This window comes from Bidens hawaiensis, unplaced genomic scaffold, assembly GCF_021521415.1.
Source record: "Bidens hawaiensis isolate Kalapana, Puna unplaced genomic scaffold, B.hawaiensis_p1.1 tig00003244_1, whole genome shotgun sequence".
In the NCBI taxonomy this organism is placed as follows: Eukaryota; Viridiplantae; Streptophyta; class Magnoliopsida; order Asterales; family Asteraceae; genus Bidens; species Bidens hawaiensis.
In genome coordinates this window covers 2541825-2612223 of record NW_027491178.1, presented here as the reverse complement: position 1 = coordinate 2612223, position 70399 = coordinate 2541825, and the positions used below count along the sequence as shown (strand labels likewise).

Genomic DNA, 70399 nt, shown 5'->3' with positions numbered 1-70399 from the left:
CTCAACACTATTCCTGGAAACCAACTGAAGCTACACATAGCTTCAGTTTGTCCAAGGTCACAACCTTGGTAAACATATCCGCCGGATTCCTGTCTCCCCTAATGTTGTCCAACCGAATAGTCCCATCACTGACTAAACCCCGAATGTAATGATAACGCATATGAATGTGCTTTGTTTTACCATGATACACAGGATTCTTGGCTAATTTCACAGCACTTTCATTATCGCAGTACAATGGATAATCTGTTTGTTCCCTGCCTAACTCCTCTAAGAAAGTCCTCAACCAAACAAGCTCTTTACTCGCTTCAGCAGCTGCCATATACTCAGCTTCTGTGGTTGAGAGTGCCACACTCTTTTGCAGTTTAGACTTCCAACAGATTGCAGTATCCCCCATAGTGAACACATATCTCGTAGTGCTCTTATAAGTCTCCTTACATCCGCCCAAGTCAGCATCTGAAAACCCTTTAAGAATTACATTCTTGCCTTTAAAGCATAACGCCATCTTTGAAGTTCCCTTTAGGTACTTAAGCAGCCACTTCACTGCTTCCCAATGTGCTTTCCCTGGATTTGACATGAACCTGCTAATAACTCCCACTGCGTGAGCGATATCAGGTCTCGTGCATACCATTGCATACATAAGACTACCCACTGCAGATGCATAAGGAATCTTTGCCATCTCTGCCTTTTCTCCATCAGTACTAGGAGACTGATCCTTAGAAAGTTTAATATGACTACCCATAGGTGTACTTCGAGTAGCGGTTTTCTCATCGCTCATGTTAAACTTCTCTAAAATCTTCCATATGTATTTCTCCTGAGATAAAGTTAGAGAACTGTCCTTCTTGTTTCTGGTGATGCTCATGCCAAGAATTTGCTTGGCTGGACCTAAATCTTTCATTTCAAATTCTTCAGACATCTGTCGCTTCAACTTATTAATCTCTGACATGTCTGAACCGGCAATCAACATATCATCTACATACAACAGTAGAATGATATAAGAACTGGCGAATTTCTTGAGATAACAACAGTGGTCCATCTCACATCTTTTGTATCCATTCCTGCCCATAAAATCATCAAACTTGATATACCACTGCCTGGGCGCCTGCTTCAACCCATAAAGACTCTTCTTTAACTTGCACACCATGCTTTCTTTACCAACTGTTTGAAACCCCTCTGGCTGTGCCATGTAGATATCCTCCTCAAGGTCACCATGCAGAAAAGCTGTCTTCACATCCAACTGCTCCAGATGTAAGTTTTCTGCAGCCACAATACTAAGCACCAGTCTGATTGTAGTCATTTTTACCACAGGGGAAAATATCTCATTATAATCAACCCCATGCTTTTGTTGGAACCCTTTCACTACCAATCGTGCTTTGTATCTCTTTGTATCATCACTTTCATCCTTGATCCTGAATACCCATCGGTTCTGAAGAGCTTTCTTCCCGGCCGGAAGCTTTGTAAGAACCCAAGTCTCGTTCTTGTTAAGTGAATCCATCTATTCTCTCATCGCTTTCTCCCACTGAGACGAGTCTTTCAAGCTCATTACTTCAGAGTAACACTGTGGTTCACCATTCTCTGTCAGTAGAAGGTAATTAACAGAAGGAGAATATCTCTTAGGAGGTCTAATGGTTCTGGAAGACCTCCTAACCTCTAGCTGAGGTGTAATCATTTCTTGTTCTAGTGGAGACTGTTCAGTATTAGGCTCTGAACTCCCACTGTCAGAGAAATCCTCAAATTCATCTGCATTTTCTTCCAAAACCTCTTCTGATGTTTCGGAGCTCTGACTATCAACCTTCTCACTTGAATCTTCAAACTCTACATGTTCTTTATCAACTTCTTGTGTGAATGACTTTCTATCTTTGTAAAGTCTTGCTTCATTAAAAACCGGATCACGAGCCCGACATACCTTTCTGGCCTCTGGATCCCAAAGCCTATAGCCCATCTTTACGTCTCCATAGCCTATAAAAGTACACTTCTTCGCCTTAGGGTCAAGCTTGTCCCTCTCAGTATCTTTTATCCCAATGTAAGCATCACAACCGAACACTTTAAGATGTTTGAATTTAACCTCTTTTCCACTCCATACTTCCTCTGGAAGTCTGAATCCAAGAGGAACTGACGGTCCTCTATTTATAAGATATGCAGCAGTGTTGACTGCATCTGCCCAGAAAATCTTTGGAAGCCCTGCATTTAACCTCATTGCCCTAGCTCTTTCATTCAGTGTCCTATTAATTCTTTCGGCTACTCCATTCTGCTGTGGCGTACCGGGAACGGTATTAATCATCTTTATACCCCTCTCAGCACAGTAATTAACGAATTCCTTGCTGATGTACCCCCCACCATTGTCAGACTTTAAACACTTCACTTTCAGATTCGTTTCCATCTCCACGGCTGCCCTCCATTTCTTAAAAATCTCAAATACCTCGAACTTGTTTTTGAGAAAATAGACCCATAGCTTCCGTGTAGCGTCATCAATGAAAGTAACGTAGTAGTTGGAGCCTCCTAATGATGATACTGGTGTTGGTCCATACACATCAGTATGAACGAGCTCAAGTTTCTTTGCTTTAAGTATTTTTCCTGATTTTATGAAGGTGACCCGTTTCTTCTTGCCAAGCACACAAGGTTCACAGAACCCTGTATCAAGTTCCACCTTTTTCAAATCAGGGAATTTTCCTTTCTCTGCCAGTATCTTCAAACCTTTCTCACTCATGTGGCCGAGTCGTTGATGCCACAAACATGATGGACTCGGTCCACTAGCCACTGAATTCACCTCTCCCGCTGAGATTTCTGCCATGTACAACGTACCCTTTTTCTTCCCGCGAGCAATTACCAAGTTACCTTTTATGACCTTCCATTGCCCTCCTCTGAAAGTAACACTATAACCTTCAACATCAAGCTGCCCAATAGAAATCAGCATCTTCCTTAACCCAGGAATTATTCTGACATCTTTCAGAGTCCATGTAGTTCCTAAAGAAGTCTTCAAGTCGATATCCCCCATCCCGGTAATATCTAGAGCCTCATTATTCGCCAAACGGACTTTACCAAAGTTTCCTGTTCTAACATTCATTAGGCTCTTTGTGCTAAACGTGGCATGGAAAGACGCACCAGAGTCCATGATCCAAGACTCAACTGTGTTCTCAACACAACAGACTAGGGCTTCATCATCTGAAACTTCATTTGTAGCAGCATTTACTTCCGAAGTAGATTTTACTTCCTTTTTCTGTTGAGGTGCTAGAGGGTTGGTACATTGCCTTCTGAAATGCCCATTCTCCTGGCAATTCCAGCAGGTAATATCTTTTCTTGGTCTAGACTTGCTTCTTTTCTTAGATTTTGATCTACCCCTGTTGCCTCCTTTGTTCTTGCTTCTCCCTCTACCTTCAGCACTTAGCAAAGTGCTTGATGATTCTCCATTATTCCTCCTTCTAGAATCTTCATTCAAAATCAGGTCACGAACTTTGTTGAAAGTCAAGGCATCCGAACCAACTGAACTGGTGACTGCAGTGATTGTTCCTGACCAGCTGTCAGGTAATGAAGACAAAAGTAGGCAAGCTTGCAATTCATCATCAATCTTGAACTTCACCGATGATAAACGTCTCAGGTGAGAATTGAAGGTGTATATGTGTTCGGTAACAGAACCTCCCTCTTTCATGCGTGTGTTTACCAACTCCCGGATTAGGAACACCTTATTTGCAGATGATGGCTTCTCATACATGTTTGACAACGCCTCCATGATTCCACGCGCTGTGGTTTCGTCTAAGATGTTGTACGCCACGTTCATAGACAAGGCAAGCCTAATTGTTGACTTCGCCTTCTTGTCAATAGCTTTCCACTCATCTGTAATCTTTTCTGGCGGTTCCTCCAAAGCCACATCTAGATCTTTCTGTATTAGCAAATCCGTGATTTGCATCTTCCACCATCCAAAGTTTTGTCCATCGAACTTCTCGATTTTCGTTTTACCCTCATCAGCCATAATACCGGAGATCAAAGAGTGAGAGCCAACACTGGCTCTGATACCACTTGTTAGGTATTACGTGTACGCGGCTGACCCGAAAAGGAATCGGATAGGGCGACAGAAATCAATACAATACAACGGCTCGGGCCTTAAGAACTTAACGGTATTTCTAATTGATTTCTAAAACGAATATAACGTAAACGCAGCGGATAAACGAGAAATAAAACTAGACTTAAATTAGATAACCCAAACAACCAAGCTAAACCGGAATATAAATCAGAACCTGGACTTGCTTACGTCTTGTTCAACCCTGATCGAACAAACCCACGGATGCAACTGTCAACAATGTTCTTGACTTTTGAGCGATGAATAAATTGAACCTTTACTTGAATGGCGTTGGTTTAATAATCCACGGACACACAGCAATAATTCAAAACCAAGTAAATTATTGGTAGTGGCGGTGACTAATCTCAATACACACAATCAATAAACCAATCAATATAATAATGTTAGATGACGGAGGCAGGAAGATTCTCATAAAACACACAAACCAAAACAAAAATAATAATAATAATCGTAAAGCAGAGAGAAGATACAAACACGGGATTTACGTGGTTCGGTCACGGTGTGTAACCTACGTCCACGGGCAACGAACAGGGTCTCTTCTTTTATTGAGGTGCTCCTGCAATTACAAGATACAACATTGTTTATATAGGGAGGCTAACTAGGGTTTATTTCTTTCTACATAAGTTACAAGAAATAATATAAAACGGGCCACTAAAGTTGAGTGGGTGGCCAGCCCATTCAACCCTTCTAGTCTTCAACTGCCCAACCCAAGACGGGCCGGGGCTACACCCGTATTAAACCCAACAGGATAAAGTAGAAAGTTTTATTAATATATCTCTTGTTTGGGTAACAGAGCCAAAAATTGGAGTGATGGCCTAGTGAGAACCAGACGTATATAACAAAGACGTTGGCCATGGAGGTCGAATGTTACGAATTGAAACACACTGCAAATAGTATGAGACTTGTCCCGAATTGATTGTCTTTTAAAATAAGTATTAGACCAAATAGACATCCTCACCCATCATACTTGTCTTTTAGAATAAGTTCTCTAGTTACTAACAAGCCTTTAACTCTTTTAACACTTGTATCAAATATTCCACCAAACATGAATACTTTCAACGATGGTACATATAGTAATGAAATGATCACATATAGCAATGATGTCACACTTATCTTAATTACTCAATCGTTGGTCATGTTGCATGATACAAATATCAAAGTTACCATCAAGCGTTTAACTAGTTTTATATAAAATTAATGTTCCTCCAATCGTGAATATGTTCAACGACGTTTATATCATATTATAGTCCATAATTGCGGAATCAGTATTCTAACAATTGTTTATATATTTATTCGCGTACGCAATTAAACAATCAGGAAATTCACATCAATGTATGATAAAAAAAGACTAGCATTTTATGATACATGAATGAGTGATGATATATGTTCCATTGCAAGAATTAATTCTTTTATATATTTGTTGAAAATATTCCTTACATTTCTCCTTTCTAACATAAAACGAAGTGTTTTTAGTTATAATCGTTATGCTACGACTATGTATACAAACTAACTCGTGGAAATGAACATTTTACCACCAAATCGTACAACAATATTAACATTTATAAAGGTTTTGTAAATAGTTTATATAGTTAATAACCAATGAAAATTACAAATTCACCTATTCTTATTATGATTGTCCCACTCATATTAGGGGTGTCGTTTTTATCCGAACCTGATAAGATGGATTTGAAGAACCCAAACCCAAAGCTAGACATTTGGTTTGGTAATTGGGTTAACATTATATACATACGTAATCTACAAAGAAGTCTAGTTTTTCGCCATATTTTTGTTTCGTTATTGATATGGTTTGGTTGATAAGATTTGACTTTTTTTTAATAAAGTTTATGTGATTGGTTGATATGGTTTAGTTTTGTGCTTATTTTATTCGATTTTTTTAGTTTATATATGTGGTTCGTGCATGGGTTTGAATCAAAGATCATATTGATAGTGTTTTTATTTGACACTGTGCATATTATTTAATGAATATAATGGTAAACGAAATTATACATTATGCATTGCAACCTGTACTTAGAAACCCGACAGCGGATACCGATTAACTCGGCCTAAATAACCCAAAGCTGATTAATCCGAATCTTGTTTGGTATTTTATGCTACATAGATTGTATATATTATGTTTGTACTTTTTTCCTCTGAACGTACAATAATATAACTTTTTAGTTATAATTTGTACAATTCGAAAGGTAACAAAAGTAATATGAAAGGTAATTTATACGGTTTGATTATCAGTTTACCACTAGATCATCATATAATGGCAGAGGCAAATCTTCATTGCCCCCCTTCTTTTTTGCGCAATAGTGTAAATTTATTCGTTTTCGGCCGAAAAATTTTATACGTAGTGTAAGTTTAGACTTTTTTGGTCGAAAATTTGAGTCCCCCCCCCCCCTCGTTTGTGAAATTTTGTATACATTTTGAGCTCGGCCCCCCGGTGCCTCAGTCCAAGCTTCGCCACTGTATAATGTTCTATATTAATAATTTCTCTAACGAACACCCCCTCTAGAAACATCAAACATGTAGATCGAGCTCATACCTTACATATTTTTTTTCGGTTTAATTATATTTATGTGTACCAATTGAATTTTTAATATTTTTTGTTTATTATATATTATTATTTAACCAAACACATACACACACATCTAACACCGTTGAATTTACATGCATAAAACAAAAACATGCACATATTCAACGCATAAGGTTGAAGAACTCTCATTCATAAAGAACGATTTCTATCAAATATAGTTAATTAATTTACGGGTCAGCTTAAAATATCTTAAAAATGTTTTAGCGATTCGATTTATCAAGATCTATGCTTGTTTTTTTTTAAATAAGTTTCACTTCTTTTTATTAGTTTTATATATAGTTCATATTTATACAACAAGCTGACCTATTGAAGATGTGAATTTTGTTTTATCTTTTTTCGGTATTCTTTCAATTTACAAAATTTTGAAAACGGGGTGATATTATTATTCAAAAATCATTAATGAACATGACAGACGTGATGGACCCTAACTACACAAACGCGAAGATCATATATGTACACGAAAACAAATTACATTTACGTAATAATACATTTGCCACTTTTAGAAAACACTATACTTTTTTAATTTTAATTGCAAACCCATATACCGTATAACATGAAACAGTATAACCCGAAACTCATTTAAAAAAAAATCCCCAAAAAACACCCCTAATCAAAACCCACAAAGTCTCCTTAATTTATTTACTAAAATGTGATTTATAATATCAGCCATATATATAAGATCAAAGGCTAGGGTGAGTTTTCTTGTAAATTAGAGTTATTTAAATGCTCCTAGGTGAAGTTTTACTAAAACTATAAATATTAAACACAATTTTATCTTCAAGCTCTCGCACATATTTTAATTTAAAGTATTATCGTAAGAATATTTAAAGTTCATCTTCAAGCTCTAGACAAGCAGCTAATTAATCCAATAGGATTGGTGATCTATTGACAAACAGAAGGCCTTCAAAATACTAAGATTAAAAGTTCTTGTATTTAAGTCTCACAAATAATAGAAAGTCGCAATTCAAACGAAAAATAGATAAATAGTTATGATAATAAGTAATTAAATGATAAGCATGTGACGTGATTAAGTGCATGCGGAAGTTTCCTTTCTACCAACGCACATGTGAGTAAATAAATTAATATATATCTCAAGACCTCCTACAAATACCCCCAAACCTTTACTACTTATTGCAATCAGAAAAGAAAGAGAAACGGATCAGGAGTAGAAGGGTGCAAAGAGTTTAGAAGCTAAGATTGATCATACATAATCTCCATCTTTAAGGTACCCTTGTGTGTTTATTAATTTACATCACGTACATTTGTTTGTTATTATACACATACAGAAAAAAAACTTATAAAAGTAAGTTATTACACCATCCTCGTGGCTTAGTCGTAGAAACACTTACAAACCCCCACCCCCCCCCTCTCTCTCTCTCCATAAAAACTAACTGTTGTGTCGCTGGATTTCTCGTGACAACAATGGCAGTCTAGTCATTTTCATATATACTTTAGCATCACAATTTTAGGCAAATATTATGCATTCATACTATTTTACTCTTAATCTAGTTACAATTAGATTCATTTATGTAATTGGCAAATACTTTAGCTGACAATAGATGCTGATAATCACGTAATATGTTAACTTTTTTGAATTAAATAAAAAACTATAACAATAACTTATAATTAATTATGTGGATGTAGCATAAGAGTGGAAGGAGCACTCCTGTAGCATAAAACAAACACGCACATATACATATATATATATAGTCAAATCAAAATAATGTTAAAAAACATTGAAGGAATTTGAAAAAAAATCAATAAAAGTAGTTATCTCTAGAATATTTCCGCCTCTCTCTTTTTACCTACATTTTGATCTCAATCATTAATTAGAAAAATGAAAAAAAACCAAGATGTCTTTTTAGCTAGCTTAGCAAAAATGAACTTTTTATTTGATCATCCCCTACACAACTCATAAGCTTAATTAACAAATCAACGATGAGAAATTTAGCGAGCAAAGGATGATTTTCCTAATGCAAGTTTCTAGTTGCATAATTAAAGTCAATATTTTCCTAATCAATAAATTATACATTATTTATCCATAAATAAGTTCATTTGTGTAAAAATTATATTTACGGGTCAATTTAAGTCCATTTAAATTATACAACAAACCAAGTTGACCAAGCTCATAATATATGACAAGTCAATTCGTGCCATTGTTATAAATTATTAACTTGAAATGGCCCAATGACTCAATGAGCGAGCATCACTCACCACATTGTATGCCACCGCCATCTAATAGTCAATGAGACCACCATCATCGCCTCCCAACAACTGTCACTGCAACTTTCACTGCAGCCTCACCACCACCACCTTGAACACAACCCCCCACCACTAGGTGAATTCATTTTGAAATATATTCTTTTCAAAAGCGACCAAATTTCAGTTGAATCCATTTTGTAAAGAACTTTTGTTAACAAAACCAATTTGTATATTTTCAGAAATAACTCATTTTTGACTCAACGCTGTTTTGTTCATAACTTGTTTTGACCCAACCCAGTTTGACAATGACCGGTTTGACCCTTTACCAAAACGGACAGACATGTTTTAACTAGCCTCATATCAAGTCAACTTATGGATGACAATGAGTCGTGTTTAGGTATTCCCAAACCCATACCTGGTTATGAAAGTCCATCCCAAACCCGTCGGGTTTTAATCGGGTAATTACCCGTCAGGTTTTCAGGTTTTCCCATCGGTTTCGGGTTTCCAATCGGGGTTTGTCAAAAGACCCGTTGGGTATACTCAGTCTAAAACCCATCGGGTTTCTATCTGGTTTTGACAAAATATAACTAATCGATCACAAATAATTATTACTATAAAAATAAAATGTCTCAAATAATTGTTATAAACATGTTTCAACAGATAATATATTATAAATATTTAGAGTATATTATATATATATATATAAACATAAAAAAAAATTATGTCGGGTATATCGGGTAAATGAATTAATGTTATCAGGTAATCGGGTCGGGTAATCGAGTATATTACAAATCCCAAACATGTCCCAAACCCATGAAAATTTTCATAATTAATCCCAACCCCGTCCCAAACCCTAATGGGTCGGGTATTACCCATCCCAACTACGTCGGGTTTCGGGTTTCCCCATCGGATTCGGGTTTCATTGCCATCCTTAAGTCAACTAATAGTTTGTTATATACTAATAGTTTGCTATAATCTCGCCATCAAATTAATAAAATGCGTGGATAATGAAGGAAAGAGTTATATTGAAGGCAATGGCGGATTTTTAGGGATTATTAGTTAATAGTCTTTATTATTCATAACTCCATTGAGTTATTATCTTTTATGTATAAATAGAGACTATGATCAGCTAGGAAAACACACACAATCCACTGCGAATACAACAGCAATACACACACACTCTTAGAAATCATTGTATTACTGATCATAGTCTCCACCATTGTAACCCGATTTTTGATTAATAAAGTGGTGATAGACGATTTGTCATCACCCGGGGTTTTTTTGCCGGAGATTATTATAATCACGTACCATCCGACCAAAGATTACATTGTTAATCCTTGACCGAAGCAGTTCGACCAAAGATAACCTTGCTAGTTTTTGACTGAAGTAAGATTATCATAATCAAGGGCTTTTCCTCGTAACAAATTCTTGTGTTCATTATTGTTTCGCTTACATATTCATTATTATCATCATAGCACTAATCCTCACATAACAGATTTGGATACATTATCTTTGAGCGATTTTTATCCAAAACAGGTTAAATCCCAGAAAACCACTACCGGTGGGGTAGTGTTTTTGCTAGAGTTCAAGTGTATTATATGTGTATTCAAGTGTAATTTATCATGTAATTTAGAGAACTTGTTCCCTAATATTAGATGACATAAATTACTATTTTAGAGAAGTTGTTCCAAAAGTTTATTATTTGTATTCAAGTGTAAGTATCATTTAATTTTGTTAGATATTTTATTTGTTTAAATAGAAATTACGACATACTTTTTAAACTATTTAAAAAATACATCATTATTTAAAAAAAATACAAAATTTAAAATTAAAAAGATTTTTTTTATTAAAAACACTAACATGTGTAATTTTAATATTTTGATGGATATCCGTCATTTGTAATGGAATATGTCAGCTTAACATTAAACACTAATATATAATACTACAATTTACTTAGAGACGGACCGGATTCAACGGCAACAGGCTGAAGGCGAGGAGTAATCGAGAAGAGGCTTCTAGCTGTGTGGTTAGGTTTTATGTTTAATGAGTAAATAATTCAAAACTTGAAAGGTGAAAAGGTGAAAATTATATAATACTACAATTTTATATTGACATTAACCTAAATTCTTAAACTGTTAAACCACTGCTAGTGCCATTTGATAATTTTCACTTGGATTTCGAATGGTGTGTGACAATTTGACGAATTGGATCGGGTTTCGTTTTTTACCAGCCATCAATTTTATTAAAAAAGAAAAATTAATATCAAAATTTTGTATTTTTTAAAATAGTGACATTTAGAAAACTAAAATAATAAAGAGACGAAACATATTTTTAAAAAAGTTATTTGTTAACTTTTTATTTGTTAAATTATGTTGTTTAAAAAAGTATATTAAGTAAATAATAAAAAGAAAAAACTAAATAATATAAAGAAAAAGGGACTGGTGTTTTTTATTAAAAATAATTAATATTAAATTTTGTATTTTTTTAAATAATAACATTTACAAAACTAAAATATAATAAAGAGGCAAAACATATTTTTAAAAAACGTTAAAAACAATTTTTTTATTTGTTAAATAAGGTGTTGGTTATTAAGTAAATAATATAAAAAAATAAATAATGATCTCCTATTTTTGTAATACATCTTTTCTCTCTCCTATAATCCATTTTATTCTCCATATTCTTCCTATTTTAAAAATTTAATCTATTAAAAGTTAATGTGACAAATTTCAAAATATTAAGAGTGTCAGATCTAATCTTAAATCATGTATAGAATATACAATTGCAATTAAACTAAGAATTAAAAAAAAAACAGTTTCGAGGATAGCTTTGTTTTTTAGTCATCATTGGTCCTATTTTTTTTATCTATTCAAAGAAATTGGTAAACACTTTAGCAGACAAGAGTCCATACCATTCGGTCTCTTTTTTCTCCCTACCATTTAATTATACTTGTCGTTTTAATTTTCCCGCTTGAGTGCCATTTAATATTTCCGAATACAATAACTTTTATTAGTATGTATTGCAAAATCATCCATTTTTATCAGATTCTCGGTTTAAATCCAGTCTCTTTTTAGATCACCTCAAAACTTTATGTTAGTAAGAAACTGTCCCATTAAGAAGAGAGGACAGATAATTAACACCGATTTTCGGTTCAATTCTTGACACCGCCGAACTCGCTGGGGATGAATATTTACTTTTAATTTGATTCATTGGGTTGGAAATGGGTCACTTTGTTAGTCAACTCAAAATAAAACTATTACCCAAGAAATTTTATAGTTAATGTTTAGGGGCAGGGCGAAAGTACTAATTATATTAAAAATAGTTCCAATTAATTATATTAAAAATACTAATTAACATGGTGTTATGAAATGAGACAGTGGTGTTAGGACTTTTTATGTCACCAACCGATTTCAGATCGCATGACTAAATATTCATTTATGGATTATCGACGACGTTTTCTGTTGGTACATAAATAACCTTAAATAAAAAAATTGCTTTCGGGATCCTATGAATGTAAACTGATCCCACCTTGGCAACCAATGTACCGGTTTAACATTGTTGGCAAACGTCGGTATGATCTCCATTTCATGATCTAGGGTGTCCGTTTGTGATCCGTTGCTGATTACAAGGAATTATGGGTGACAAATTTATTTGTTTTCCCATGTATTTTTTTTTCCGGATATGTCGCTAGCTCATTGTGTTGAAACGTTTGAAGATATGCCTTGATGTTGCAAAAGGATTGGAATTTCTCCATAAAGGTCATGCAGAGCACAAGAATTCGATATCACATGGAGACATTAAAAGTGCTTGAAGAAACACTAAGTGACCCCGGCAGATTACGGATAATCTTGGGGTCAAGTAGATGTTTCCCACGAGGGTTAGGTCCGGCAAAGATGGTTATTCTTCTGATGACCTGCAAAACAGACACCGTGAGCTCGTCACTGAGAAGGGGGGGTACCTCCTTGTGACCACCCTCCGGCGTGAGAATCAGACTAGATTGCTCTGAATATAAGTGTATATTAAGAGAAATAACTAGAGCAGATAAGATATGTGATGGTATCAGATGATATATGAGAGTATATGATAAGATAATGATACCGTTCCAAGGTGTTGGAGTATTTATAGCCGAAGGTAGGTTTCCAAGCAGGTACAGCCAGCTGTATAATATTCCTTTTCTACCAACGGTGGGCTACGCACGTGCCATGCTGGTGGTTGGTGGGTAGGCAGCGGCTGATAGTGACATGGCCGGCTGTGTACTATTCCTTTTCCACCAACTGCAGGCTATGTACGTGCCACGATGAGGGTTGGTGAGTAGGCAGCGGCTGATAGTGACATTAAGTACTAGAGCGTGCTCCTCGTCGTACTGTTGCCAGTGAGCTGTCACCCTGTGATTGGTTCATGGGCTGCTTTGGTCAGATCTTGTCTATTTTGTCCATACCTTGGCAGGTATAGTACAAAAGATCCTCCAGAAGCGTACGGACTGGCTCATTTGGGCGGGAGTATTCCCGCCTTGCTCATTCCGTGACGTGGTGACATTACTGAATTATTGAGAGTTAGTGCCTTGTGCGTGTAGCCTTGCTATTAGTGCGGGTAGCCTTCCCTGATGGCTTGTATCCGCAGCTGCGGGAACAGGCGGGCTACTTCACCATTGGGAGGCTTTTCCTGCGGGAACAGCTGGCGTACTGCGCGTAAGGTCTTCATCTCTCTGAGCATGGTGGGTCCTGCGGATCCAGTTGGTCTCTGCGCAGACGTCCCTCTCCAAGGTGAGTCTTGCGGGTCCAACTGGGCTCTGCTGGGACCTACCTCTTCAAGTCCCCCCAGTCCATTGTTCTTCTCATGAATTGTTAATAAGTGAGGTGAACTTTTGGACTTAAGCAAGGGGTTTTGAAAAGGGATTTTAGTTTTAAGGTTGTCCGTGGGGATTCTTCCCGCGGTTTCCCTAATGTCACGTGCAGAAATTCCTGACTTTTCTGCTTGATCTTTGGGTATGATGCGGGTAGGTGTGTAACCTCCTCGCAAGTCAGGAGCGTTGAGTTTCACTTGTGTAGATTCTCCACGAGGTTTTGGTAGTTTTAGACATAGTGATCAATTATGTTAAACAACCAATTCCATCTTGGAGCTTCAAACAATCTAGTTCTCAACGTTCCCGCTATGCGCGGATGTTATTTCCCTTTCCACAAGCATGGCCCAGAAGATCCTTCTTGGTTTTAATTCCCTGCAAGTGCTAAGTATGTGAAGGGTTTCGCCTTGACACTGTACCCACACTCGTCTTATTGTTACTTGACTTCCAAGGTATTCTTAGCTTCAATTCCCTGCAGGTGCTAAGTATGTGAAGGATTTCGCCTTGACACTGTACCCGCACTTGTCTTACGGTTTCTTGGTTACCAAGGTATTCTTAGCTTCAATTCCCTGCAGGTGCTAGGTATGTGAAGGGTTTCGCCTTGACACTGTACCCGCACTCGTCTTACGGTTTCTTGGTTACCAAGGTATTCTTGGCTTCAATTCCCTGCAGGTGCCAGGTATGTGAAGGGTTTCGCCTTGACACTGTACCCGCACTCGTCTTACGATTTCTTGGTTACCAAGGTATCTTGTTAGCTTCGATTCCCTGCAGGTGCTAGGTATGTGAAGGGTTTCGCCTTGACACTGTACCCGCACTCGCCTTATGGTTTCTCGCTTTCCAAGGTAAGGGGGTATATTCCCTCTTATTTTTGAATCTTTTTGAAATTCGAAGAGTTGGTGAAAGGATAAGAACAGTCCAAACTGTTAAAGGGACGTTAGCGTCGTCCGACGGTTTCTTCTGACAGTTTCAGGACGTGCCGGAAGTTATGGCGACGTGACAGTATATGGTCATTCCAGACGCTTTTTCAGGCGCGTGGGCGCGAGTTTTCGGGCGCGTGGGCGCAAGTTTTCGGGCGCGTGGGCGCGAAGTTTACGGCACGCGTCCTGTCGACAGCTGTTGCCAGCTTGCTCTTTCCACGTGTCATAGTTTCATTGCACCTGCGCTTTTCCCTCTCCCCCGCATTAAATTCATCGCATTCATTGCGATGAGTATATAAAGGGGGAGAGGGTGCATCTTAATCCACACCTTCACCTCTTCTTCTAAGCGATTTCCGGCGAATACTCTAACTTTTGTCGAGCATTCTCCTGAAATCGTTCTTCTTTCCAACCTCAACATGTCTTCTACTCATGATCCTGAGGTTACTGCCGAAGAGTCCGACGTATACCCTGAGAACCCGATGTCCGCGTCTGACAAGGACGATAAGAGTACTGCTGGCGAGTGCCAGTGTGCTCTTTCCGTCGACCTTTATCAGTACATCGTCAAGAAGTTCATGTTCGAGCCTTTCGAGCCTGAGTTTCCTGAGCCTCACCAGACGGTGTATGATGCCCCCAAGGGCAAGATAGGGGTGTATGCTGCATTCTTCATCTATGAGAATCTCAGGTTCCCATTGACGAAGTTTGTGTACCGTGTTTTGGAGAAACACGGTGTACACTTAACGGAGGTGCATCCGATGGCGATCGCAAAGGTTCGCCACTTTGAATGGGTGTGCCACATTCTGGGCGTTGAGCCCCGCGTCGACCGCCTGATGACCTTCTATTCCTGGAGGTGCATCCAGGGCTGGTACACCTTGATCACTCGGATCAAGGGTTTGAAGATCTGTGCTACCGAGCGCAGTCTTCGGTCTTGGAAGCAGGAGTTCTTTTATATCTCTGCCCGTGTCGTCCCTATTGCGATGACATTCAAGAACGGGAGGGCACTCCCCAACCTTCACGCCTCCAACTACCAGGAGGCGGAATGGTTTACCAAGATCTCCCGGATCCAGACTCCGGTTTACCGCTTTGCGGAGTCTGGGATGGTGATGCTTGGGATGAGCCGGGTATGGAAGGATGCTGGGGCAGAGGCACCACAGATTCCTATCGTCCTCGAATACGGTTCGAATTCTATTCCCTATGGTATGCTCCATCTCTTTTTGCTGATTTAGGTTTTTTATTCTAACTGTTTTTCTGTTTATTTTCAGAGGGAAAAACTTGCAGTCGCTTCTGCAACCGCTTGAGAGCGGTGGTCCCGCTCGGCTGGGTACTCGTGCTCTTGATGAGAACGAGTTGCCCATCCTGGAGCAAACGGCGGATAGGTTCGTGGAGGTCTACCCGTCGGGCCACGAGATTTTGAGCGCCACGCGGCCAGGTAAGGGATTCTTTAACCCTCGTCCTCTTCATGCTCAAACCTCTGCTGGAGTTTCCCTAATTTTATCATCTTCTGATGAGGGATCCGCAGATGGTCCTTTCTTCGTGAGGAAGAAGAAAGCTGTCGGCGTGAAGGGCAAGGCGAAGGTCGCCTCCACCGCCGATCAGGGAAATCGGTCCGACTCAGACCGAAAGTGAGGAAGTGGCGGGGAACCCTGGTGATGGTGAGATCACTGTTTCGGAGGTTGAGACAGCTGTCACCTCCGGGCAGCCCAGTACGACGACGGTGACCGGCATGAAGAGGCCGGCTCCATCGGGTTCGTCCCCGCCTGTCAGAACCTTCAAGCTCAAGAAAACTCGTAAGTATAAATTAATCTTACCCGCAATTCTTTCCGCCATTGTTTTTAATATTTTGTCTTCGTGCAGGCGTGGATGCAACCGCATTCCAGGGTGGAGCGGGAAGGAGCATCTCTGGACCCATGACGGTAGGTTTGGTCAACCTACCCGAGGCGATGACCCAGGCGGCTGCGCCTGTTTGCAGTGTTGGTTCAGTTGCTCATCCCGTTGAGGCAACTGTTCCAACTGTGACGTCATCTCCGCCGGCTGTCAGTGCCATCTTCACTGCATCCTTTACTGAGCCGGCGGTGATTTTTTCTGCGGGCTCCTCCGCAGCGGCGGCCACGGTTGTGAGTTCACCTCCAGTGAGTTCACCTCCGATGGTCTCTACCGCGGCGGCTTCAACCGTGCCTCCGGCACCGGCGACTACCTCGTCCCCGGCCGGTTCATCAGGTATGTTCAGGGTTGGGGCTTCTAGCCAATCTCTGCCTCCTTCCCATCTGCCTGACCTCTTGGATGGATATCCCTTAGGTTCGGGTGATGGGTTTGGCGGCTACCGGCCTGTTGTCGACCCTACAGGTGCGTAGGGTTATTTTGGCCTATTATTTTTTATTTTTTTTTATCATTTTTTCCTAACCGCTTTTTGTTTTTGCAGTTTCGGATTCAAATGAGGTGTATGTTCCACGGTGGAACATCCGCCGGGGAACAACCCGTCGAACGGCTGTGGACTGCGTCGAGTGGGCGCGTCACGCAGCCCCAAGTGGTGCGTTTGGGGAAGCCATGTCTAGCTACCAGGAGGGTAGGCTGACGAATGAGCTTCGGATTCTCCTTGCCCGGATGCAGCCGCGCGTCGAGTTGCTTTGTCGTGAAAACGACAGGTTAAAGGCGGCGCGTAGCCAGGAAGTGGCTCAGGCGCGGGCTATCCGGGAGGAGAACAGGAGACTTGCCGCCATTGCTGCGGAGAAGGAAAAGGCCTTCAAGGCCCTCGAGGTTGAAGTTCAGGCCCGGCTCGAGGCCCGTTCCAAGGCTACCCAAGCTGTTAACGAACAGCTTAGGTTGGCTAAGGAAACTGTGCGGAACGCGACCGAGAGGGCCACCAGAGCTGAAGCCATTGCTGAGCCTTTGCGCGCTGAGAATGAGGAGCTTAAAGCCAAACTAGAGAGGCTTCAGCAGGCTCATGATGCTTTGGCTTTAGAAGATGCCAAAAAGCTCCAAGAGATCTTGGACCAGAGGGTTATGCTTGACCACACTGAGCGTAAGCTGAAGGGCGTTGAAGAGGCTGCTGCTAAGGAAGTGTTGCTTGCCAACCTTAACAAAAATGAAGCCGAAGGCGCCCGTGACCAAGCTCAAGCTGCCCTCCAGGAAGCTCTGATCACCAAGGAATGGCTTCTACGAGAAGCGTTGTCGCAGGTATGCGTAGCTTCATAATATCTTTACGCTTTTCTTTATACTTAGAAAAGTTTTTGATACATATATATATATATATATATATATATATATATATATATTTTTTGTAGGTTGTGCATCGGATCTTCACGAACACATCTTATGACGATGCCATGAGCGCAGCCCTCAACGCTTCCCATGAGGATGGGGAAAAGGCTGGTTTCCTGCTTGGTCTGGGGTTTGTTGAGAAGGGCATCCTGCCTTCCAACTTCCCTCTTTATGAAGTGGACACTGAAGCTGCTTACGACCAAGCAGTGAACCAGTATGCTGCCTTCCCGCATCCGGTGGTGGAGAAGGTGAACGAAATTGCTGCTGCTGATGATGGGCTAACTATTCTCAAGGCTTTCCTTGAACCGCCACAGCCAACTGATGGTGCGGGTTCGAGTGGGTTTGGAGGGAGTGGTCCTGAAGTTTGAACCTTGAGATCCCTTCCCACCGTTAGGATATATTTACATTTCTTTAGGCGGGTAGATACCTGGCCATTCTTGTAATGTTTGAAATGTTTGTGCGGGTAGGACCGTCACTTTCACTTAATGACTTGCTTTATAAACGTTATATGACTTGCTCATGCATGTTATAGTTTAATTTGGCACTTGTTTTGCCTCAAAACAATATATGATTCGCTCGTGCATACTTTAGTTTAACTTAGCAATTTTCCAAGTGTTTTGAATAAGTTAACCTTTCGACACGTGGTTGTCAATAAGTTAGTGTTCAGTTTCCTCTATCATGATTGTGCGGGTAGGACCGTCACTTTCATTTAGTGGGATGACCAATCTTCATCTATAACTGACCTGTGTGAAGGTTTTCCTCATCTTTTCCTTAGAAATTTCTGCCGTTTTTTGTGTGTATGCGGGTTTTGCCGCCTTCCACACGCAACGACTTACTTCCCCACTTATTTATGCGGTGAATACCGGCATATCAGTGTTTTGAATAAGTTAACCTTTCGACGCGCGGTTGTCAATAGGTTAATGTTCAGTTTCCTCTGTCATGATTGTGCGGGTAGGACCGTCACTTTCATTTAGTGGGATGACCAAACTTCACCTATAACTGACCTGCGTGAAGGTTTTCCTCATCTTAGAAATTTTTGCCGTTTTTTGTGTTTATGCGGGTTTTGCCGCCTTCCACACGCAACGACTTACTTCCCCACTTATTTATGCGGTGAATACCGGCATATCAGTGTTTTGAATAAGTTAATCTTTCGACGCGCGGTTGTCAATAGGTTAATGTTCAGTTTCCTCTATCATGATTGTGCGGGTAGGACCGTCACTTTCATTTAGTGGGATGACCAAACTTCACCTATAACTGACATGCGTGAAGGTTTTCCTCATCTTAGAAATTTTTGCCGTTTTTTGTGTTTATGCGGGTTTTGCCGCCTTCCACACGCAACGACTTACTTCCCCACTTATTTATGCGGTGAATACCGGCATATCAGTCTGGAAAGTTCATAAGTATAAATGTAAGACCATCAGCGTCAATGTGATTTGGAGAATCATTTCCATTAGAAGTGGCTCTAGGCCTTTTCTTTACAGGTTTGGAATTGATCTACATGCAGCCTGTGTAATTGAGCTCCCTTCCATGTTCTTGGGATGGGGGTGTCATCGAGCCTTTCGAGCCGATATGCACCTGGTTCGGAATCTCGTTGTTTACGCAGTATGTAGTCTCCAACATTGAAGCTGCAGTTTCATCCGTGTTTTCCCCAACTGGGGTTCTACACGCATTAGCCTGCTTAGCGTCCATTACGCCACGAGGTGAGTGAGTTTCCCATTTCTGACGAATGCTTCGACGACGTCCTTCAAGGCTACGCATTCCTCCGTGGTGTGGCCTTTTGTCCTGTGGAAAGGATTTGCTTTGATCAGCGTTTGGATGATGTCGGATTATTGGAGCCTCTGGCCATGGGAGCCTCTCGGTGGCAAATATCTTGGTGACACTTTTGGTGAGTGGCATCCATCTGGAGTTCCGGTTCGACGACTGCATGTTATCCTTTCCGCCTAACCGAGGGTGCGAGCCGGATGAGGTGCCAAAGTTTACCCTTGACTGCCAAATACCAAGCTTCCTCTTTTTGTTTTGTCGGGCGGTAAGGACGTTGTTTTCTCTTGTTTTTTGAGTGGAGGTTTGTACTCTGGGGAAGATCTCTACCCAGTTGCTTTTCCGTTTCCGTGAAGCGTTTAGCTGCTGTCATGATGGCATCCCATGTGGATGGCATGCCGTCTTTACCCGTCAATGTGCGGATAAGCTCTGGGTATTCGGCTCCTTGGATGAAAGCTGCGCGAACAAGATCCTCGCTTATAGTGCCCAGACTCAGCTTCTTTGAGTTGAAGCGAGTGATTAAGTCTAGTAAAGACTCATCTTCCTCTCGGATGCAGTTGAGGATCGTCCATTGCTCTTCGGTATACTTTCTTTGTTGACTGAAGTGTTGGCTGAACTTCTGCTGGAAGTCTGCCCAATCGTAGATGTGGTGGACCGGTAGACGGTCAAACCACGCTCTGGCTGCCCCAACAAGCGTCATTTGGAACATGTAACACCACGTGGGTTCCGTCCAATTGCTGACGGTTGCCCCCGCTATGAATCTGTTCAAATGATCGTCTGGGTCAGATATACCATCATATGTGCCTATGTTGGACATTTGTTTGGCACTTTTCGGGGCAATTGCTTCCGCAATGTCCCTTGCAAATTTGGACGTTCCCACATTTGCAACAGTTGGTCCCACGGATGGCGCCAATGAAGAAACACTAAGTGACCCCGGCAGATTACGGATAATCTTGGGGTCAAGTAGATGTTTCCCACGAGGGTTAGGTCCGGCAAAGATGGTTATTCTTCTGATGACCTGCAAAACAGACACCGTGAGCTCGTCACTGAGAAGGGGGGGTACCTCCTTGTGACCACCCTCCGGCGTGAGAATCAGACTAGATTGCTCTGAATATAAGTGTATATTAAGAGAAATAACTAGAGCAGATAAGATATGTGATGGTATCAGATGATATATGAGAGTATATGATAAGATAATGATACCGTTCCAAGGTGTTGAAGTATTTATAGCCGAAAGTAGGTTTCCAAGCAGGTACAGCCAGCTGTATAATATTCCTTTTCTACCAACTGTGGGCTACGCACGTGCCATGCTGGTGGTTGGTGGGTAGGCAGCGGCTGATAGTGACATGGCCGGCTGTGTACTATTCCTTTTCCACCAACTGCAGGCTATGTACGTGCCACGATGAGGGTTGGTGAGTAGGCAGCGGCTGATAGTGACATTAAGTACTAGAGCGTGCTCCTCGTCGTACTGTTGTCAGTGAGCTGTCACCCTGTGATTGGTTCATGGGCTGCTTTGGTCAGATCTTGTCTATTTTGTCCATACCTTGGCAGGTATAGTACAAAAGATCCTCCAGAAGCGTACGGACTAGCTCATTTGGGCGGGAGTATTCCCGCCTTGCTCATTCCGTGACGTGGTGACATTACTGAATTATTGAGAGTTAGTGCCTTGTGCGTGTAGCCTTGCTATTAGTGCGGGTAGCCTTCCCTGATGGCTTGTATCCGCAGCTGCGGGAACAGGCGGGCTACTTCACCATTGAGAGGCTTTTCCTGCGGGAACAGCTGGCGTACTGCGCGTAAGGTCTTCATCTCTCTGAGCATGGTGGGTCCTGCGGATCCAGTTGGTCTCTGCGCAGACGTCCCTCTCCAAGGTGAGTCTTGCGGGTCCAACTGGGCTCTGCTGGGACCTACCTCTTCAGTGCTAGCATTCTACTTGACGGTGATTGGAATGCGAAAATTTCTAATTTTGAGATGTCAACTGATATCTATAACTGCGCTCACGAACATCTAGATGATCATAGTCGCTACTCAATTGGATACGTTGATCCTAAGTACCAAAAAGATGTCTATATCTCAAGTGAACGCTTGGATATATATTCACTCGGTGTGATTTTATTAGAATTGTTATGCGGGAGAGTGTCGTGGGCCGAGGGATGTGAAGATCACTCTCAGTCGTTAGGCCCCTTAGCTGTTAGACAGTACTACAAGCAAAACACAAACCTTGATGAGATGATATTTAAGGGTATAAAGGAACAAATCGTGCCAAAATCATTGAGTACATTTGTTTTTGCTGCCATTAACTGCTTAGACTGTTACAGTAGGTTTCTCTCAAAGGCAACTACTTTGGTTAAAGAACTGAAGGAGGCATTGGAATTCCAAGTAAGTTTTCATATTTTTACTGTACTTGGTGCATTTGCACCGCAACTTTAACATGTATTAAATATATAGCTCAAAACATATCAACATATAATTGAAACAATATGGTTTTGTCAAATATCAGCTTGAAAATATTCTGTAATTAAAAGGTAAAATTAGAATCAATTCTTAAGATAAGCTGGGATGTGCTTTTTATTTTCTTGAAAGCTTATTTTTTAGTTTCTGTTGAATGTATTCTTTGCTATAAAGTAAGAAAAAATGGCTCAAATGTCAAAATGAAAACAAATATAGTTTTAATATATTACTTATGATATAGGAGGATTATGAAATATGGGAGCCCAAGTTGCCTAAAGACTACAAAGAAATCATCCATGCGTCAAAAACTCCGAAGCTCCGTGACACTAGCGAAGTAAAAAAGAATCTCTACCACATGTTCTCTAAGGGAATCCTGCTTGAAGATGGCAAAGTGGTAACCAACTCTCTCTCAATATCGTTTCTCAATTCTCTTAAACAAAGTGGATATCTAAATACTAGTTTAACAGTCTCAATGGATAGATGTTCAAAATTCATACATGCATTTACACATGATAAAGTTTGGGTTCAATTCAGTACTTTGTTTCATATGTAGTTTTTTTCACTTGGCTGTAATGGAGAAAGAAATGAAATGATATCGGAAAGAACGTTTTTGTACAAAAACCGTATGTCACAAAAATGGCGACATGTTCATGATTCAAGGTTCGTATCTCTTTCTGTGTGTTTTTTTGTTTAAAAACATGTCCTGTTTACTCCTAGTTCACATGCAAAATTGCGGTTTTTATATTTGTGCAACTGTGTATCATTTTATATAAATTATTGGACTTCAAATTGCTATGTAGAACATGAAAGTAGATAGAAGAATGTAAATGTGTGTGGTTTTTTTGGGAGTCTGCAGGTTTCTGAAAGCAGCTAAGATGTATGATGCCTCAAAGCTAAAGATCCAAATCAAGATAACAACTCGGTTTTTATCTCCCGGCATCAATTATGGGGCTTATATCATCTTCAAAATTTGTGATACAAGAAAATTTTCAAGTAAACCAAGGTATGTGAACCTAAAGTACACAAAGGGGAGCGAGAACTTACATGCATATTTTGCAACATGGAGAGACGACAAGTGGATGATGACTGAATTGTGCCGATTTTTATGTCACAAGAAAGATACTCATTTTGAGGTTCTGCTTGAAAGCTTTTCACAATACTATTGTGGATACGGTCCCATCTATATTGAAGGCATTGAATTTCGAGTCATTGACAATGTAAGTATTAAAAATACCTTATAGCTAGCTTCCTTCCTAGCTCTTTATGTATTAAAGCATATGTACAATGGGACATGTATATTTGTAACAGTTTTATAACATGTGTTTTTATTTCATACAAACAGATAAAAAATGAAGACACGGACAAAGTCCGACAAATTCTAAAATCAAACACAAACAACGAACAGGTAAGTGGCTCTCAGAAAATGCTAAAGAGCTTTTATTATGATAAAAAGTTATATATGTCATCTAATATTATAACCATTTGATGAACAGTTATCACCCCTAAACGAAGTCAGTGGAAAGAAACATCTTATGCTTTCAGCAAAGGAAGTCTTGTACGACTCGTCTAACACGAAGCATTTTCATTTGCAACCCTCATCCGAGTCAAGGTTTGCTTTTTAAGCAAATTAATTATGGCTTTTAATTCTAATTGTTTATATATATATACACGGAATATAACTTTACTATGATGTATCACCATACGTGCAGATTTCAAGAGGTGATTGAACTCTTACCACGACAAGTATTTCGTAACAATTGCAAAATTCAAAGTCAAATGTTGTCACAAGATGCAGAATATTTGTGTTACCTTGTTTTCAAGCTTTCGGAAAAATGTCATGGGCTGCATTGTCCAGTGAAAGTTCGAAATCTACTCCACCGAAACAACAAACAGGCTGAAATTATTTATATTAGATCCCCAGAAGCATGGAATTTACATGAAAACAATAGTGTCCCAGAACAAAGGGAAGATGGATGGATGGAGGTTAAAGTTTGGAAATTCAACTCAAGTCATCAACTTAAAAATGATTGTATTCCGGTGAATCTAAAGCTCATAGCTTATGAGGGAACTATGTATGGCCTTATTCTTTGTGGGCTTGAGTTTTGGCCTATGTAACTTTCTATCTTTTTTTTTTACTTTTAGAGTTTTAGTATTTGCATAACTTCTTGTTGCATGTAAAGGCTCATTTCCGTGTAGTACTGAAAACTTCATTCAAAAGTCAATTTACTACAACAGTAGAATGTAAATTGTTATGTGACACACCAGAAATCATACCCATATGGTTTTATACAACCCATATGAGTCATACGGTCGGTACCTAGTCATACAGCCCGTACGGCGCCCAGATCTGTCCAGATTATGTTTCATTAGTCAGGAGCTGCCAACACATTCTATGACTAGCCATTTTCTGGTTATTGGTTAGGTTCATATACGCGGGTTACCTTCAACGAGAGGTATAAACATTTTAAGCGCAGGATTTGGTTAAAATTATGAGGTAGTTAGTATTGTGTGTTGAATGGGTTGAGTTCACGTCACGGTAATGCATAATATTTAGTCAAGTGAGTGTTAAAGTAAGCTCGACTCTAAGATGAGAATGAGATGGATATAAAGTCATTGAATAGATATGGTTTTATAAGAATATGAATAAGGCCGAAAGAGTGAGAAGTTGGGATGACATAACGAGTGTCTGCTTTAAGAGAACATGGGTGAAGCATAATGGTGCCCCCATGTACCCTTTCGTCGAAGCTTCACCACTAAGAGAAAGGCCAAGATGACTCGTTAAATTCTAAATTGGATAATCAATTCAACTATTCAAGATTTTGACTTAGATTTTGCCAAATATTGTCCTCCATGCTTCCAACAGTAACTTAATATTTCTACGATCTCAAAAGGAGTTGAATATAATCCAAACGAAATTGCAATAATAAAGTCCTCAACTAGTAATAAGATTAAAATCTCAAAACAATTACTAATAATTATTTTCCAATCACAAGTTCATTCTCCCAAAGTCAACGCGGAGACTTTTGAAACAAATGGTACATACTTTACTTATCCAAAATAAAAACACAAGATTAGCAACACTTACTACCTTAAATAGACATACAAAATTAACAGCAATTATTGAAGATCATGACATTAAAATCCAAAAAAACACACAATCATTTGTTGTCAACATGATTAGCATCTCCTTCCGAAGCAGGGGTGGTACCAGTCACTTTAACGGTCTCAACCGTTGACTTTTTGGCACGACGATCCACATCTTGGATTGATGGAGGCTTGTTTTGTTCTTGATCAATGGATCGTTGGAACGATACCGGCTTGTTGTTACGGATATTACTGTTGGAGTTAGAGGCTGAAGAGCCAGGTTTCCATGTGGCTGAGAAAGATGGAGGTCCAGACATTGTGAAAGATATGTTGGATGTGATTTCAAAGTGGTCTATTTATTAAGGAATAGATACACACATCTACCAGTTATGCTGGCCCATAGGTTCCTTCCTACCTTGTTACATGAAATTTCTTAGTCTTTTAATATTGCATCTCTATTTTATTTTGTATTAATTTTATTTTATGTTTTGTTAGTTTTGTGAACCCACGCGTGTTTACACTATGACATGAAACTACGGAGTATTAATCTTTTCAACATATTTTGTCTTTACATTTTATTATTTTTATGTGTATTGTAAAATTAACTTTTGTTAGTCGAGGACCGTTGAGAACAAATAAGTTAAAATATTAGACCGTTAGCAGCCAATTCATTAGTTGGGACCAACATTGACCAAAAGATAATCGTTAAGATTAATAAAACCAATACACCTTTACAATAATAGTCATATGCTTATTAGTTTATTTCTTGTTAATGCAATTGGTATTAAAGGAGCACCCAACAGTTTCAAGTGAAGTTGAAGGAAAATCATCCAACCGTTGGAAGGTAAATTAACTTTTTTTAGACAGTGTTTGGGATGCGGGAATGAGAGGGAGACTATAATGGACCATTGAGGGATTTAAAAAAAATTGGCATTTGGTTGGTCAATTGAATTAAAAACTCCAATTTCATTCCATCCACCCCTTTGTTGTTTCTTCTTTTTTTTTTATTTTATTCCACTCCTTTCACCCTGCATCACCTCCACCACCACCAACAATCTCCCCGGAAAATCGCCACCACTAGACGCCAACCACCATCACTGCCATCGCACACCACCATTGCCACTCACTGCCATTTTATTTTATCACTTGTCTTTTCTAGCTTACCAAACAGCACAAATTAATGCTTTATTCTATTCCCACATAGTAACCAAACATCTCAATGGAATGGTAAAGATCTATTTCATTCATTTGTCCATTTTATTCCCTCATTCATTCCATTACCCCATACATGGAAAAAAGAAAATTTGTTTATTTTGTTCAACTTAAACTTATTAGACATTTAGCTATTTGTTACCTTAATTAGATTGATTTAGTTTCTTGTTGTAAATGTTAGTTTCTAAGGTATTATCTAGCACTCACATATTGTGCTCTAACCTTATTCGTTTAGAATGGTAATTATTTTTGCCAAATTAAGTACCCTTATAAGTTGATACTATATTAAGCACTTATAAGTTTGGCACACACTTTTTATTTTAACGCCTTTATATTAACCACGAAATAATGGTAAGGGTTTGCAAAATTGATGTTCTTTTGCTTAAAACGCAATGTTGCAGGGAAAAAACTTGGAACACTTAAAGATCCCACTCATTGATATAGTGCTGGCCACCAAGAATTTTACCAAAAGATACCTTGGGTCAGGCACATATGGTAAGGTGTATAGAGCAGAACTTGAGCTACCAATAGAAGAGAAAGGAGAACTTTCCAGGAAATGGAGAACTGTAGCTATTAAATGTATAAGAGCAGACAAGCATGGAAAAGAAGGGTTCATAGCTGAAATTAAATTACTTACTAGTTGTAAGCATGACAATATAGTCCCTCTACTTGGCTTTTGTGATGAAAGTAATGAGATGATCCTTGTCTACGAGCATGCTTCTAATGGTAGTCTTGATAATTATTTGGGAAACACTAATAGCTCGACTAACCTTACTTGGGTGCAACGTATAAAGATTTGCATCGACATTGCACGTGGGTTGAACTACCTCCACACAAGGGTGGAGGATGAACAAAGGATAGTTCACCGCGACATAAAAAGTGACAATATTTTGTTGGGAAAAATTGGGTTGCGAAGATTGCTGACTTTGGACTATCAAGATTCCACCATAACAGTGAACTATCAAAAAGTCTCTATACAGAAAAGGTTGCAGGCACGAAAGAGTATTTGTGTCCAGAATATATGAAGACTGGAAGGTTGAAAAAAGCAATAGATATTTACTCTTTTGGGGTTGTTTTATTTGAGATCTTGTTTGGAAAGCTTGCCAATGATCCAATTTACACCGCAGAGGATGAATACGGAATTGCACAGGTTGCACGACGGCGTTTTGAAGAGAAAACAATACATGAAATGGTAGATCCTAAAATAATGGAAGAAGTAGATGAACTCGCATCTACTCTACATAAAGGACCCAATCAAGATTCTTTGAGAACAATTTTGGAAATTGCATATAGATGTGTGGCAATAACTCAAGACGAACGTCCCATGGCGAATAATATCCTTGAGGAGCTTCAGAAAGCATCATCATTTCAAGTAAGTTTATGCATTTCTATCAGTTATAGCAACTTAAAATTGGTTGGTTTTATTGTCAACGATCCTCTCTATATGTATATGTCATGTATATAGAGGACGAGGTTCATTTCACAATTTCAGAACTCCTTGCTAATTTAGAAACTTAACCAATAATTTATTTTTTATTATTTTAAATATTGATAATATATGAAAGTAGTTTTGTCATTTATTATATGAGTTATACACACACACATTACTTAACCTATTTTTAAGTTGAGAACTGCATTAGCATTAGTACTTGCCTACTTGGGGCTTTATAGAAATAGTTGGAAAGAGAAAGAAGTGTTCATACAACAAACATTTTTAGACTTTTCTTCCAAAAGGTTGGCAAAGTTTGGGGATCTTGTTTGAACAGAAGAACAAATAAATATATAAGCACAACAACGAACTTAATATACTCAAGAAATATATATAAAGTTGATTTGTGTGTTTAATGACCCGCAGGAAAACAGTAAGGACACCCTCCAAATGTCATTTGAAGAAATTAAATTGGCCACAGAAAACTTCCATCGCGAGAATATGATTGGAGGAGGAGGATTTGGAAGGGTATTTAAGGGAGAAGTTATACGCGGTAATCAACTTACTATAGTTGTTGCAAAAAGGCTGGATAGGAGTCAAGGTCAGGGAGAACATCATTTCTTGACAGAGCTGGAAATCCTTTTTGAGTATAAACATGAAAATATCATAGGTCTTGAAGGCTATTGTATCGAAAATGATGAAAAAATCATTGTTTATGAGCACGCGTCTAATAGAAGTCTTGATATACATCTTAACAACATAAGTCTTACATGGACTAAAAGACTCAAAATATGCATTGATGTTGCGAGAGGACTGGCTTTTCTTCATGGAGGTGCTCCAACAAAAGAGATGGTGATACATAGGGACATCAAAAGTGCCAACATTCTACTAAATGCAGATTGGAAGGCAAAAATTTCCGATTTTGGGTTATCTGCAATAACCGCAATAGATCAGGAAGTCATCAGCATGCTTGTAGGCACAATTGGCTATGTTGACCCTGTATATGAGATTTCAGGTTTCTTCACTGAAAAATCTGACATTTACTCGCTGGGAGTAGTTTTAACTGAGATATTGTCTGGGCAATTGTTAGTGCCAAGTGCAAAGGATTATGATCAGCAACATGTAAGCACGATCCTAAAGCACGTCCATGAAGAAGGAAAGCTTGGCTTGATCGTGTTTGACGGATAAAGGAACAAATTGCTCCGGAATCATTGTCTGCATTTCAAGTGATTGCTAGTCAATGCTTGGATAGTGTTAGAAAGAAACGGCCAAGAGCAGAAGAGGTGTTGGAATTTCAAGTACGTTTTCATAATTATACAAATGTGGCATCCGTATATCAAAACTATTATATGTAAATCAAAAGGTAGCAATAACTAAAAACAAGATAAAAGTAAGGTGTCTAGTTTGTTTAGAATCCTTGTTTTGGATATTCCATAGTTGAAAAACGTTTAGTTTATGGCATCAAAATATGAGTTTTACTTATTTAACTAATATAATTTGCAGGAGGATTATGAGATATGGGGCCCTAAATTGCCTAAAGACTATGAGGAGATAATTAAACTGTCAAAGTTATCAGGGATATACTCTACAACAAAGAAGAAAGATCTTTACAATATGTTCTCCAAGGGAATCCTACTTCATGATGACAAAGTGGTATTTGCCATTTCTCATATTTCATTTCTTTTGGCTTTTGTGTTTTCTGTATTCCATGTTCCTTTTCCTTTCAAAAAAATTATTAAAAGATCACACATTTTTTGTGTGTATTGGTTAACTTAATAATTACCCTCATATTTTTCAGACAACATGTCAAACTAGTTTCAAGTTCTTTCGGTTTTATTACACTGTTATCTTAAGATAATATGCTATTATCACGAGGGATGGTCCAAACCATACATGCTTTTACTCTTGATACACATTGAGCTTAATACGTTTGTTTTGCATAACAGTGGTTTTCACTCGGAAGTAGTGGCGGAAAGAATGAAATGATATCATCAACAAAGTTTTCATATGTAAACCGTAGTCTACATAAGTGGAAAGCCGTCCCAGAATCAAGGTTTCTCACTCTCTATGTTACACACACTCTGTATGTTTGTGTGGCCATACACCTCACAAGATAAATTAGTATTTAGTGACTTGTTTTCTCATAGCTTATGGGTTAATCATAGAAAAAAATATATCACTAAATAGTAAATACTAAAGTTGAATGTATCATTTATTAAATTTTACAACATTGGAAGAATACTAAAACTTGAATGGTTTTTGAGTTAGAAAAAGGTCTGAACTTTGCTGGAACAGTGAAAAAACTTGGTTACTATTAGATGCCAGGCTATGACTAAATTAGGCTTTTATAATCTTCTAATGCATGCAGGTTTAAAAAAGTAGCGGAGATGTTAGATATATCGAATCTAATGATCAAAATCAAGACAAGACCTCAACTTTTATCTCGAGATACCGTTTATGGGGTCCATTTAGTCTTCAAATTTTCTGATTCAATAAAATTTTCAACTAAACCTATGTATGTAAACCTTAAGTACACAAAGGAGAGTGAAACCTCACATGCATATTTTGCAAAATGGAGAGACAACGAGTGGATGATGATTGAGTTGTGGAGATTCTTAAATCACAAGGAAGATCCCGGTTTTAAGTTTATAATAGAGAGCTTCTCACCATACGATTGTGGTGATTGTCCCATCTATGTTGAAGGCCTTGAGTTTAGAGCAATTGATGATGCAAGTTTCTAAACACCTTTTCCATTCTTGTACTATTTCCTTTGGTAATACTTTATTGTAGATATAATTAACATAACACGGCGTTACAATTTTTGTACAGGTGAAGCATGAAGAAGTCAATAAGGTGCAGGAAGTCCAACAAGCCTTGAAATCAAACTTGAATGTGGATCAGGAGCAACCATTGTCAACTAATTCTGAAAATACATTTAAAAAATCTATTGACTACGCGAATGAGAGGGTACTATTTTTTATTGCTAACAAACTCATCTTTAGGGATATTAAAAAAGAAAAGAAAACTATAAGTTCTCAACAACTCAAAACCTTTGATGAACAGTTTGCACTAAATGAAGTTAATGGGAAGAAACATTTGATGCTTTCGGTGAAGGAAGCTCTGCACAACTTCTCTAATGTGAAGCTTTTTACTTCAAAGCCATCATCTCAGTCCAGGTTAATTCTCAAACTAACTTCTTTATGTTTCTCATTGACCTCCATTTTTTGGTCAACGAAGCTTATCAAATTTTCCAATTTCCAAGCTTGCTCATGAAAAATCAGCTTTGATCATGTTATTTTAAGAAATTTTCATTTCTTGAGTCTAATTACTTTATTTTTAAGAAGTATGTAATGAACTAATCACATGATATATCATAATTGCAGATTCCAAGAGGTGATTGAACTTTTACCACAGCACATATTTCGTATCAATTGCACAATTGAAAGTCAAATGTTGTCACAAGATACAGTTTATGCGTGTTACCTTGTATTCAAGCTTTCAGAAACATGTGACGGGTTGCATTGTCCGGTGAAAGTACGAGATTTATTCCAGCAAGGGAACAAAGAGTCAGAAATTCTTAACTTTATTTCCCCAAGTCCATGGAATATACATGACATTACTCGAGTTCCACAACAAAGGGAAGATGGATGGATGGAGGTTAATGTCTGGAAATTCAACTCAAATCAACTTAAAAATGATTGTATTCTTGTGAATTTGAAATTCACAAGTTACGAAGGAACTATGTCTGGTCTTATTGTATGTGGGGCCGAGTTTCGGCCAATTTAAGGACACGTTAATACTGAGGCCTAACACTTTGAACCTTGTACATAGAATGCGGTTTTGTATATCATTATTAATGCTTATAGTCATAATTATAAACAAAATGTACATAAAAAATAAATATTTACATAATACATGTAGAACTCTGTTCATCCATTATTCTGCAGGTTGCTCATTGCTGTTAAGTACAAGGTAGTTAATTCTGTTACACATGGCTGTTAATATTGTTGCAGATATCTACTATTACACTTGTATCCCTCAACTATGAATTATTTTAACATTAGCCCATGTACTATTATATCTATAACAATGTGACATGAACACCATCAATCATTCTAAATAATGCTGTCTTTATTAAGAACATATATGCCATTAATATGAAAACATCCGTACGAAAACAGTATATTACCCGGAGAACTAACATGACCCGCAACATAAAAAATGTGCATTAAGGCGCAAGAAACTCAAAAGATCAGCGCTTGAAATGCACCTGTTCTTGAAAACCCGCCTGTATGTTTTTTGAAAGACTGCTCGGTTTTTGAAAACTTTATGTCGTCAAAGGCTCAAGCTGAATTTCCGATCTTTCAGAAGAACGTGCAAGTTTTTCCACATTCACTCCATGTATCCGGTCTCGCCTTAAAAGATTAGTTTCTTCATCTTCATCATCATTACCCAAAACCCAATCACCTAACCCGAAAATCCTCTCTCTTATATATCTTTTCCGTCTGGATTCCAAATATAACACAACTAAAACGCCCGCCAAAACCCAAAATACAAAGGCCCGCATTAATCCCCTAACGTTTTCATCATCGTATCTATCTCCTAAATGTTTCATCCCACTAAAAATAGCAAAAATGCCAACAAAAACCGCTAGTCTTCCACAATAAGAATGTATGTATTCCCAAATGACTCGTTGGGGTGACGGGCTTTCAGGCCCGTCACCTTTTTTAGGTCTTAGGTATGCGTTAATTGGTTGTATGCAACCCAAGATTACTGTCAAGATCCCGACTTTAACGTGTAACAAGTCCATATGTAACCCCCGAAGCTCGGCAACCGCAAAAAGAATCCCGAGAAAGGTAATTGTTAAACCCGACCATTGAGAGTAGACATGAATCTTGAACCAAACATCGCCGTCCACATGTTTCATGTAACGTGCGGCCAATATCCCACACGGAAGAAACATACCCCACGCGAGGAACATCATAAACCCGTGCACCGCCAACACGGGCCGTAGATCCTCCTCGGCCTCGGCTGAGCCATATATAAGCGATACCCTAACAGGCTTGCTACTTGTGACCGAATGCATATTGTTTTTGGTTAAGTGGCCCGGAGACCACTTAGCCCCCATGGCCCAAATAACCGGGAACGGTGAAGTGGGCTCCACGATGTTTTTACACTCGATCTTTTTATCTCCCTCACAATTTGGATCCAACGGGCGGGTGAATTCCATAGTGATTATTCCTCTTTCGGATTTGCATCTAACATATGTCAAGTGTTCATTCGTCGGATGCAAACTTTGGGCATTTTTACCATTAATCCAATATGTTTTAACATGACCCTTCCCATTAGTATCAACCCAACCCACATAAGCAAAACTATTGACCATCTTTGACCCGAACCCAATTGCAAGATACCCACTTTTCTTCTCCCCTCGGGCTGCAATCGATATTGACTTCTTTGAAAGTGTCCAAAAGAATGAAACTTGTTGATCATCTAAAAGAACACTATTGTTGTACATATCAGTTAGACCTCCATCTACTACTTGAACTTTCCAGCCCATTTTTTCAGTGTAAAAAGACTGATAGTACACTTGACCCGGAGTGTTCCGGTCAGGTGCCCATATTAACTCCTTGGGCTTGGACTTCACCCCGTGGGCCTTTGGCCCACCTGCATAAACCGTCTCAACTCTGTTTCTTGATGTCACATTCCCACCAAGCGGGTCTGATGTGATGTAAAACGCCACATTATGGCCCGCTTGGATTGAAAACTTAATTGGGACCCCTCTTTCGACCCGTAAAACAGGAGATTCTTTTTTATTAATATACAAAACTTTTGAAGGGTGTGGAGGGTTAGGGTAATGTAAGCCCGGCCCGGAAGTCACTACAAGCGGCTCCTTTTCATCCGCAATCACAAGGTCTTGATCTTGCTTGTTTTTCATATCAAGAGGGCCCACGCAATCGTTTACATTCTCAGAAACGTTAATATGAACATGACCGTACGTCTTACCATGATTTTCCGGAAAATAATAAGGCCCGTTTGAATCGGGCGGTTTAATTAACCCTAAAGCCCATATACAAGTCATGATCATTTTAACATCAATGTTCCAATCATACTTTTTGTCAATAGATTTCAACGGTCTCTGAAATCGAATAAACGAGACACCATCTTTCCTATGCCCGTAAACCAGCATCGTGTTATTGACCAACTCCTTATCGTAACGATCATCCGAATCAACATACATCGTGTCGGGACACACGCCCTCGGCTTTACCATTCTTATTAGTAGTACACTCACTATACTTAGTAATATGATAATCATCCACAAAAGGCAATCCCATTTCAGTAAACCCCGTGACCGCCACGTCAGCACCAAGCATATGATCATTTTCCTTAAACGGGTCAGCCCACCCGAAAGCCATATAATCCCTAACATCAACCGCCCCCTCGAGCCCAATATCAATCACATTGTTCCTTGATCTCACTGTCCATCTAATCCTATACTTATCCGATAAAACCTTACAATTCTCAAACATAGTCGGCTCACCATCAATCTTAACAACCGAATCACCCGTAAAATTAGTATGATCACCCGGGGAAGGAGCAGGCGACGGAGCATCCATCTTCTCTTCCAACACCACATGCCCAAAATCAGAATCCATAGATGTCTTCCAAATGGACACAACCTTAATATTATCCCATGTAACATTACTCAATAACATAACAGTAAAGCTTTCATTTTTATAAGTGGTAGAGTTTAATTTCTGATCAGATATGACAAACCCGGATGTTAAATTCTCGTACGAATCACCAGCAGCACCCCACCAATACACATCAGAACCACCTTTGATCATATCAAATTCTTGAACCTTAAAAGAACAGTCATTTATGATACTAAATGATCCTCGTACCTGTTGCTGTTTCATGACAAATTGTGTTGTGAAATTGATAGCAGACGTGTTGGTTTTCAGGCAATTCGGGGTTGAATCTGAAAAGGGTATGAGGAAATAGAATGAGATTAATATTATTGTATGGGCATTTGCCATTAAATTTGGTTGGTATTTTTATGATTTGAAAAGGGTGGTATAAGGAAGATGAATATGGGTTTTTAATAATAATCGAAATGACAGCGTATGGTTGTGATGATCACCGGAATTTGGTGGGTTTGAAAGTTGGCCATCGGAGAATAAGAGATCAAAGGTTTGCATGAAATGATGTCTTTGTGTTTGTGTTTGTTTCCTCGTGATTTGTTTGATTTTGGTCCATCAAAAAAAGGTGGTTTGGATGAGATATAACCTTATAATATTAACTAATATTATACAACCCCTTATGTTTTTAAAATACGAATCCGGTAAGGTATCCCGGGATCCGAAACATTTTCTAAAGTCGTTTGAAACTTGAAAACTAAAAAAATACTGAAGTCGTTTGAAACTTGAAAGCTAAAAAAATACTGAAGTCGGTTTTTAAATCATGTTTCGAGAATTCTAACAGGTAACTTTTAAGTTTTAACTACCAAAGAATAATTGGGATCCCGATACTAGCAGAGTAGCTCGATCACATACCCGATGAGTATTGAGTAATCGGAAACCTATAATATTGGGTTTAGGATACAATCTTACAATACACGCGGAATTGCTAATATCAAAATCGACTCATAGTCGTCCCTCAAAGATGGGGAAAACATGGAATTGCTAATTCAATTTTAGCCAAGGGTTAATCAACATGTTTATAATTGTGTTGAGCCAAAAGCAAGACCTCAAAGCTCATCCAAGCAATGGTACATAGTATTTCAAAACAAATATCCTTATACATACATAATTAATGGTTTTAAACACAAATCACAAGACAGGCAGCTTGGGATAAGTTACTTTACATTGTTGAATTCACAATAACTTATTTCACTTATGAATAATCATCATGTAAGTATTATGAAAACATAATAAACACAAAAACAATTTCAATAAACATGAAACAACCCCAAGACCACAAAGCCCAAGTGAATATTTGTACATTCTTGTCACAATGAAATCTTCAATAAACTCACAAATACCACAGTTATAAACCAATATCCATATATCAGGTTATCCACAATTATACTGTATAATCACAAGTAACAAGCCTAGACAAAAATATACCAAAATCTTTCAAACTTGTTATCAAACACTAACTTGCAATACTAAGATGCATCAACACTTTAACCCGAAAACAAATTCGAATATTTTCTACTTATCTTGCACCTCAGTTTCCACACCCAACCCGTGTAGAACACCCGCACACTTCTCTATAGGCCCGACAAAGTGACAATCTTTAACTTTCTTGAACACGCGAATAGTCAGCAAACTATCGGACCCCGCTTGATGACTATCCCCGATTCGTTGAATCTTCAAGGCTTCCGCGACTTTAGTTAAACCCCCGTGAAGATTATTAGTAAACTTGATCATATGTTTTACATCGTAAACCATAGGAAAGAACATCTTTATCAGATTAAAGAACTCGGTTTGAGATTCGGGTAATTCTTTTCTAGTCAATAACTTAATTAAGTACCCGAAATCATACCCGCCATGAAAACTAACCGTACAAATATTATCATTCAACACGACTCCCGACGACATTAAAAGCTCCCCGAAACGAAAAAAATCAACACCCTTTTCCCTAAATCTCTCGAAATCAATCCCGGACTTATTCAACAACTCGATTGAATCTTCCATGAAAATATCTTCTTTCATGCTAAATTCTTTAAAATTGAACTGCCAAATACAGGGTTTTTCGGTCCCAGGGATCCCGGACACACAAATGGGAAGATTTCCATTATTATCAGACAATGCTAATCCTAATTGTATCAATTTCGTCAAATTGACACTAACCATTAATTTGTGATAATTGGAATCATTATTGTTCTTGAATTCATTTATTGGTTGTAGCACAACACCAGGGTACTCGGTATCGATTGCAATGTAGGGAAATTGATCAACGATTTCTCGAATTAGCTTGAATTCTTGTTCAAGATTGTCACTCCACACTTCTCTGATTTCAACAGACTCTGTTTCTGCCATGTTTAGAAACAGAGTAATTGCAAAATTTGAAACAGGGGAGATGAAGAATTGGGAAATTGAAGTGGGTTTGGTGTGAATTGGTTGGATATTATTGTGGGTATTGAGATTGAAGGTGTTCAATCGATGAAATTGAGGAAGATAAGATAGGAGCTGAAACAGGGGAGATTGACCGTGTAATGTTGAAAATGGAAAACAGAGCGGGAGGGTAACGGTTTCGGTTGAAAATATTAATTTTAAAAAAGAAAACGTTAAGGTATATATAGTGTTGTATGTATGTATGTATGTATGTATAATATTATAATTTCTAATTTGGTACTTTGGTTGAGATATTAAATATGGTATTAAAGTTACAAATTTAGATTTATGGAGAGACCCCTATTTTTTACCATGTTGTAAAAATCCCGATTAAATGTTAATTAATCTCAATTAGTTTTGATAAAATTTCGATTAATCGTTATGCCACACCCCACCGCAGAACGACCGATTTTTACAACACTGTTTTGACAAACAAGGAAATAGGCATCGCCATAATAATATATGACAATGTGTTAGGCGGTAAAGACGTGTCAGGGAAGAGTCGCAAATGTTACACGAGTGATGTATTCTTGTATCTGCTACGGTAATCCAACTGACATAGTGAGGATATTTTAAATAGGGGTTGCGTATTTACGATAAATGTCATTAGTGTCAGCGATTACCATATATCACGCTCTAATAATAGTGTGTACATGCTCCAACACATGTTTTTAGCTCTATGTTATTCGGTCTTTCTCTCACTTATTATCAAATGTGTACTATCACACAGGAGGTGATTCATATGGCTTTCTACTATGACGTGACTAGCGGCATTCTTTTTCTTCAGACGAATCTTAACATAGAAAGCTCACCTGTTTCGACTCAATCTAGTATTTATATAAATATAAAATGGAAATAACCATTGTGGTGTCACCCGTTTCGACCCATTTGGATTCTATACAGCTTAAAGCCTTAAAAGGTAAGACTAACATAGTGATGATTGATGATAAATAGTTATATATTGTATATAGCTATGTTAAAATGTAAGTGAATTTAAAGCCTAAAAAGACTGTATTTGATTTTTTTTTCTAATGAATAGAGGGCGACACAAAAAGATTTCATATACTGACAATCGCCTAAAAAGAATAGAGAGGGGCCACCAACGGGTGTCGTTAACTAACCTAGTATTACCAAGGATTAGTGTGGCCCTTCTCATCGGGTAACGCTTCCCCGACTAAAATGACATGATTTTGAACTAAGGCATTATTTTTAAAAAATGTTTTTTTAAAGTTTTTTGTGGTTTCCTTTGGGAAAGTACAAACAGAATTTTCGCTAGTAATGGATCATCGATCATACTCATTTGTCTAGTAGTGTTCATTGGTTTACACCATCTTTAAAATCTTAGACACCTTATCTTGACAAGAATACCTACTTTCAAGGCCGGGCCGTGGGCCAACGGAAACAAGTTAGGGCTTTAGGCCCTCACTTAATTAAGGCTTCCAAGTTAAAAAAAAATTGTCTTAGTATGTTTGGTCATATCGCTTTTATTCTCTTAATATGAGAAAAATAACAATAATTGTTATACATCGTATTGTAATGGGTTAAACACATATCACTATATACATTTACGTCAAAGCTAATTATATTATTGGATCAAACATAGAAGTAGAGCAGGTTTGAAATGTGTTAGTGTTACACATACTTTTGTTTCGGGTAGGACACATTGTACGTCATTACTTATTACAATAACCAAACCTTTTAATCATACATGCCTTTAAAAAGAAAAGGTTAACATCATACATGAGCTGGATTCACACTCAATATAAAGACTCATTTCTAAACAGCAAGTAAAAGATTAAAAAAAAAACTTTTAGAAATTATGCCACGGCCATGAGCTTGCTAATATAAGTCTAGCTCATTAAAACCAACTTATAATTGCATGCTTTCCCTTTCTTCTTCTTTGGATAATCTAAATCTTCCAAAATAACAAACAGATGATGTCCAGTTCCACCGGTGGTGACCGCGGTGTCCCTGATCAGTTTCCGGCTGGTCTACGGGTGCTTGTAGTTGATGATGACTCAACTTGTCTCGTGGTCTTAGAAAATATGCTTAGACAATGCAACTATCAAGGTACATGCAACACAAACACTATATACACATTCACTGTGTGAAAAAAAAAACAACATTTTGTTTTGGTTTTCTTATGGTGATTTATGCCTTCGATTGCTAAATATGTATACCCTTTTTTTCTTAATTTTCAATTTTCATATAATTATGGATTTAATCTTTTTTTTTTAACTTTTTTTGCTCTTCTAAGTTTTTCAATTTTTGTTCTTATTATTTTTTTTGTTTTATTTTATGCTCTAGATACTGTTCCATCTATAAAAATCCATCAAGATTAAAACTTTGTGGTAGAAATTGAAATAATCAAAAAACCATTTAGTTAATTTTGAGTTTTCAAAAAATCTTTGATGAAATCCAAATTAATTTTAATATTCTTGTTTTTTTTTTTTTGCTTTAAAGTAACATATGGCAACACGTGGTTCGAAGACGTAAGCCCGACTACTCGTCTTCTGCGAACGAAGGGAATAATTGGAAAAAGACGGAAAGATGAGGAAGATGAAGCCGAAGAAAGAGACGATTCTTCTTCTTTGAAGAAGCCTCGAGTCGTTTGGTCGGTTGAGCTTCATCAACAGTTTGTTGCCGCGGTTAATCAGCTTGGAATCGATAGTACGAAAATTTTTTACTCGTTTTTTTATTCTTAACTTGTTCGTGTAAAATTACTAATTGGTCCTTGTGTTGTTGAATTTGACTAAATGCAGAAGCGGTCCCGAAGAAGATATTGGAGCTGATGAATGTCCCAGGATTAACGAGAGAAAACGTTGAGAGTCACCTTCAAGTAAAACTTCTTTTCGGGTTTTTTTAAGTGAAATGGGTTGCTAATGTGTTATGAAATAAATATTGCTAAATTCAATAAGGGCTGCAGTGTCATTTGTTGATAGTTTGAGGGCTGTTTTGTAATAGTTTGCTAAGTTAGTTTGTTTGAGTGAAACAAACTAACTGCCATAACGACTTATGATTAAACAGCCCTCTGACTAACAATAAGTGACCCTGTAGCCCTTAAGGGTGCAAATGAGCCGAGCTGCCCGCGAGCTACTCGAGATCGGCTCATTAAAAAGCTCGTTCGAGCCGAGCTTTACCGAGCCCGAGCTCAAGCCTAAAAACAAGCTCGTTTAATAAACGAGCCCGAGCCCGAGCTTTACTTATCAAGCTCGAGCCGGCTCGCGAGCTTAAACGAGCCTGCCATTTATAAATTTTTTTTAAAATATATATTTAATAATTATTAATTAATAAATATAATGTTATGAAAAAAATAAATAAAAATAATTGAATTATATATTTTTTTTATACATAAAATTATAATAGAAAAAAATATTTAAAATAATTATAATTATATAAAAAAATAATTGATAAATAGTAAACGAGCCGAGCCCGAGCCGAGCTTGAGCTTCAAAATCCATACACGAGCCGAGCTCGAGCTTTGAAAATAGCGCTCGAAACGAGCCGAGTTCGAGCTCGAGCTCTGTGTAAGTTAAACGAGCCGAGCTCGAGTCTAGTCGAGCTCGGGCTCGGTTCGGCTCGTTTGCACCCCTAGTAGCCCTTATTGTATTTAGTACTATTTGTTCCATAACATAACAAAAAAAACGTACCGAAAAACACTTACATTTTTCAAATTAGACGTTTTGTTCGTTATTGACTTTTTATGTAATGCATTGAAGATCTTTTTTTCTCACAACTGCAAGAATTTGGTGTAGAAATACCGCTTTATCTTAGAAGACTCAGGGAGTCCCTGCTTCCAAGTGGGATGAACTCGGGCGTTATGGTGACCTAGATGCAGGATTCAGGTCAATGTCGTTGCTAAATGGCCAAATGGGTACTCTCGAGGCGTGTGATTATCGAATAAAACCCGTTTCTGTTGAAGTGTTGCGTAACATATCTCAACATGTAGTCCAAAAAAAAATACGAGTGGAAAGATTTTGAAGCTGTCAGCAAGCTCTAGGATGATCGTTTTGTCAGGTGACACGGGTGCTAAATAATAGGTATATGTAGTTTGTGTATTTAGATGCTTGTACTAAACCATTCCATGTAACCTTCTTATATGGTTTGTATTGCTAATGGAATGGTTGAACCTACAAATAATAAGGAAAACAAAGGTGTAAGATAAATATTTATTAAATTATGCATAAAATACTTCTGTAGTTTTAAGAGTTTTGAAAACAAGTAGACTTCAATTTTAACGGAACTCATATTTCTAAATAGTTAACCTAGTAAAATATAGTAAATGAGAGAATAAGATAATGATAAGAGAAAACATTTGACCAGCATAAGAGCATTCTTATCCTATCCCTTAAACGTATGTGAGGGAAGTTTCCTGCAAATAATATAATATTATGCATCAAACATTCATTTTATTAAAAAAGGGCAACCTAAAGAGTTCTACTGGATCTGGAGCTTTATACACAAAGTTGGGTTAAACCCATTTGCATTCTATCCACTTAAACTTAGATAATGTAGTTTGTTTATATGGTTTTCTAGCTATTCTTTTTTACTTAATTTAAGTATTATATAATAAAAAAAAAAGTTTAATTATTGATAACTCCATCGGCTATATTTTATTTAGTTGTCGGCTCCGCTCAGATAAAAGAGATTTCTTACACTAATAATACTTTTAGCGAAAGCCAAAAATTTTAATTTGCCCCAAAACGGGTTAAATCGTATATGCTCATTGGTTAGAGATACTTGACGCATAAACATTGATTTTGGATAATTCTAAATGAAAGTTAGTTACTCTTCAGTTCACTTAAACAAAAATTTAAATTTGATTGTGTTTAATTTATTATAGACCGAAAGTTTATTAGTTTTCTCGTGACATCCATCAAAACTGGAAAATTTACATGTAATGTGTGTTTTGGTTTGAACATGATGGATTGTCAACTTTTAATACTTGACATTTTCTAGTAAACATATTAATTGGCATAAAACCAAATTAAAACCAAAAGAAAATAATAGCTAAATATTTTAATGAATGATGGATGATAAGTGGTTATATTTTTGTCAAAATGTGAGTGAGAATTTTATATTATTAGAACAGCACTAGTCAAAAGTTAATGTATTTGATTATATTTCTAGTGAGTGGAGAGTGATGCAAATAGTGGATTTGATCAACTTAATGCCACACAATCTTTTGATTTATAGTTTTATAAGTTCAAGACTTACTAATATTATATTTTAATAAATAGTTATTTATGTTTTATCGGGTTTTGTATTTGAAAAAGGAAAAACCAAAATACACATCTATACAGATACACACACATATGTATTAATTTGATACTGGTCTATCTCATTCTGCAAATTAAAAACTAAATAATATCATTATGTTCGGTTTCATCCTTCTTATAATATAAGTTTTCCTATGATCTATATCTTATAAATAATTTCTAGATTCAGTGCATATGTTTTTTTGTTAAAGAGATGCATGAACCTATATTTTTTTCAAAGAAAAATTCCATAGATCCATATGTGGAAAAATGATATTTGGCTGTCTCAAATGCGATGAGCCAATAGATTCCTATCATGTCATCGGTAAGATTAGTCGTGAATACCATTTGCTAGTTCGTTGTTTCCACCGTAAAATGTTAGCAATTATGCAAATTCTTATAATCCTCTAACACGCTTATTAGCCAGTCTTCTAGAGATTTTCGTTCTTGAATAAATGAAAATCAAATAGTATTTGACATAATAATATCCTGATGTGTCAATTGATAATCCCTCCCTTAAGATCGAGGGGGTCCAAGTCTCATCATACACTATAGAACAGAATTATGTGTAAATTATATGAATATTTGACTTGATGTTCTAATAAAATTAAAACAATCATATTTTCTCCGAAAAGTTTATTTCGTTAAGTTTTAAAATATAATGAACAATATATGATTTGTATTTTATAAATGATCCAATTACAATAGAGAGACAAGACAGATAAGCGGACAACAAGTTGTGTTGCGGTCCTTTTATGAATAACAAAACCGGGCCTTCTGAAAACAAAGCTAAAATTATTCAACGTCGATTAGTTATTATGCACGACCCACTAAACTTTTATCCTAAACACATCAGCTTCGTGAATAAGTGATCTATAAATTTAAAGTAAAGAATTCTTAAAATTCAAAGACAAAAATGTTATTATGCGAAGGAATGTTTATTTAAAAATGAAAAAGGAACTAACTTGTCGGCCTAATTAAACACACAATGCTAATAGATTAATTAAAAGAAATAGGACCCCACAAAAAAAAATTCCTCTCACTTTGGATAGTGGAGACAACTCCATTTTGTACCTTAAGAATATGACATCCAATATTGTTCAAGTTCTCTTATCCTCATGTTCATGTCACGTGATTTATCAAACTTAAAATGAAAGCAATCGACCTCCAACCGCTTTCAAGTTTCAATCATAATTTAATCTTGTTTCATTCAACTTCGTTCGACAAGTTGTAAAATAACTTTAATATTACGGAATTATTTCTTATAAATGCATATATCCGAAACGTCTTCAATGATACACATATATAACTCGTAAAATCTGTCTAATGTCTACTTTATTGGACTTGAATCCTCATAGTTTTAGTAGGGATAAACACATTATGCCACTAGGTCAAGAGGTCGTCATCATCTTAATAATTAAATAACTAGATGTATTCAACATTGTCAAAAGTTAAGAATTATGACTAACTTTTATTATTTATTCTACACTTGTATTATTCTTATTCTTGGATTTGAATTATGGCTCGGTTAGGGATTAGGGCTAACGTATCACTACTACTGTAATCAGACATCAAACGGCAGTAACTAATAACCAAAACATCACAATACTTGAATCAAATGCATGCTCTTAACTTAGTATCGAATGTAAGGCTCTCAAGTTATCAGACACACTTCATAAACCCTCTCGTATGGTCTTGGTAACCTAACATGCACAGAAACACCAAAACCAACTCACGTCAGAGTATGTACTCAGTGGACACAGATAACAAAATCATAGAAACGTGTAACTTATAACCATATAAAGTTGTATCTCGTAACACGTAGACTTATAACTTGTACCTTCCACGTAAACTCGAATAACTTGAAACTAGAAATATCATAATAGTATAGCATTAAAAACAAATTTAATAAAGTCATCAAAAAATGATTTCTTAAGGAAACCTAAGAAAGTAGTTGGGTGATATTTCGATTCCTAGGGTGGAACACACTACATACTTAGATAATCTTTAAATTTATTTATTGTTCCAAGTCTAACGCCCCCTTAATCAACTGAGCTACACGGTTGGGACTCAAATTTATTTATAGACTTAGACGATGTGTTATTTCCTAGGATTGATATATACACCTAGGGGCACATAACTAGCATTCCTTAGAAGAAATACAAAAAACATGGAAATAGATAACGAAATGGCAAATCAACTATTAATCACCTGATGGCCCAAAAATGTCATAATATCATTCCTAAACATATATTGTTTTCGGAAATTTATCATAAGTCAAATTATGCCCCGAGATCAAAGGGTTTGTAACAAAATAGTTTGTATTACAAAATTTAAAATAATAGGTTATATGTACCTTAATCGTATAAGACAATAAATGACTAAGCTTAATGTTTCTTTTGGTAATTGGAATAACCTTTATGTTGGTAGAGCAGGGCATTCGTTAACGGCAGGTAAGGCTATGCGTGTGGAGGGGCTACAAATTGGGGCGTTTTGCGCCGTGTGGCGCCCAGTCAGCAAGGGGTGAGAATTTGTTTTGGGGTGTAATGGTGTAGGGGATACAACTAATACTATAATAATATAATATATATATATATATGTATATATATAGCACACACACATCCATACATGCTGGCCCCACCACCCTGAAGACCTCGCCCCTTCATCCAGCGACGAGAAGACCTCGCCCCCGCCCTTTTTCGCCCAAAAATCGTCCAGGGGGCGGTGTTCGCGTTCAAAATCGCCCAAATTGTAGCCCCATTACATATGGCCTAATAGTAGCAAAGATAATGTAGCAAAGAGGTAATTTGGGAAGTGTAGTCCTATCAATACACAAGACAAATTTTTAGCTAGGTTAAAGGAAATAACTCTACTTAAATATACCGGTGGTGCTGTGCTGTTGTTGTTATTACTATTTTTTTTAATATTATTATTTTATCATTGCTATTTAGGATTGTGAAATTCTGGTGTTAATGGATACTTCAAATTTGATTACATCATATACTTTCAATATTATTAATTTTGATTTTAGGTTTTAATCTATTTATTGTTCAATCTCGTATGATAAGGTACAACTTTATTTACCAACGTACATGTGTATGATTAATTAAACTCAATATTAGATTCATTTATTTTAGGCTTTTAGCAAAATGCAATAATTGTGAATTCTATAAGTAGAACCTAAACCATGTTCAAAGTTTCAAAGGTTTCCCTACTAAGCAAACATGACCCTTGGTAGAAAGGGACAAACACATTTAGGACCATATAAACACATGGTTCTCAACTTTGAATGATCTACCAAAATTCAAAAACCATAGGTGCTTTAAAAGACCGCCCAACCATGGGCATTGGTGTCCATCTTTTTGTGACAATTGTTACAATTATTTAAAGACTTTGTCAACAATCCTAGGTTGGGAAATATGGCATGATTACCTTTTCTTCTTCTAATAATACAACTATATAAAATCAATCCAGCCATCAAGATATCAAGAATTGTATCTCAATCTTTCTTTTAGAAATTTCTACTTACAAAAAAGAATTGTTTCACAATAGATCAACTAATTAAATAAAAGTATTAACAAGTCGATCTTGAGCTCTTTTAAACTAAATGAGTTTAACAAAGACTCCGCTCAACTTATCTATATATCGGCTTAACTTGTTTACGTCCTATCCTTTTATGTTATTAATAAATTAGGTTCAATAAAAAGTGCAAGTGGTTGAACCTATATGAAGGATTCGGTGATAAAGTTATTTTTATCTTATATACAATATAATAAAATGGAAGGATTCGTTAAACACGATATTATCTTATTTTATAACAAATATACTCAAATTAATTAATTAGAATAAAAGATTTAAGAAAATAACAAGTCATACACGATAGGTCATGTTTTATCTAAACAATATAATTGATCCTTATTTATTTACATAAAAAAGTATATACTAACCCACATGAGTTTGTATTGATAATATTAATTACAGTATATAAATCTCTAACATGTTTAAACAAATAAATAAGTTGCGTCGCTAACCCCGTTTCATTACCAAAGTTTCCTACACCGGTATATGTTTAATAAAATTAAATATGATATTTAATCATAGAAAACATGTTCCTTAAAAAGAAGTAAATAACTTTGTATTTAATAAAGCAGCTTGTAGGCAGTTGCCAATTGCCAACTAATGTCTCGAGGGTTTTGATAAGGATGGCAAGTCCGTGACAGTGAGCTTAGTGGGTCCCAGTGGCCAATGAAATAATGGGTCCGTTCCACGTCATCATCCGTGTTGGACCAACTTACCCCGTACCTTTATTAGGGTGTGGTGGGTCCAATCTATAGCAGATAAGTACATCAACACGTGTCCATCCTATTTCCATTTTTATTTATTTCTTTTTTTTCTTTTTCTGAACAAGGTTTGCTTAATTTGATTAATCATTTATTAATTCATTTTTAGAACTTCTTGTTAGTTTGTGGTAATAAATATATTACAGAAGCGAACATTAATTCCTCGAACGACCTATCTAACCTTAATGATGCTTAGACGATCAATGTTTTGTTGTTTCGCTCTGTTAATAACAATTGCAGTGTTTGTTTGAGTTTTTTGATATGGGTAGTTGAAAGAATCAATTACTCGCAAAAAGCTATTTCTATAGGTTTGGCTTGCACTAAGTTAATTTTTTTATTGAAGAACACACACTATGTATTCTACACTTGCTCTACTCGATCCTATAATCATCACACATGATTTAAACTTACGGTCATTTGGTTGAAGAACACATCACTTTACCAGCATAATGTCCTTTTGAGATTCGCACTATATTATCAACCTCCCACATCAAGAAGGAAAAACAAAAGATAATATTTTTTAAAAATATATCGGATTATGGAAAGAGAAAATCAATACAACAATACCTTTTTGTAGGGGAATTTTAACTTTGATGGGCTTTGTCAAATATTGAAGTTAAAGTTGCCATTTTATAAATGAAATTAAAGTATAATAACTGTGTAAATTTAATGGAACATTTAATGGAATTCCCGATTTACATTTTTTTACCGTTAAAAAGAAAATAAGTTAAATAACTAAAATTCGGGTGAATCGTCAATGCCAGAATCTAGGCTTCGGCCTTTGGGTGATAGAACCTAGGCTTGATGGCTAAACATATTTCTTATGTCTTTCAATCAATACATCGTTCGTTGAGATTCTTTTCATCTATCTCTTACAAGACTCGTAACTTTTAATGAAAAAGTTATCCTCATTTAGATTAGATAAAGGCAGTTTTGTAGCCTACTTGTTGAATCAAGAATTTTGCTTACTTCACACTATTAACATTGGCCACCAAAAAGAAAACAGTAAACACCAAAAGTCTATAAGGAAATTACAGAAGACATTTGGTGAAAATTAATAAATATATTTTTGAATTTAGAAAATGAATCAAACCCTCATTTTTACAAAGAGGATCAAGATTTGATGGATAAGATTGAACTTTTGTAAATTAAAATTGTTAAGCATAAAATAAAACTATGTTAAATAAACGTGGGAATTATTAAATTTCACAATATATATGTTTTTATAATAAAGCATAATCGATTTAGATAGAGAAACTTCATGAAATCTCGAAACTTAAAACCGTAACTCAAAATGAAGAAATTCGAGTTCATGAGTCAAAACAGCCTAGGGTTATCGTTGTAACTTGTATGAAATTTGATTTGTAAATTGAAAATAATTATATCTTAAATATATATAAACGAAACATTTAAAAGCTCTCTGATTGCTTCCTACATTCTCTCAAGCGACCAAATTATTTTATTTGTAAATGGAGGTTTTTCATACATCTGACCCGAATTCACGGGTATTTGTCTCACCAAACCCATGTAACCTTAAACGAGTTATAACATCTCATTATATTAAAAATTAATTTCACCATATATTGGATATGGAAATCCTATAAAATCGGATTTGGTATTGAGTTTGGAAAATGTTTATTGGCTTATTGGTGTTTTCAAAAAGTCAATAAGTTTAAAGGTGTTTGGCAGTCACAAAAACACTTTTATTTTAAGTTTTTAAAAAGGTTAAAAACAGTTTTACAAAAGGCTCAAATCCTGACTTTTTAAAATGACTTTTTGAAAAAGTCAATAAGCCAATAAACAATTTTCAAACTCAATCCCAAACATGCTCTAAAAATTAATATCATTTAAAAAAATATTATTTTTATTAAGAAACAGTTTGATAGTAAAAAAACAAAATAAGCGGGTCATGGATCTCACCAAACTCATATAGCTTTTAGACTGGTTATAACATCTCATTTATTTGTAAAATTATTTCATCGTCAAACCTTAAGTATATTATTAAGTTTTTACAATAAATAAAACTAAAATTCAAAAAAATATATAAATATTATACATAAAAAATGAAACACAACTCCCGTAACACAGGGGATTAAAAACTAGTCCTTTGGTGTAAAAATAATCATTGATCACTTTTCTTGAATTGACGAATAGATTAATGGGATGGAGATGTGACGATTTTATTTGATAGGTAATTAACCACTTGAGAGTATAGTTGAATGTGGTTGAACATTGAGAAATACATCTCAAAGAAGTTGACAATAAGGCTAGTGACTATCACATTCACACTTTTTCTCAATTTAAAAAAAAAATATATAATTCTTTTTACTTCTAAATATCTTACAGAAACTATTAGTATTCCCAATTCATAAGTTATTAATAAATTAACAAATAATTAAAAGTTAACTAGGGTAAAAACTTAAAACTAATCCTATACCCGGTCCAATACCCATTAAATTACGGGTAACGAGTATAGCCATCTCTAATGTTTGGTATATACCCACTGGGCTAAGGTTTTTTTTCCCAACCTTATTTGAAAAGCATGTACATTTGATAAAAAAAATTATTCAAAATAATACCTTTTAAATTTGTAGAAATATGGTGAATTATTAGAAAAGATCTATCTTTTCAAGTACTCTATTATATTAGGATTTATTGAAATTATTCTTCATGTTTGCGAGTGCCTAAGTTCTTTCATATACTATAACCAGTGATGAAGCTTGGACAAAAATATTATGGGGTTAAGATAAGGTAAGGCTTAAGCTATGCTTCAACCCTGACAACAACTTTGGCATAAGAGAAAATGTTCGAGGTGAATAATTTACATAAGTTAAAGAATCTAGTTCTTGACTAATAAAAGAATTTGGTATTCATTCACCGGTGGACTGTTATGATTTTTCGACACATTCATTTAAGATATTCTTGTATGCATTGATATTATTTCTACTTATATCTTTTTGATACAAATGGCTACTCATTGCACAAATATGTGGATGGGGTGACACCTTGTGGGTTGGGAACTTGTGCATCATAAAATCCCATACAACCACAACTTGTAGGAATGATAATACTCTTCATATATATATAAAATCGAAGGAAGGTTAAATAATGCTGAAACCAAAAGTTTAGAGACGATTGTGACTTATGAGTATTATGTCAACTTGTTCAATATTGATATCTTGTCAAGTTGTACAATAGATAAATTAAAAGACCAAAAATGCCCCTCAGTTAACGTTAAAAATTCAAACAGAGTTAGCACTTTGAACATAAATAAAAAGAAGTGGGAAACCTCAATGGTCAAATTCCAAATATTTTAGTGGAAAATAGAGACTCAGTATTATTTTTAAAAGTATGACGACAAAACCTTAAAAATGCTAATATTTCAATATACTTGTATACAAAATACATACAACTTGGTCAGAGGAAAAAAGATATTGATTGATTGGCCCCGTTGGGTAGCTTTTGTGAGAGAGAGATGGTATGATTTCATTTCATTGTTCTGATCGATACTTAATAAGTTCTTTCAAACATTCTTTTCACAATCATGAGAGTTGAACACTCAACATTTGTAAATTTATAAATTATTAAATATCTTAATATGCTAGACCAAAGACCCTATACTACATAGGTTTAAAACATAATAGGTTTAATTTATTATTATTTAACTTCAAACTATAATAAAATAATAATTACTGTTAACGTAATTACTATAATGATCTTTATAGTTGTCATTGAATATATTCTTATTTGTATTGAACATAACACTATCTATTTGATTGCACATAAAATAAGTATATAATATTAAAAGTTATGAATACAAATATAATTAATAAGAGAATTTATATATTAAAACAGTCAACTCTAGTAAGATAATTAAAAAAAGGTCAACTTTTAAAAACACAAAAAAGTTATGAGTTTTCATAAAGGAAGAAGCTTCTTGAATAGGTAGGTCCCAGCAGAGCCCAGTTGGACCCACAGACTCACCTTGAAAAGGGACGTCTGCGCAGTTCAACCCGCAAGACTCCTTAAACGGACGTCTGCGCGGTTGAACCCGCAAGACTAAACTAAAGGAACGTCTGCGCAGAAACCAACTGGATCAGCAGGACCCACCACGCTCAGAGACGTGACGTCCTCACGTGCGGTACGCAAGCTGTCCCCGCAGGAAACGCCTCCCAATGGTTTCCAGGTACTCCGCCTGTTCCCGCAGTTACGGATACCGGCCATCAGGGAAGGCCACCCGCGCAGCATGGCTACACGCACAAGGCTTAACTCTCATAATAATTCAGAAGTCACCTGAAGAAGGAATGAGCAAGCCGGGAACATTCCCGCACAAAGGCGGGAGGGGGAATACTCCCGCCCAAATGAGCCAGTCCGTACGATACTGAGGATCTTTTACTGTACCTGACGAGGTATGGGCAAAAGATCTGTCCAAAGATACGACAGCTCATTGACAACAGTATGGCGAGCAGCATGCTCTTGTACTGTATGTCACTATTAGCCGCTACCTACTCACCAACTCCTGACATACCACGTGCATAGCCTGTAGTTGGTGAAAAAGGAATAGTATACAGCAGGCCTGGTCACTATCAGCCGCTGCCTACCCACCAACTACCAGCAGGGCACGTGCGTAGGTCACTGTTGGTGGAACAGGAATACTATTCAGCAGGCCACACCTCCTTGGAAACCTACCTTCGGCTATAAATACCACAAATGGTATGATCATCATATCTTAACATATCTTATCATATTATACCTGATATCTGCTCTAGCAATCTCTTAATATACATTTATATTTAAAGAGCAATCTAGTCTGATTCTCACGCCGGAGGGTGGTCACAAGGAGGAACCCCCCCTTCTCAGTGACAAGCTCACGGTGTCTGTTTTGCAGGTTATCAGAAGAACCATCTTTACCGGGTCTAACCCCTCGTGGGAAACATCTATCTAACCCCCAGGTTACCTGTAATCTGCCTGGGGTCCGGTTAGTGTTTCTTCACTTCCTCTGAGATTTGAAAAATAAAAAATCATGGAAATGCAATGAATGTATACCCTAACTTTAAATTAAATTATATAATAATTTATATATATATATATATATATATATATATATATATATATGCATGACATGTATAGACATGTGATATGTGTTTGGCTGGCATGGGTTTGATAACATCATACATGAGCTGGATCCACACTCAAAGGAAAGACCCACTTTCTAATCAACAAGAATATTAAACTCACAAAATAAAAAAAAATAATCAAAAATATTTAAAAGAAATATCAGAAATTGAAGCACAAAACCATGTGCTTCCTAATATAAATAAATCCCATAAAACCCAAGTAATAATTTCTTCCTCCTTTCATCCTCTCTCTCAAAAACAAAAATTATTAAAAAAAATATAATAAAAAAAAATCAGTTTTTGTTAATTTTCTTGAATTGTGTTTTAATCTTTTCATCCAAAAGTAGTTAAAAAATTTGGGTTTGGTTTATAAAAATGATATTTTTACTGTTGTGATTTGAGTATTTATTTTCGGAAAAATTAATGAATAATAATAAACAGATGATGGCCAGTTCCAGCGGTGGTTCTTGGAAGTCCGGCGGCGGCGACGGCGGTGTTTCTGATCAGTTTCCGGCGGGTCTCCGGGTGCTGGTAGTTGATGATGACTCAACTTGTCTCATGATCTTGGAAAAGATGCTTAGACACTGCAATTATGAAGGTACATGCAAACACACACTAAATACACACTGTGTAAAAAAAATAAAGTTATTTTTGTTTTATTATGGTGAATTATTGTATTATACCTTAATTTGCTAAACTTTTATACCCTTTTCTTAGTTTTCAGTTTTTGTATTATAATTTTCATCATTTTTAACTTTTTTGTTTTTAATTTTTTTTTTATGCTTTGTATACTGTTATATCTATAATTTTCCATCAAGATTAAAACTTTATGGTAGAAAATTAAAATAGTCAATGTCCCATTTAGATTTATGGTTCATAATTATAATAAAGCTTCAGATTTATAATGATTTCACAAATCTTGAGCTTGAATTTTAACTTAATTTAGTATTTTTTTTATTTTACTTTATATTATTAATTCATGCTGGTGTTGATTTAGTTTTGATTTGTTGAAATCTTGTTATATGATTTATAATTCTTGAATTTTGACTTTTTTATATATAAATGTTGCAGTGACTAAATGTAACAGAGCTGAAGTTGCTTTATCATATTTAAGGGAAAATAAAAATGGATTTGATGTTGTGATTAGTGATGTTCATATGCCTGATATGGATGGATTCAAACTACTTGAACATATTGGGCTTGAAATGGATCTTCCTGTTATTAGTAAGTCAACTGCTCCATATTTGACTTATTAATGAAATTTGGATACTTTGGTTACTTGATTAGCTGGATCAAGATTCTGTGATTTGACCGATTTACCCTTGTTACAGTGATGTCGGCTGATGATAGCAAGAGTGTAGTTATGAAAGGTGTTACTCACGGGGCGTGTGATTATCTAATAAAGCCTGTTCGTATTGAAGCGTTACGTAACATATGGCAACACATGGTTCGAAGACGTAAGCACGAGTGGAAAGATTTTGACCAGTCAGCAAGCGCTGACGAGCAGAAGCCGCCAGAAGAACCCGACTACTCGTCTTCTGCAAACGAAGGGAATAACTGGAAAAACACAAAAAGACGGAAAGATGAGGAAGATGAAGCCGAAGAAAGAGACGATTCTTCTTCTTTGAAGAAGCCTCGGGTTGTTTGGTCGGTTGAGCTTCATCAACAGTTTGTTGCAGCGGTTAATCAGCTTGGAATCGATAGTATGAAAATTTTTTACTTGTTTTTTATTTTAACTTTTTCATGTAAAATTACTAATTTGTCCTTTGTGCTGTTGAATTTGAATGAATGCAGAAGCAGTCCCGAAGAAGATATTGGAGCTGATGAATGTCCCAGGATTAATGAGAGAAAACGTTGCGAGTCACCTTCAAGTAAAACTTCTTTTCGGGTTTTATCAAGTAAAACGGGTTGCAAACGTGTTATGGAATAAATAGTTCTAAATATATCAAGGGCCACAGGGTGAGGCTGTTTTGTAATAAGTATCATCAAATGACCCTGCAGCCCTTATAGTAGTGTTTATTCGATAACATAGCGGTTTCAGAAAACATAACGAAACCACTTGGGTTTTTCAATTTTGACTTTTTGTTCATTGTTGACTTTTTATGTGATGCATTGAAGACCTTTCTTCCTCACAACTGCAAGAATTTGGTGCAGAAATACCGTCTTTATCTTAGAAGACTCAGTGGGTCCCAGCTTCCAGGCGGGATGAACTCAGGCTTTATGGGTGGCCCAGATGCAGGATACGGGCCAATGTCGTCACTGAACGGGCTTGATCTTCAAGCCCTGGCTGCCAGTGGTCAACTCAGTCAACTCCCTCCACAAAGCCTTGCAACTCTCCAAGCCGTGGCTCTCGGGAGGTCAAATAATTCAAAGTCCGTCATCGATCAAAGAAATATTTTTAGCTTTGAAAACCCAAAGTCAAGATACTCAGAAGTACAAAGTCAACATTTGAATAATAATAATAATATTAATAATAGTAATAATAATAATAATAATAATAATAATAATAATATTAGTAGTAATATTAACAATAATAGCAAGCAGATGAATTTACTTCCCGGGATTCCTACAAACATTGAACCAAAGCAGTTCGTGAGTTTGCATCAGTCCGGTCAGCATTCTTTCGGGAGCATGAACAATCAAGTTCAGATCCAAATGGGCGGTCAAAGTCAAAGTCAACATCAAGTTCAGTCGAATACAAACGCTCATATGTTGACACGTGGCGCAGTTGACATGTCATCAAAGGTGTACAATCCTGTGGTATCTGTTTCACAAGCCTCGTCCGTTAATAGTTACCCTCTCGGGGGTAGTTTGGGAAATCCAAATGTTCGGGCCACGCCATCAGGAGACGGAAACTTAGACGCCAAGGTTTCAGTGGGAGGAATTGTTCCAAGTTATGATGTTTTCTATGATCTCAGTCAAACTCGCGAGTGGAGTTTGCAAGACTCAGGTTTGACCTATGACCAGTCATCGTTGTTACTTCAACACAACCATTCCTCAGGGTCAGAAATGAGAGAGCAAAACCAGAATTTAGGTGGTGGAAAGGTGATGTTCTCCCCTGCGGTTGACACTAGAACTCACCTTAACGGGTCAAACATTGGTCAACAACGTAACACTTATATTAAGACCGAAAGCCATAGTGATGGAAGCTTTCATAATACTATGTATTCCGAACAGTATGGTCAAGATGATCTCCTAGCTGCAATCCTAAAACAAGTATGATTCGAAACCTAGTTGATTGACAATAATACCCTTCACGGATGTAAAAATTAGGGGTGTGCATGGTCGGTTTTGGGCTCAAACCGAACCAAGAACCGAAAATTCGGTTTTGGGTTTTTAGAAACTGTTCAATTTCACAATGGGTTCGTTTCGGTTTTGCCATTTGGTGATTTTGGGCCGACGAAATGGCCCAAAATAATAATTTGGGCGTTAAAGTTTAGACCTAAAGTTTTTTTCTTTTAAATGATTAGGCCTAAAATTTTTAGGCTACATCATTTATTGTTTTTTTATAAATTATTAATATTCAAAAATTAAAACTGTAATACATAAAGTCATAAATCCAAAAAAAAATTCAGGTTTTAAAATAACATAAAAACCATCTGTTGCTTTTTGTTGGTTTCAGTTATTTCAGTTCAGCCACGTTGGTTATTAGTAAACGCTAACTATTGATGTTGTTATGCTGCAGCAGCAAGGTGTTGGACAGTTAAATAACGAGTTTGGATTTGACGGGTACGCGTTGGATGACTTACCAGTGTAAGTAGGACATGTATTCTGTACTTCAGTTGGTGTACATAGATTGACTTCCGGCCAAAAAGTACAACATTTCCTGAAACTCCAGTAGCTTATTAATATTGATGTTGTGAATATGGTTGTTGCTACTTGCTACACATATTTATTATAATGATGATATTACAGACGGAACTCACGATATGCAAAGCATTACGTGCGTTGAATTTTTTTGACTGTTTTAGGTAGTGTACAAAACTCGAACCTATTGTCGAACGACGAATGATAATGTTGTTTGATGAAGACCAATCATGTTCTAACTTTTCATTGCTGTGAAAAATGGTTTTGACCAACAAGTTTAACAAAATGGTCATCAGTTTTTTGTTTTATGAAAGTATCATTTGACATTTCTTAAATTTAGTTAAGTGTTTCTGCCAATTAAAATCTTCCACGTAGCAAACCCTACTACATCAGTGCAACATTAGCCTATAAACAAACCGAACGATCATGAACATGTGCATATTCGTTTTTGTTCATTTAACTTTGAAGGAACACGGACACGAGCACAATCAGAAAAATATTTGTGTTTGTGTTGGTTGGTTGGTTAAAGAAAAAAGAACATATTCGTGTTCATTTATGTTCGTTCATTTAAAATCTAAACTAACATTTCACAAACATAAAAGAACATAATTGAACAATGATAAATGAACAAACGTAAATGAACACAATCAAATATCAACGAACACAAACGAACAAATATAAAACATTAAGTAGATAATTTATCTAACGTTTCATTAAAATTAACATAAAGAAACATAAATGAACGAACGAAACATGTAGTAATGTTTGTTCGTTTTTTAAATGAACAAACATAAACAAACTTCCCGTCGAACGGTTCACAGAACTTCCTATTCGGTTACAAGCCAGGGCTATGCCAATAGAATTACAAGTCAAGTTCAAGTTGAAACAGGTTCAACTTGGGCCCATGCTCGAAATCCTCCACCAAACTGTAATTTAAGCTTCGATTGCGCTTATAACTAGAGCTGGCTTGTGTCTCGTAATAGAAAAGGGTGCAAAAACCTTGGCGTATCCATTTATATTATGCAGCGTTTGGGCTCCAAAACGCCGGGAAACACCGCCCCCCTCGGCGTTTTTGGGTGATTTTTTCACGGTAATTCCATTTCTCTTCTTTTCTTTCGTTTATTAATCTTTAGGACACATAATGTAGGAAGTAGTGATAATGTGGAAAACTAGAAATACGAATGGAGAGAAAATGAGTATTTTTAAAAGATTGGTGAAAATCTGACGTAAGGCCAACTGACTCGTCTAGTGTTTTTAAGGCAGGCTTAGGGATGTGAATAATCTTAAACAGTATCATAATAGTCATAAATCATATCATTTTTATGCACTTAAAACATATGGAAAAAAGGATTTGAAAGAGAGTCTAAAGCCAAACCTTAGAAAAGAAAACTGATAATCAAAAGCATATGCTTCAACACAAAGCTTCATTACACCAAAAAGAGCTTCAATCAATCCAAGTCCTTGTGAACCTTAATCCCCATCGACTTGGTGGTCCCAATAACGGACTTAGAAATGGCCTCCAGCGACGTATACTGACAATAGGGGTCGGCCTGCTTGACCTTGGCAATCTCATAAACATGTTTCAGAGTAATGGTGGAGGCCACCACATTGCCAGGCCGCCCACTCCCGGACTCAATCCCAGCCGCCTTCTTTAAAAACCAAGTAACCGAGGGTGAACGGACACTGAGCTCAAACGTATTGTCTTTAAACACGGTGACAGTGGCGGAAATCGGGGCCTCGGCTTTGTACTTTTGGGTCCGGGCGTTGAAGTCCTTGCAGAATGCCATCAGGTTAACCTTGTATTGACCGACTGCCGGGCCCACCGGCGGCCGTGTTAGGATCTCCTTCAGTGAAGACGCCATGTTGCCTGGGTAAAATAAAGCAGCAGCGGATGAGACAATAACTCTGATGCTATTTTGAGATTTGGTGAAGATAATAATAATAATAATAATGTTGTTTTCTTTTATAGGAAACTAGTTTCCATCTAAACTACAATATGAATTTAATCTACATAACCCTTAGCAAGCAAGCCATTCGAGTGAAAAACAAACAATAAGCTTGGTACGGTTACTAAAGCTAAAGATATAATAAGCATGTTGTTAGGCTTAAGTATACGTTACACTTAAGCCTCTTTTAAAAAAGTTCAAATTAGTTTATTGAAGAAAGATGGGAGTCAAGAACCCTAGTATTTCAAATCCTAGAAATACATGTACAACATTGTAAGGTTTTCATTTGAACCAAACTAACTAAAATTCGAATTGGGTATTTTCTTTTCATGAATTCTAATCCAGTTACAACTAAAGTTCGATCTGATAAAAAACTCTAACCTCATGAAATATAAACCATGAAACTAAAATACAACATAGATTTATAAACAACAATGGTGTTTGCTATAACACAAATAATAATAATAATACATATTTACACGGGATATAGCATTCATATAATACATTAAATAGTTATAAACTAATCATCCCAAGTACTTATAAAACCATTTTTCTTCCTTGCAGTACTGGTACATAACACTGTATACCTCCATCAAGAGTCTAGGAAACCGACTGCCAAAATACTGATCGAAGCCCTCTGGTATTGATCCCAACAATTCCTGCAAACCACATAGTATATTAAAACAACTAACATTTATTATTAACAGCATCTTATTTTTAAATTTTACATATGGACAACTGAAAAGTGAAAACCAAACCTGAATTTCCCCGGGTAATTCCCTGTAATGATTCAACTTATTTCTAATCACTCGCAACAAGTCACGAACACTATTATACTTGTACCGCCTGTAACGCCCGATATTAGCAATAAATGCATCTTCCATTTTCTCATCCCATTTTCCACCCAAAGCCACACACGCTTTACTTTCTAACGCTCCAAGAACAATGGAACCAGCTTCCCTGTCTTCCAATTCCACCCTGTCACTTGTATCGCGTAAGAATGACACGCGCGTCTCACAATTCCAAAAGAAAGGATGATGTAACACCTCGGATGCCTTTGGCCTGACACAAATAATTAAATAATAAGTTCAATCATATGATAATAATGATGATGATGACGACCAAGTGATTAAGTTGTACCTGAGTTCAGCATTGGGGTTTAATAATTGTGAGAAGAGATTAACTGCTTCGGGAATGTGTTCTACTAAGAAGAGACTGACTTTATTTTTGGCCACGTTGACATCACGTTCGAGATGGTCGCCAAATGGGTGTCTGCCACGTGTCATGCAGAAGAACAGGACACATCCTAAACTAAATAAATCTACGGCCCGTGTTTGGCGTCCCAAAAGAAGTTGTTCGGGTGCTTGCCATCCTGAACTTCCAGAACCTGATGCAACAAAGCAATAAAATTAAAGTTAAACTAAGCATTTTTACACGAATGGTCGGTTTGGGCCAATTCTGAATTTGTCCCTAAACTTATGATTTATGTTATGAATTCGATCCCCAAAAACACTGTTTGATTATAACAATGTTAATTCCAGAGGCATTGATGCAGAATTATCTCTTCATTAGAATTATGATTTTTAATATCTTTTATTATTTTGTGTTTATCTAGTTTCCTAATTTATATTTTCACTTTTTAGTATAAATAGGGTTATGGTTGTTTAGTTTTGAGTAGTTTTTTATTAAGTTAATATTAAAAGAACATTGTTCTTGGAACTTCGGTTCGATTTATCATCTTTTGATTAATCATGAGTCTCTCGAGCCATTGATTGCTTTCGTCATTTACTATTACAACAAAATAACTCAAAATAAATATTAGGGGAGTTATAAGGATGGTCCCTGTGGTTTGGGCCAAATGACAGATTTGGTCCCTAAGCTTTAAATTTTACGAATTTGATCCCCAACTCACTGTTTGACTTAACAGATTTAATTTGGTCAGTTAATTCGAGGGGTATTTTCGTCATTTAACATTACAACAAATTTAAAAATCAAAAAATCAATATGGCTGAGCTTTTTTAAGCTTGGCTCGATTCATGCTTCTGGCAAGGCAGTCTCAAGTAACTCAAAACGGCCCGCGGCTCGTTTAAAAGCCTAAATATAATTAATAAAATTAAGTTGACCTTAATTACCTGTAGCATGATGTCCTAATGATGACATGTCTCCAACAAGGCGCCTACTTATGCCCATATCAGAAAGCTTGCCACATAGGACTTTTTCTTTAACTATCAACACATTATGAGGCTTCAAATCCCGATGAATAATCCCCAATTCATGCAAATGTAGAAGGCCAGATACCATATCCCTATGAAACATTTAAACGAAAAGCATGTTAAAAACTTTAGTCAAAATGAAATAATGGTAATAATAATAACAATAACAACAATGATAATAAAGACTCCACCTCATTAGCTTTAACAAGATATGAGATGGATAACCATTTGGCTTCCACAAACAAATCTCACGCATGACATCATTCATCATTTGAGAGTGTGTCGGTCCCATGTTCTGACACGAATCCGAGTACATTTGAATCAAATCATAAAGGCTGCAAGCACAACGCTCCAATGAAAGATAAACAAAATCTTGATCATATTCCACCCCGTACCAACGAACAATATTTGGATGTTGGTCAGAAGCAATAAGGTTTTGAATTTCTTTAAATGCGACGTCATGGTGGGCCCGCACAAGGCGTTTCACAGCAACCTTACGACCTTCATACACTCCTTCTAGAACAATAGTCCCATTACTCCCCTTGGCAATTTCTTTACTCGACACAAATAGTTTACCAATCGACCTCCCTTCAGTGTCACACTCGATTAAATGATTAAACTTTAATAAACTTTTTTCACTATCAACTTCCATAACTCCATATCCGTCCTCATTCCCAAAATTATTCCCAGTTTTCCGATTTCTTCTCCTTCTAGAAGAAGACGACTTTGCGTTTTTGTTCAACATAACCGACATTAGAGTATAGTGACGATACATAAGAAAACCAATAATAATAATAAGTGCCGATATTACAAAAAACGCTATCCGTCTTTCAGATACTACATGCTTTCTTACATCTTGTGGGCCCGAGATTTTCGAGCTCTGACCCATGGTTTCAAAGTCATGATCACGTGAAACTAGTAGCAATTTTTCTGGATTCGGTAGTAAAACTAACAGCTCAGTTGGTGGGAGTGATAATACTGGAGCTTTATCTTCGGTTTGCTTGGCACTTAAACGAGGTATACGTAACCGATGAACATCGACTTTCGATTGGCACGATAAGGGCATATTAAAACTATCATGAGATGTCGACCCGACATCAACAACTGGGGACGAAGATGGGCCCGCTATCAGATTCTGGTTTTGGTAACAAAACAGGGCGACATCGATGTCTGCAACCGTCACGTTCCATAAAACTTGGTTAGAATTTGGAGCAAATGAGGTGAGAATGTAATCTGTTCGTGTAAAGGAGAGCTGCCTATCGGGGTTTCCGTGTTTAGTAATCGTTTTTGGGACGATGGAATCTGAGGTAGTATCGGGGGAGCTGTGATGAACACGTATTATCTTTCCGTTACTAGCATCAACAGCAAAGGCAGATGTCTTTTTGGAGGCGAGAATGACGCCTCCGTCTTCTGATACATGTGGCATGATTCTGATGAATTCTTTCATATCCATATCCATTGGGTGTTTGCCAGCGTCTGTGTGTGCAAATAGCTTCCAATCATCCCCGAGGTCTATAAAATAATTAGTGGCATCAGCATAATCATGATCATGGATGATTGGAGCTTGGTGTGAAGAGTAAATTGCTGATCCTGAAGCAAATGACCAGATTACCCTCCCAGAGTCACGATACACCAGATAGATTGTACCATCCAAGGTAGCAACAAGTGCCGTGTCATGATTTCTGTTTGAAGAGAGAAATAAACAACAAGGGTTTAAGGTGAATAATAATAATAATAATAATAATAATAATAATAATAAAAAAAAAAAGAAACTTACTCCGGATAGGACAAGAGAGAGCGTCGAGCCTGTACCGGCGAGATTTCCTGATTCTGAATGAAGAGGAGGATGAGGAATAGAGTCGAGTACAAGCTGCGAATCATTGAATTTTTGCATATCATCATCATAATAATATTAGATTAGGAAGGATTATCCGGTGAAAATTCCAATCCGTACCTGCAATTCAAGCATCCATTCATTCATTGATTGTTTGGACTTTGGACTCTAGAATGGATTTCTTCTTCAAGTCAACCTCCTAATCTACCTCAAATTATTATTATTATTATTATTATTATTATTGCAAACCTAAAGCTACAGTATATATATATATATATATGTATGTATATTCCCTTATCTAGCTCTTGGATGGTTTCTCTCTTTAAGGTTTATTTAAGGTTTAAAATTTGGGGATTTTGAATTAGAAACCGATTTGTGTTTCTTTGTTAGCAATTTTATTAGGTTTTATATTTTGGGGATTTTGCATTACAAACCAATTTGTGTTTCTTTGTTAGCAATTTCAATTTGCAATTACGTATAGTAGTATAATAGGAGGCAACGATGATAAAAAATTGCAATTTTTTTTCGAACAGGGATGACACTATGGAAACATTTGTGTTCTCTCATTGCAACAAGCACATTTTGTCGTACAGCCACAGCGAGTGAGCCCAATTGGATGGCATTGACTACATTGGTACATATACTTTTATATATTACATGTGTGCACATATTTGATGTTAAGAGAAACCAATGTCATTTTAAACCACACAAGTTATTTTTAGCAATTATAGTATTATAACATGCGTGAAATATTTGATTGTTAAACATACAGTGCTCCATGTTAACTTAAGGGGGTGTTTGAGATTGCTTATTTCATCTCCTTGTGACTTATAACTTATAAGTAAGGTGTTTGAGAAAGTTAAAATCTGTAAGTGGATAAGAAATAAGTTACAACTTTGTAATTTGTGAATTATGACTTATTTTTTAAACCTTTTTTTGGCATTGATGTGATTATTGAGAAATCGTTGGTACATTCAACTTCTAACTTACATCATCGTAGGCGTAGGTTATAAGATTAGATCATATGTCTATTTAACGACATGCGATTATAGTCACATCAACTATAATGGTCAACAATCACATTCGAAAACAAAAATGTAGTAACTAAAACTAATCACATTCGCATGTAAATAAAAGTCATTAAACACTAAAAGTAACTGTTTATAGTCTTAAAAAAAGAACATTTGCTGAAAACCATAACGAACAATAAACATAAAGACTTCTTAGTCCCGACTCAAACATAAAACACAAGTAAAACGAACGCCCGATACAGTCTAAAAGCAAACGGGTCCAAAAACATTAAAGATGAAAACCCAAAATTAATAAAGACTCCTTGTGTATTTGTAATTAATTATAAACCCACCCTTAAACGAAATAGTAACCACCTCCAGCTGCTTAAGGAAACAACCAGACAATTTACCCACTGATTCACTAAATAAAAACCTTCGCCAACCCCTTCGTATACTGGAACCGACAGACCCACCTTTCGCATCCCTTCAAAAGAAAGACCACTGACCCAACCAGTCTAACCCCACGACACGAGATGCTCTGACCCGATGACTTGACCCGACCATTCTGTAACCCCACGACACGAGATGCTCTGACCCGATGACTTGACCTGACCTGACCGGACTTGACCTTTGACGCCACCAACATACTTCATCGTACCTTCAAAACCCTGCAGCTTAAAATTTTGTAGGTCAAGTAATCATCGCCTAAATGAATTCACCTCCTCAATTCGTATGTTGTAAGCTTAAATTATTGTTCAAAAAAATTGTCACCTAAAACCATAATTAACAAAACACCTCTATTATAAAATGTGTCAGCACGTGCACAGGTTGGTTTTAGGATCAAACCAGATCATAAACCAAAAAAACCAGTTTTTGGGATTTGAAGACCATCCGTTTGTCTTTCGGATTTACCATTTGGGCTTGAAAATTTTTGGCTAAAAATAATTGCCCAAAAATAAAGAAATTGGGCCTAAATCATTGTGTTAAATGTTAATAATGAGTAACTGATTTAAATACGTTTGGGCTAAAATAATTGGAGTACACAATCTATTCAAAATCTTATAAATTAAATAGTGTTTAAATTTGAAAATGAAAAACCAAACGGCCAAACCAACAAGTTTTGTTTGGCTTCAGTTATTTTAGTTTTAATTACATGGAGAAAAAAGCCCGTAAATTCCTGTGCGTTTTTGTTTGGAGTACGGTTAGTGTCATGCACCCCACTACCATGCCTCTTTTGACCCATAACCTAACTTACCCGATCCACACATCATGCCACCTCCATAATCTAGTCTTAAGAACTTAAAAATCAAAATCAATTTGCATACAATAATGCAAATAGTAATTACCTTCAGCTGCTAAAATTGAATCCACCAGACGGAACCTGAACACTATTTCCAGCAAAGTCAAAGCTAGCCTGACCACCATCAGCCACATTTTCATCCTCCTCATCCAGCCAATACGTCTCAAGAATTTTAACCGCCTTCTCATAAATCTCATTATTATCGTGACTTTGCAAATTCTCAATCTTTTCTAACCCCTCAGCATCGTCAATCAACTGAGCATAGTAATTAACATCACCCGTGTTACCCGCTTGCTTTTCCGCCTCGCCTACTTTCAGAATGTTCTCGAGACCTTCTAAAGACACAGTCACGATTCTTGGATCAGGGCATACAAGAAGATCACACAGAGGTTTAATACAACCTTGGCTAACCAGATACCTGTAATAAATAAATCATGGTATAACTTTATGAGTTCTATTAGTGTCGGTTATTTTAAAGGTGTAACATTGTGAAAGATGCTGAAAATGGAATTACTTGATTTGATCGTTGGTGCCACCAGAAGTGGCATTTGATATTGCCCATGCGGCTTCTTTTTTAATATCGAATTCAGCAGTTTGGAGCAGGTTGACTAGTGGACCGATTAATCCAGCCTCTATCACAGTCTGTATGTTGTAACAAAGACAGTTAAACTATTGTAAATATCTCTATTAGTATCTGGCATTTTATATTCCATGTGTCAATATAAGTGGGTTAAACAAGGTGCGCATGAGAACGACTAAACCAAACAAAAACCGGCAGTTTGGTTTTAGGTTTTCTAAAAAACTGCATTTCTGATCTTTTTGGTTTTGCATAAAGATTAAACCAAAAAAAAACGAAATGAAATAACCGAAAACAGATGGATTAGTTTTATGTACTCATAAAAACAGACTTTTTGGTTCAATTGCTTCAGTTTTGCGTGTAATTAAAACCAAAAAAAAAAAACAAACTGAACTAAATGAGTTTGCAGGATACTTTACCTGTATCTGTTCTTTGTTTCCAGCTGTGATGTTTGAGATTGTCCAGCAGGCTTCCTTTTTGATGCTCTTCTTGTGGTTATGAGTCAACAAGCTCAGCAGACAAGGAAGTGCACCACGCTCGATAATATGCTGTCAAATTAAAAAATTTCGTCAACGCAATTGTAGACTATCTACCTAAAATATAAAACTAAACCCTATAATCTGAACGCAGATGAACAATGTATCATTTTAGTCAGTTGCCTAACAATTTGTGTAACAAAAACCTAGGACTTACATATGAAATTACATTCACACTGAAAAAATAGTGTTAAGAGTTTTGGGTTAGCTATTTAGTCGTATAAAAAGAATTAAGTACCAGAGCCTTAGTTTTATAACAAAACCAGACCACATAAAACTATAATTATAAGAATACCTACTGAGCATATGATTTAACTCATAATAGTTAACACTTCACTAACAGACCATCTACATACTCAAACCCTACAGTATCCTTTATATTAATACTTAATTCCCTCAAAATGCAACTAGCATGTTTCCAAAAAAACACATACCAACTCTTTGAAGACTGTACCTGAGTTTGAAGATCATCACCCGTGACAATATTCCCAACAGTTCGAAGCGCAGGGATGAGTACCGAAGGAGATGGGTGACTACAAATCAAAAGAAAAAAAAATTATTATACTGTATGAATCACCGACCAAACAAAAACATGAAGCAAGACTCACAGCAGAAGCTCAACAAGACGTTGGCAAACACCAGCATCAATCACAGCTTGAATTTTGTCATTGGTACCATCAGAAAGATAAGAAAGAGCCCAGCATGCATCGGTCAACACCTCTTCATCATTTGAATGAATAAGTCGCTCAAGTGCTGGAAGTGCAGGCCTTGTCTATATTAATTAAAAAAATCAGTACCTCTAAAAGAAATACAATTTTAGCACAAAACTAAGTAATAGTGATTACCTGCTCAAATGGAGGCTGTGGTTTTCCTCTACAAAAGTTTGATAGCGTCCAGGTAGCGTTTCTGAGCATGGAAAGCTTAGCATGCTCATTTAACTGAGAAAGTAAAGGAATTAAAGCACCGTGACCAAGAACAAGATCCCGACATCTCGGAGAATCACCAGCAACGTTTCCCAATGCCCAAACAGCCTGGAACGAAAAGGTGGTCAAATACCCTCTTAAAAGTTATATCCAATTTTACATCAAATTAGTGCTTACCTGTTCGCACACATCATCACTCTGAGAAGCTAGAAGCTTGACAAAGATCGGAACTGCCCCGTGATCAATGACAACCTTTGTGTTCTCAGAGGTTCCAGAGGCAATGTTTGTGAGTGCCCATGCAGCCTCAAACTGTAGCAAAAAGCCAAAAATATTATTCAGATTATTAAAAAAAACAGACAAGATGTAAAATAAAACAAGAAACATTACCTGAAGCTGTGGAAAATCTTCCCTCATTAAGAACTCAACAAAGCGAGGCACAACACCAGATTGTATAACTTCCTCTATTGGTGGGCTCCGTTCTGTAAAACAAAGTTCTCAATTAATCAGATCTACAAAAAAGTATACTTCTTGCAATTGAAAAGGCATTATGTATGTTGTATATACCTATGGAAAGCAATTTACGAAACTGAGTAGTCGCCTCCAGTTGCAAATTATTATCATTGGAATAAACTCCAGCAACCATAGACGGGAGACTCTCTAGCTGCAATTCAATTAACACCAATTTGTAGTTCAAGTGACACAAAATGTATATATAATACCATCGTACATACAATGATATAAACAACAATTCCACTTATTCATATTCAATAACATAATGCTCAATTACATTAGTGTAATGAATACAGCAAACAACGTACAAAGAATTTGAACAAAAGAGGTAAATCAAACACGCAGATATGTCAAATTCAATAGCATAATGCTAAACTATACAAAGACCACCGAATAGAGCAAAGAAAAATAGATAAATCAAACACATAGATGTAACAAATTCAATAACATAATGCTAAATTATATCAATAGTACTTGCACAGAATTACAGAATCAAAATTGAAACAATTATAATTTAAAAAGGTAGAATAATCACATATATATGTCAAATAATATGCATTCACTGGTATCATTAAAAATAAGATACATAATTTATAATTTTCATCATAATAAACCTATTCAGTATAACAAACACAATAAAACTCTAAAGCTAAAAGATAACCCTAGCCTTATGTCTCACATTCACATTAACATTAACAGCAAGCTGAAAATAATAATCATACAATAAAAATACAATACAATTAATCCAGCAAATCGTATGCATCCAAACATCAATTCACACATCCACAGAAATCAAACAGTACAGCAACTCGTATTAAATCGAATAATGTTTATAACATTCTTCACAATAAACCTATTCAATATAACAAACACAATAAGACTCCAAAGCCACGAGGTAACCCTAGCCTCATGTCTAATTACATCATATTCACATTAATTGTAAGCAGCAACATAATAACAATAACACCTTCATAAAAGCGTGTCTATACTTTTCTTCATCATAAACCAATTCAATATAACAAACACAATAAGACTATAAATCCATCAGGTAACCCTAGCCTCATGTCTAGTTATAACATATTCACACTAATAACAAGCAGAAAATAACAACAACAATAATAATACCTTCTTCATAAAAGCATATGTCTATAATTTTCTACATAGTAAACCAATTCAATATGATAAACACAATAAGCTCTGATTCTACCAGATCACCCTAGCGTCATATCTAGTTATATCATATTTACATTAATAACAAGCAGAAAACAATAACAGTAACAATACCTTCTTCACAAAAGCATGTCTATAATTTTCTTCATAATAAACCAATTCAATATAACAAACACAATAAAGCTCTAGATCCACCAGGTTACCCTAGCCTCATGTCTAGTTATATCATATTCACATTAATAATTAGCAGCAACATAATAATAATAATAATAATAATACCTTCTTCTCGACTGAGAACGGTTGAACAGCAGCACCAGTCAACGGCTGCGATGACGACAGCAACTGACGCTTCTTCAACAAGTTCTCCTCTCTCTTATTCTTCCGGATCTCAACCATATTATCCTCCCTACGCCGCCGTCCTTCTTCCGCGTCAACCGCCACCTTGTAACGGTTCCGGCGAACCTCCGTACGCGCGCTAGGTCTCAGAGACATGATCGATTGCTAATTCAAAACCCTAGGTAGCAAATACACATAATTAAACCAAAATTGATCGGTATAACTGTATGGATTTGGTTAATACGTGTGTGAATTGGATGAATTGATGAATAATATCATTGGATTGAACGGAAATTGAAACGTACCTGAAGAGCGGCCGGTTGTATGGAGAGAGAAGAGGGAGGATCGAATTCGTGGAGTGGGTTTGAATGAATGGTAATAATATTTAAATGAAATGAAACATAATAATGATGATTTGTTTTTGTTTTCAAATAAAGTAAGTGGACTTTTAGGTTATTTGAGGTGTTGGTCCTCATACTTTGTTTCAATTTTCATTTCGTATGTATTTTAACGGTAATTTAGAAAACTGACGAGTCACTGGTCTGTTCCATGTATGGAATGATAGTGTTATAGGTTGGCACGTCTCTGAAGGGAAGCGCATATATCAATTTGCTTCATCAGTTCTGACCCGGTGACCACTTTCAAGGGGAAGTCAGTGAGAAAAATCGTTGACCTAACCTGAAACTTCTTGTTTTGTCATCAGTAGGACTTGAACCCAAGACTTCTCTTTTTAATTTAAGTATATGAGTAACTCACCTTAACCATTTGGACGAGATCATTGCCATTTTTATTTTTGTTTGCTAAAATTATGATTCCTATTTATAAAATCCTGTATTATGGGTTTAGTTTTGAAAAATGATATGAATTTGAAGAAACATTTAATAAGGATGCTAGGCTTTGAAAAATGATGAGTGTACTTTTTTATTTAGAATAGTCTTCTAAAGTAAATCAAAATTGTGATAAGTTTTAATACAAAGGACCATTAGTGTAATTTTTATTTCTTCATGATTAAGAATTATTTTGGTAATCTTAAATTCTTAATCAAAGCATGATAGCATTAAGTTATGGTATTCTTTCTTTCCAAAAAGATTAGGGTGTGTATTTTTACTTTTCAAATTTTAGTTTTTTTTATTTATTTTTATTGAAATTTAAATATTTAGATCAAAAGAAACAAAAATAAAGATGATTGATACAAAATGACAGTGGACAATAACCATAATGGCTATAAAGTTAGGAGATCATGATCATCGGACAATCAAAAACATCGTATGGTCAGTAACAAACAAAGGTGCATGCGTGGGGGGCACGTTCGTCGTGGGAAGTGTTGTAACGATGTCAACGGTTGTAAATAAATGATGATGTATGTTTTTGGTATCAGATAAGTTCTTGATACAAATAACTTGGTTAAATTGACATGAATAGAAAGTATGATGCTAAAAATAAAAACAATGGTAAACTACGAGGTCCAAATAATAAACTCATGCCAAAACAGTGAAACAAGAAGCAAATTAATAAGTCGTGGTTTAATGAAGTATTTACGGGTGTGCCACTGAAATTCGAATTTGAATATCTGCAACCACTTGAAAGTATGGTGAGTGCCAGGGCAGTGCTAACTTTTGCCACCTCATAATTATAATATGACAGGATCTAAACAGGTCACGTATCTATATATCATCTTTTTAATACACCCTTTTAAAAATATTATCCTTCGATATAAATTTGTTTGTAATAACGGATATTAATAGTTTTTAAGTTATGGTTACCAAATATTAATCTTCATAAAATAATTTTAAATTAATAGGTTTGGTCGTTATTCGTGAATAATATCAATGTTTTTAAGGTTTGGTTGTGATTTTTTTTTTCTGTTTAATAAAGCATTGGGAGGGTCTTTCATGGAACCTTCATCGCAAAGGTTTGTAACCTTGATAATGAACTTTGCCAACCAACATTGCTTGAAAGTTTCGTGATAAACAACCATTTCTTGAGAACATGATATTTATGAGTTGACTACTTTTGATGAATGATGGGTGACAAAGGCAGTTTAAGTATAACGTCCGTAAAAATTAGTGTTGCATCAGAGATAGCTCTAACATAATAAAAATATTATTTTGTTTGAATGTTTCGATCTCTCAAAGTTATATACAAAACATATTATAATTAATTTGTCAGTAATTAAAACGCCCAATAAACCAATAAACATAAATACAACAAACAACATAGGCCTAATTCATATTCAAATAGTACAATCCACCCTAGTCACCTCCAAGAACCTTCCACAGGCTGAGGGACGCTCGAAATAGTTTCAACTACGTTGCACTCTAATTAATATAATAGGTTGCAGAAGAGTGGAATTTGATATGAGCCGTCCGATAAGATCTAAGATTGAATATTGGCCGTTCGATAAGGATGGATTAAAAAGCGGTTGTTTTTCCTCACATGTAACTACCCCACTACACATTTTTTCTCACATGTAACTACCCCACTATACATTTTTTCTCACATGTAACCACCCCACTACACCTATTTATATGGGTAACCATCCACTACTAGATATATTTATATAAACTTTGAAGCATTCTTTATGC

General features: G+C 36.5%; 7 protein-coding genes, 1 long non-coding RNA gene and 3 pseudogenes across 16 annotated transcripts; 6 read left to right on the top strand and 5 right to left on the bottom strand.

Annotated features, from left to right (window-relative positions):
- Positions 1-21560: 21560 nt before the first annotated feature.
- Positions 21561-24203, top strand: LOC143622920 (uncharacterized). The gene is made up of 6 exons (XM_077093925.1): positions 21561-22482; positions 22642-22748; positions 22945-23305; positions 23431-23493; positions 23582-23697; positions 23798-24203. Exons 1-6 carry the CDS (start codon positions 22444-22446, stop codon positions 24201-24203), a joined length of 1092 nt encoding a protein of 363 aa, XP_076950040.1. The 5' UTR covers positions 21561-22443.
- Positions 21609-22067, top strand: LOC143622921 (nodulation receptor kinase-like). Its single transcript, XM_077093926.1, has one exon. It carries the CDS (start codon positions 21609-21611, stop codon positions 22065-22067), a length of 459 nt encoding a protein of 152 aa, XP_076950041.1.
- A 2993-nt stretch (positions 24204-27196) lies between the features above and the next one.
- LOC143623037 (putative serine/threonine-protein kinase PBL26) lies at positions 27197-29099 on the top strand. Its single transcript, XM_077094046.1, has 2 exons — positions 27197-27756; positions 28240-29099. The coding sequence occupies exons 1-2, from the start codon at positions 27406-27408 to the stop codon at positions 28999-29001; spliced, it is 1113 nt and encodes a 370-aa protein (XP_076950161.1). The 5' UTR covers positions 27197-27405; the 3' UTR covers positions 29002-29099.
- A 531-nt stretch (positions 29100-29630) lies between these two features.
- On the top strand, positions 29631-31599 carry LOC143623038 (uncharacterized). Its single transcript, XM_077094047.1, has 5 exons — positions 29631-29866; positions 30182-30542; positions 30643-30780; positions 30877-30989; positions 31197-31599. The coding sequence occupies exons 1-5, from the start codon at positions 29796-29798 to the stop codon at positions 31597-31599; spliced, it is 1086 nt and encodes a 361-aa protein (XP_076950162.1). The 5' UTR covers positions 29631-29795.
- A 413-nt stretch (positions 31600-32012) lies between these two features.
- Positions 32013-34855, bottom strand: LOC143622856 (cytochrome b561, DM13 and DOMON domain-containing protein At5g54830 pseudogene; annotated as a pseudogene).
- Positions 34856-35940: 1085 nt separating this feature from the next.
- Positions 35941-37025, bottom strand: LOC143623035 (putative CCR4-associated factor 1 homolog 6 pseudogene; annotated as a pseudogene).
- Positions 37026-38766: 1741 nt separating this feature from the next.
- LOC143623033 (two-component response regulator ARR2-like) lies at positions 38767-55845 on the top strand. 5 transcript variants are annotated; one of them, XM_077094042.1, is made up of 7 exons: positions 51751-51872; positions 52094-52250; positions 52724-52876; positions 52984-53355; positions 53447-53523; positions 53771-54868; positions 55338-55843. In XM_077094042.1, exons 2-7 carry the CDS (start codon positions 52094-52096, stop codon positions 55407-55409), a joined length of 1929 nt encoding a protein of 642 aa, XP_076950157.1. In that variant the 5' UTR covers positions 51751-51872; the 3' UTR covers positions 55410-55843. The 5 variants fall into 5 exon arrangements, with proteins under 5 accessions (XP_076950159.1, XP_076950160.1, XP_076950157.1 ...); XM_077094044.1 differs by lacking the exons at positions 51751-51872; positions 52094-52250 and adding an exon at positions 38767-39007 and having other exon boundaries at positions 55338-55845; XM_077094041.1 differs by lacking the exon at positions 51751-51872 and having other exon boundaries at positions 51884-52250; positions 55338-55844.
- Positions 39480-41101, top strand: LOC143623036 (uncharacterized). Its single transcript, XR_013151820.1, has 3 exons — positions 39480-39607; positions 39700-39765; positions 40681-41101. It is a non-coding gene; the product is annotated as an uncharacterized LOC143623036 (long non-coding RNA).
- Positions 55846-56907: 1062 nt separating the features above from the next.
- LOC143622919 (uncharacterized) lies at positions 56908-57321 on the bottom strand (annotated as a pseudogene).
- Positions 57322-57911: 590 nt separating this feature from the next.
- LOC143623032 (serine/threonine-protein kinase/endoribonuclease IRE1a-like) lies at positions 57912-61232 on the bottom strand. Its single transcript, XM_077094040.1, has 5 exons — positions 59810-61232; positions 59538-59710; positions 58546-58792; positions 58164-58467; positions 57912-58064 (listed from the first exon to the last, which is right to left on the bottom strand). Exons 1-5 carry the CDS (start codon positions 61075-61077, stop codon positions 57930-57932), a joined length of 2127 nt encoding a protein of 708 aa, XP_076950155.1. The 5' UTR covers positions 61078-61232; the 3' UTR covers positions 57912-57929.
- Positions 61233-62654: 1422 nt separating this feature from the next.
- LOC143623030 (importin subunit alpha-1-like) lies at positions 62655-68243 on the bottom strand. 5 transcript variants are annotated; one of them, XR_013151819.1, is made up of 13 exons: positions 68120-68243; positions 67758-67992; positions 66363-66459; positions 66186-66277; positions 65976-66107; positions 65721-65906; positions 65484-65647; positions 65330-65408; positions 64759-64887; positions 64277-64404; positions 63809-64180; positions 63045-63136; positions 62655-63012 (listed from the first exon to the last, which is right to left on the bottom strand). XR_013151819.1 is itself a non-coding variant. In XM_077094038.1 (12 exons), the coding sequence occupies exons 2-11, from the start codon at positions 67968-67970 to the stop codon at positions 63811-63813; spliced, it is 1590 nt and encodes a 529-aa protein (XP_076950153.1). In that variant the 5' UTR covers positions 67971-67992; positions 68120-68243; the 3' UTR covers positions 62655-63136; positions 63809-63810. The 5 variants fall into 5 exon arrangements, 2 of the variants coding, with proteins under 2 accessions (XP_076950153.1, XP_076950152.1); XR_013151817.1 differs by having other exon boundaries at positions 62655-62963; positions 63014-63130; XR_013151818.1 differs by having other exon boundaries at positions 63045-63130.
- Between the last annotated feature and the right edge of the window lie 2156 nt (positions 68244-70399).

What these genes read in the sequence shown, in the direction of transcription:
- LOC143622921 (XM_077093926.1), top strand. Translation starts at nt 21,609, where the DNA reads ATGTCAACTGATATCTATAACTGCGCTCACGAACATCTAGATGATCAT.
- LOC143622920 (XM_077093925.1), top strand. Translation starts at nt 22,444, where the DNA reads ATGTTCTCTAAGGGAATCCTGCTTGAAGATGGCAAAGTG. An exon ending in TGCTTGAAGATGGCAAAGTG is followed by an intron (nt 22,483 to 22,641) that starts GTAACCAACTCT and finishes TTTCATATGTAG; the next exon opens with TTTTTTTCACTTGGCTGTAA. An exon ending in CAACCCTCATCCGAGTCAAG is followed by an intron (nt 23,698 to 23,797) that starts GTTTGCTTTTTA and finishes CCATACGTGCAG; the next exon opens with ATTTCAAGAGGTGATTGAAC.
- LOC143623037 (XM_077094046.1), top strand. Translation starts at nt 27,406, where the DNA reads ATGAAGACTGGAAGGTTGAAAAAAGCAATAGATATTTACTCTTTTGGG. An exon ending in AGAAAGCATCATCATTTCAA is followed by an intron (nt 27,757 to 28,239) that starts GTAAGTTTATGC and finishes AATGACCCGCAG; the next exon opens with GAAAACAGTAAGGACACCCT.
- LOC143623038 (XM_077094047.1), top strand. Translation starts at nt 29,796, where the DNA reads ATGATATCATCAACAAAGTTTTCATATGTAAACCGTAGTCTACATAAG. An exon ending in TTGACTACGCGAATGAGAGG is followed by an intron (nt 30,781 to 30,876) that starts GTACTATTTTTT and finishes TTTGATGAACAG; the next exon opens with TTTGCACTAAATGAAGTTAA. An exon ending in AAGCCATCATCTCAGTCCAG is followed by an intron (nt 30,990 to 31,196) that starts GTTAATTCTCAA and finishes TCATAATTGCAG; the next exon opens with ATTCCAAGAGGTGATTGAAC.
- LOC143623033 (XM_077094041.1), top strand. Translation starts at nt 52,076, where the DNA reads ATGAATAATAATAAACAGATGATGGCCAGTTCCAGCGGTGGTTCTTGG. An exon ending in TAATCAGCTTGGAATCGATA is followed by an intron (nt 53,356 to 53,446) that starts GTATGAAAATTT and finishes GAATGAATGCAG; the next exon opens with AAGCAGTCCCGAAGAAGATA. An exon ending in TAGCTGCAATCCTAAAACAA is followed by an intron (nt 54,869 to 55,337) that starts GTATGATTCGAA and finishes GTTATGCTGCAG; the next exon opens with CAGCAAGGTGTTGGACAGTT.
- LOC143623032 (XM_077094040.1), bottom strand. Translation starts at nt 61,077, where the DNA reads ATGGATATGGATATGAAAGAATTCATCAGAATCATGCCACATGTATCA. An exon ending in ATTAGGACATCATGCTACAG is followed by an intron (nt 58,793 to 59,537) that starts GTAATTAAGGTC and finishes TTGTTGCATCAG; the next exon opens with GTTCTGGAAGTTCAGGATGG. An exon ending in AATTACCCGGGGAAATTCAG is followed by an intron (nt 58,065 to 58,163) that starts GTTTGGTTTTCA and finishes TGTGGTTTGCAG; the next exon opens with GAATTGTTGGGATCAATACC.
- LOC143623030 (XM_077094038.1), bottom strand. Translation starts at nt 67,970, where the DNA reads ATGTCTCTGAGACCTAGCGCGCGTACGGAGGTTCGCCGGAACCGTTAC. An exon ending in CGTTCTCAGTCGAGAAGAAG is followed by an intron (nt 66,460 to 67,757) that starts GTATTATTATTA and finishes ATTGAATTGCAG; the next exon opens with CTAGAGAGTCTCCCGTCTAT. An exon ending in TCGTAAATTGCTTTCCATAG is followed by an intron (nt 66,278 to 66,362) that starts GTATATACAACA and finishes TTTGTTTTACAG; the next exon opens with AACGGAGCCCACCAATAGAG.